Genomic DNA, 72,089 nt, shown 5'->3' with positions numbered 1-72,089 from the left:
GTTGTATTAGTTTCAGGTATAGAGTAAAGTGATTTGGTTATATGTATTATACGCATATATCTGGAAAAGAATACATCTTTTCCATTATAGGTATTACAAGATATTGAATACAGTTCCCTTTGCTATACAGCAGATCTTTGTTCTTTATCTGGTTCTGCATTTCTAACAATCTGTCAGGTCACTGATGGTGCTGACCACACTTGATTAAAATGAGTCCCTGAGCCACCTGTCAAGAAGAGGAGGCTCCGCTTAGGGCTGACTACCTCCTCCAGATCAGGACTAATCCCACCACCCTCCATGCTTGGTTAGTGCAGTCACATCCACGGGTCCAAAGCTTCCAAAGTCACTGATCTCACCACCAGAAACCCCAGCCTTCCAGAGCTATTGATTTCCTCCCTTCCCAAGTGAACTCCCAGACTTATCTTCACCATCATCTTAGTGAACAGTTCCATCATCCACCCAGTCGTTTAAACCCGAAACCAAGAAGTTATCGTTAGTTCTTCTCTCTTGTTCTGCTCCCACAGTCAATCTGGCACAGGATCTAATTCCAAACACCCCAAATCTGTTCACTTCTCCTTGTTTCTGCTGCCCTTCACACACCGTGTTATCAGCACTCCCCCCGCCCCACGTGACTGAAGCTATTCCCCATCTGGTCTCACTGCTCCCACTCTGCCCCTCTCCCCACAGCCACCAGAGAGAGCTTTGGAAAAGAACATGCCAGATTCTTCTTCTTAAACATCTCTAATGGCTACTTATGATATTTAGGCAAAAAAAAAAAATTCAAGCTCCTTTCTTTTTTTCAAGGATTTGTGTGACTTCTCTCATCTCATCCTTGCCTGAACACTGGTGGATTTGTTTTTTCTCTGACCTGCCAAGCTTCAAGCTGTTTCAGCCTTAGATAAGCTTCCTCCTGAACTCTGCATAGCTTGCTTGCTACTCTATATTACTCAGACCTCTGCTCAAAAGCCAACCCCTCCGAGGACCTTCTGATTGCTTGATCTGATTCTATATTTCTCCACCTGCCTCTTTTATTTTCATGGTAAACATCATCACCCTGTAAAATTATATTATTTACTTTCTTATAGGAGAAGGAACATCATCAACCAATTGCAGGAAAATGTACAATCTTGGATCAACAGGTACCAGATGCAAAGGCAGGGACTAAGTCAGTGGGTGAGGGCTAACAGAAAGACTGAGGGGAAATGACATTGCTCCCAACACCAGCTCCTTTCAGTCTTCTAAAGTAAAAAACAACAAACAAATAAAGGAAGAAACTTGGTTCAGCCTAGGAGTAAAACCTCAGTGCGCACTCTCTCTCTGGAAATGTCCTTTCTACCTCCCACTGATAACTGATGCTGGAAGGAAATATACACTCTCTGGAGATATTGTGAGAAGGCACTAAATCAAAGAGAAGGATCCTGTGAACTCTGCTAGGGCCAAGCTTTATCACATCTTTAATAACGAGGATTCCTGCTTTATTCTTGCGGTTGGCCAGCTGACAGAAATGGAGGCTTTGCTGTTTAGAGAATCCCACAATCAAGCACCTTATTAGTGGATGGGAAAGGGGCCAGGACACACAACAGTTGCTTGCTCTTGACGGACACGTATTCTGATGGAAAATCCATCAGCAGTTCCATCTCCATCGACTCACAGGTCCTAAGTCTGGGCTCACTCCCAGGTTTCTGTAGCCCCCTCCACACTAAGAAGCATAGGAGGGCCAGTCTCCATAGGAGACAGCACAAGGCGCTCAGCACAGATGCTTGCTAAGTACACATCTTCTGCAGGTTTCATCCGATCTAGATCAGAGGTCCCAAACTCTAAGGCAGCGGGCCTCACAGAGGGACTGTTTCTGACCCCCCTGCCCTCCCCTCTCCAGGGGTTAGCCACAGCTAGAGGCTTCCCGGTTATCACGGCTGGGTGGTAGAGGGTAGACCACTGGCACCCGGTATGTAAAAGTCAGAGAGGCGTCTAACCATCTTAACGCTCACTGGACAGCCTTCCAATTCCCAACAAGAATCACCTGGCTCAGCACAGCAGTAGTTCTGAGATTCAGAGATCCTGCTCAAAGGTCAGAGGGCACAGTGGGCCCCAGGAAAGGAGAAGCTGGCTGTGAATTCACAGGCAGCACGGGGACAGTGGCGCTCGGGATACGGCAATACAGAACCAGTGATGACAATTATGAAGAGAGGAAAGGAATCTGGGTTCTCAATGGGTGATTCATTTCATTGTAACCTGTGTTGTTATGGTTTTTATAAATGCTGGAAATAAATGTTATAATGTTGAAAACCAATCCAAATTAAAATGCAGAAGCAAAATATTAAAAAAAAAACACTCCATGAGCCAACATAAATACATTCGTGGTCTGGATCTGGCCCATGGATTGCTGGTTTGCCATTGCAGATTTGGTACTCTGTTTATTATACAGAAGATGGCTATAATCACACAATTAAGTCTGAGCACCTAGGAGGACAGATAGCAGTTTAAAAATGGGTATTAGTCTGAGCAATAACCAGAGAAAATGCCTACAAGTAAAAAAATGTTAATATAAACAAGAATTAAGTTTAAACAATATCAGGGACCTGATAAGATTATAGAGGATGCTGAGGAGGTAAGCAGGGACCAGGGTCTTAGAATCTATGATCTATAGCACTGGTTCGAAAAGATGATGCAAAGAATATACAGTAGAAGGATGCGGAAAATACAAATAGGTTAATCTCAGAAGAAGGATTGCAAACAGTTGTAAAAGATACTCAGTTGCCATGATAGTCAAATCTATACAAATTAAAATGAGACAATTTTCCTCATTGAATTTAAAAAGAAAGTACTGCCCTGGTGGCTCAGTGGTAAAAAACCTGCCTGCCAATGCAGGAGACATGGGTTTGATTCCTGGATCAGAAAGATCCCCTGGAGAAGGAAATGGCAACCCACGCCAGTATTCTTGCCTGGGGAATCCCATGGACAGAGAAGCCTGGCATGACACAGTCCACGGGGTCGCAAAAGAGTCAGACACAACTTAGCAACTAAACAACAACTGCCCAGTGTGGCCAGGTAAAGAGAAGTGAGAGCGGCACTCCGGTGCACTCCTGACAAGTATCAACTTTCTTTGAAATCTAAAACTGCCCTCAAATTGAAAATGCGCACATCCTTTCATGTACAAGTCCACATCTAGGAAATACCTTAAGGAAACAGACAGGTGGATACAGAGGGACATAGAATTCTGTTCTTTGGAACAGGGTTTATCATAGCAAATAATTGGAATTAACCCACATGTCCATTCATAAAATAAACGACATTAACAATCACCCTGTGGAGTGTTAAACAGCAGTCAAAGAGAATGAGATGTCCATATGTGTGGAGAAGATAGTTTATGGTCTTTTTTAAGAAAAAAAAAGCTCAAAATACTATAAATACATAAATAGATGGGAGGGCATGAGAGAAAATGAATAAAAGGAGGCACTGAAAGAAATGTTCTCAACGGTTCATGTTTCTGTTGATTGACGTTTTTACTGCTTGTTTCTAGGTAGTGAGATAATATTTATTCTGCTTAAAATTCATCATCTATATATTCTGGGTTTTTCCCTATATATTGCAAATATATCTTGCCCCTATAATAAGAAAAATGAAATAAAAGTTGCTATTAAAGCATAAGATATTATTACTTTCATGCATAAATCAATCTGAAACACAGTATATATTTAAAGGTATAATATCCACACATTATATCCCTGGGGAAATTTCAGTGTAGTATTTCTTTATATAAAGTTATATGTCATGACCTAAAAGATTATTAACACCAGACTTGTTCTGTTAGCAATCAAGAAAATCCAAGTTGATTTATTTGTATCTCTAAAAGTCTGAGAAAGGCATAATTACAGAAAGCAAAACTGCCATCAAGTTAGAAAAAGAGACTTTGTTTTCCCCTTAATGATGAATTAAGTGGTCCAAACAAAACAAAACATAAAAACTTATATTTCTAAATTCCAGCATCATCTACGAACACCAATTTGGGAGTGAGTCATAATTTTGATTTTAAAAAATAAGTATTAGTCTACCATTACAGAAATTTTAAACTTTTAGATTTTTATAACTAGTGCTGCAGTCCATGGGGTCGCTAGAGTCGGTCACGACTGAGCGACTTCACTTTCACTTTTCACTTTCATGCATTGGAGAAGGAAATGGCAACCCACTCCAGTGTTCTTGCCTGGAGAATCCCAGGGACGGGAGAGCCTGGTGGGCTGCCGTCTATGGGGTCGCACAGAGTCGGACACGACTGAAGCGACACAGTAGCAGCAGCAGCAGCAGTGCTGAACAAAACCTGAACTATTAATAAGAAATCACTTCCAGGTAGAAACCAACTGGAGATAACAATTTTATCTTACTTTTACATGAAAACTGCCAGAGAAATTGAATAAAAGATGTTTCCTTATACAACTAATCCTAGAGTGAGTAAACGTAACTCTGAAAAATATACATTTTGATCTTTGTCTTCATCTCTACTCCTTTTGATGATTTTGATGTTTTTACAAACTCTTGAATGTTAATAATACACTCCAGAATACAACTTAATTTTAAAATATTTTAATTTACAAGACTTTTGGGATATACTACATTAATATCTAACACCATGAGTGAAACAACAGAGTCATAAATAAATAATAATATTTAGTATTCAAACAGCTTGTACTCTTTAATATTAAAGTTTGGATCATAGAATATGATTTAACTTCTTATAACTGAATTCTAGCAACTTAGCAGTACCAAAACTTACAAGATTTGTCTTGCCATAGTAATTAGTACTTTGAAATGTTGTCATTTTGACAGTATTTTTTCCTACTTTTTTTTTTTTTGGAGTGCTTAACACACAGAGAAACTTCACAGGTGTAGGTTGGCTTGGAGAGACTGTGGATTTTCTCTGCCTTATTACTTATTTGAAGGGATTTATCTACCCTCTTTGGGTTCCCCTGGTGGCTCAGACGGTAAAAAAATCCACCTGTAATGCAGGAGACTCGGACTCCATCCTCAGGTCTGGAAGATCCCCTGGAGAAGGGAATGGCAACCCACTCCCGTATTCTTGCCTGGAGAATTCCATGGATAGAGGAGCCTGGTGGGCTACAGTCCATGGGTCGTGTCCAGAGAGTTGGACACGACTGAGAGACGCACACGCACACACTCTCTCTCTCTCTCTCTCTCACATCTACCCTCCTATCACAGAGGTTGCATGAGGATGGAGTTCAGCCTGAGTAAGCCTGGTTGCCCATGACCTTGGTTCTCATCAGGGCGCTGCCATCACTAGCTCTTTGATGCCTACATCATCACCTGCAAAATGAGAGAGCCCAGCAACCTGATAGCTAAGGCCCTTGCAATCACCAAACCTCCAAGATTCTATCAGGAAATAAGGTTAATTAATCCCAGATTCCTTGGAAATTTCTTTTAGCGTCTCTCAGCCTTTGAGAGATGCCTGAATGTTCCACTTGCTCTGAGCTGGATAGTGATCTCCTGGGCTTTTAATGTTCTTAGGAACTAGGAAATGAATTGCTGAACAATAGAGAGGGGAAATGAACTCTCAATCTGAAATATTAATGGGAAAGACAAGCAGAATGAACAGGGAAATAAGCAGAGTATTCAGCTGTTAGATTATAGAACAGACCAATGATTCACACATGAGAACCACTTAGGGAGTTTTTAACAAATTGCTCAGCTTTATCTTAATCAATTAAATCAGAATCTTTATCATAAGCAATTAAATCAGAATATTTAGGTTGACACTGATATTGAAATGAGAGTAAAAAATAATAAGACTCCCAAACACCTCTTTTGCACAGCCAGGACTGAGACTCACAAGACAAGATGATGGTGAGAGTATCATTTGAGAAAGAGAGAAAATAAATCAATTCAGAAATACTCTTATGCAAATAAAGATTTTTTTAAAATCTACAAACCTAAAAATCTTAACTTTCCTTGGTTTATGAAGAAACTACATCACTCCTTTAATGAGTCTATTGGGCAACCAAGGTTGAGAATCTCTAGAGCATTAGGAAGTAAGCAATATTTTATAATTTGGTTCCTATTAAATTCCAGACTTCAGTCATTGGAAAATAGGAACAGATAGTCGTTTGTTTTTTCTGTTATCATGAATGAGAAAAATAAATTAGACTCAAATACTCTGAATGAAGAGTAATGTTTTTGCAGCTTTTAAAAGCACTCTGGATCCCAATAAGTAATTCTAAATTATTAAAGGCCTGTACATATACTTGCACACTCTCAAAAGCTTGCACACATTTATATAATTTCTTTGCACATAATTTTATAGGGCTGGAAATGTGTTTTGAGGTTGACAGAATTACATATTAGTCACACCAGAAATGAACAAGATAGATAAAATTCTATATCCCCATTTCTGAAATAGAGAAAGGATCGCAAGGCTTCATCTTAGGCTCTGACGTCTTAGAAAATTCTGTCTCTACGCCCTTTTCAGGACCAAGTACCACGTGATACAGCTGTTAATACACCTGTGACATGAATACTGTGTTCATTTTGGATCCACGAGAATGACTGTTTCCTGATGGTAGTTATCTAAACTGCAGATATAAATTGAGAAAGAATGAGGAGAGAATATTTACAGAGAATACCAGTCTCTGATTGTTTAAAATATCTGGGAAAGAAGATTATTCCTCAAACCTACTCTGTTTCATCTTTCAATGATTTGATCAGTCAATATCCATATTTTTCCCATTAGAAGTTGATACGACTAGATTTGGATGATGATAAAGACAGTAGGAATGGCAACAATTTAATTAATAATGTTGAACTTAAAACCAGATTTTGAGGCATAAGTCCCAGAAGGAGAGGTCTTGAGGCTATATTTCAGTGTTATTGACGCAGGCATGTGACAAGGGAGGGACATCATGGTAACATCACAGAGCTGTAACACTGAAAAAGTAGAAACTTTTAAAATTTTAAAGAATTGTTCTGAAGCCCAACTTCCACTCTGATAGAAGGATAGAACATTTGGGAAACTGGTGGCAGGAGGGAGATCAGCCTGACATGCTACAGTGAGGAACAGAAGGCGTCGTTTTGAAAAATAATGCTCAGAGTCTCAGCAATAAATAGCAATAACTGAGAAAGCAAGAAACATGTAGAATAGCCAGCCATGTAATTCAAAGGAAATCATTATTCCTGTGTCATGTGACCAGATTGCTGGTCATTTGCTTCTATTTCCATTTTTTAGTGTTGTTACTTAGTCATTAAGTCATGTCTGACTCTTTCAGATCCTATGGACTGCAGCCCACCAGGCTCCTCTGCCCATGGGATTCTCCAGGCAAGAGTACTGGAGTGGGTTGCCATTTCCTTCTCCACGGAATCTTCCTGACCCAAGGATCAGACTCACACCTCTCACATTGGCAGGCAGGTTCTTTACCACTGAACCACCAAGAAAGTCCACATTTTTCATTATTTCACACTAGAAGAAATTGAAAGAAAGAAAGTGAAGTTGCTTAGTCATGTCCGACTCTTTGCGACACCATGGACTGTAGCCTACCAGGTTCCTCCGTCCATGGGATTTTCCAGGCAAGAATACTGGAGTGGGTTGCCATTTCCTTCTCTAGGAGATCTTCCCGACCCAGGGATTGAACCTGGGTCTCCCGCATTGTAGGCAGATGCTTTACCATCTGAGCTACCAGGGAAGTCACATTAAAAGAAGGAACCACAAACACAAACACATTTGTAGGGACAGCCAGATGCTGGATGAAAAACAAAGGGAATGCTGGGGACTGGCATTCTGGAAACTGCTCCCACCCCAAAGGGGCTGCCTCTGTTCAACCCAGCTGGTCACTGTCATGGGATATGTTGCCAGGTTCATGCTTCTTTCAAAAGAAATGGGAAGCCAGATATTTATGTGAACTCTCATTAAAATATAGTAATTCCAATCATTTTTTTCCATAGAGTATGGATCAAACACATCAGTTTGTGACCTTTGTTGTTAATCTATTTTAGTATTTCCAGACAGAATTCTCCTACATATAAGGCTCAAACCTAATTTCTTAGAAAAGTGTCAAGATGTTTCACTCTATCAGAGCTCACGCCAGAGTTGAATGGCACTTCACCATTTCAGCTTAACTAAGTGAAAAAAGTTAAGCCTTTTGATATAGCCACTGGAGCTCAAAATTTCGATTATTCTCAACATTTTACTCAATGAAAATTCAATCCTACTTAAATGTCACTGAAAAAGGCACTCAGAAAAATATGCCAATGTGTTCATTCAGGACTCAGAGTTTAGAGAGAGTTCTTAGAAGGTTAGCGTGTTCAGTGATGACATACCCTTATACAGTGCTTCCTGGGTCCCAGGCTCTGTGCTAAGTACTTTGTATGTATTAATTCATTTCATTCTCATAACAGTGACCTGATGTAGATATTACTTTTATCATCTTCAGTTTCAGATAGAGAAACTGAAGCACAAAGGTTTAAGTAGCTTGCCTCACTTCTCACACAGCTAGTAAGTGGCAGAACCAGGGTTTAAACTCAATGCAGTTTGGCTCCAGAGTCCAACATCAATCTGTCTGCCAGCTTTTCAAATTAACAAATATGCAAATGACTGTCCATCTTTAGGTGAACCATGAAAACTACAGCAGAATCTCAGACTATGTGCATTCCTGTAATGCAAGCTATAGGATATAACTATTCTATCTTGTGAATGGACTGCTTCAGTACGCCACCTTCTGAATCCATTATGAACCACTGGCAGTGTTTTCATTCCCAAACATAGCACAAGGAAGACTTTACTACTTTATGAGAATATTTGACTTGCTTCCCAGGTGGCCCAGTGGTAAAGAATCCACCTGCCAATGCAGGAGACACAAGAGACGCAGGTTCGATCCCTGGGTCAGGGAGATACCCTGGAGTAGGATAGGGCAACCCACTCCAGTATTCTTGCCTGGAAGATTCTGTGGACAGTGGAGCCCAGTAGGCTATTGTCCATGGCGTCACAAAGAGTCAGACACAACTGAGCACATATGCACATTGATTTGCTCACTTGATGTCATTTCAAATATTTCACAAAATCCTAAGGAATAAAAATCAGAAGGGACAGACCATAGAGATCATCTGGTCCAAATTGTCTCTAACTGAGAACTTCAGGAAACTAAATGAGATTTGGGACACCTAGCTCTCCATTAAGCATCAAAATTGAGTCAGAATACAGGAGAGTCTTTTTCCTGCCAAAATAAATGTTGGAGTCACCTCTAGATAATGTTTTAAGACTGTGGGTATATTACACAAAAACACTTTCAAGAAAAATTGAAAATTTTGTCTTTGTTTAAAATTATGTCTGTTAAGAATATATGCTAATCATCTGGCTCCTTGAAAACATCCAGTTGTTTATTGAATTTTTGAATTTTTACCTCTGTATTTTAATATACAAGACAATCTTAATGTGCTTGTCTTCTGGCACCATGCAAGATTAAATTACTGATGGTCTTTTTGTAGTTAATATCCAAAATAAATTCAGGTATGGCCAGAGATCATTCAAAGTATTTGGAAAGAATAATTTTTCACAAATGTACTCACTCTTTTTGAAAATGCTACAAATATTTCTTGGATTCTGTTTTTAAACACTGTAATTATGGGGACTTCCCTGGAGATCCTGGGGTTAAACTTTGCCTTCCAGTGTAGGAGATGTGGGTTTGATCCCTGGCTGGGGAGCTAAGATTCCACATGTCTCGTGGCCAAAAAAACAAAATGTAAAATAGAAGCAATATTAGAAGAAATGCAATAAAGATTTTTAAAACAACCATCCACATAAAAAAAAATCTTTAAAAAACCCCACTGTAACTAAGTTTCACCTTTACAACTATCTGGTTTATATACCTAACGTCTTTTTTATTTATTTAAAATATGCCATGCTTCATCCATTAATACAGTTCATCTATAGAGATAAGCACTTACAGAATACTTTATATTATATATAATACTTTAAAACACACAAAGTGTGTGTTTTTTTTTAAAAGTTAAAATATTTTTAAATACTTTCTTTTCTGACACAGAATGACCAGCATCACTAGTTCATTCCTCAACTTCATTAATTTTCCTTCAGTGAGAAGTTTGCCTCATATTAAGCCATGTCCAAAAAAAGAGCTCAGAAATCTGCCACACTGAGTGAATTGATGGACAATTAAAACTAGACAGTTTAATAGAAAAAACAATTTATAGCAATTGACCTTAAATTTAATTAAAATAGTCCACTGCTCAGAGGTAAAAGCAAAATCTCAGTAAATGTACAATAGACCAGGGTGGGACTGAAGTGTTAATATGAAAAATCCTAGTAACAGGTTGTTTCATTGTGTTTAATTTCAATTCTGCTAATGAAATAGGAAGCAAGCAGAAGGTAATTTGAATTTGAACCTGGCCAGTTCTTCTGATATGCTAATTATATTACAGAGATGTTTGATCCAAAAATCCATGAAAAAGACATGAAAGGCCAGTTGCAGTGTGTTTTTTCTAACATTACTCGCTTGCAGCACCTTATTTAGTTCATATGTAAAACATCATTGCTATAGCTACTTAGTTCAAACATAAAACATTTCCTGTTGGAAAACAGGGGGAAAAAATTTCAAGATAGGACATCTGAAAACTGTATTTGGTCAGTAATATGATCAAATAAATAGGCACACATACATATTTATGAAGCACAGTGGAATTGTTATTACTTTTCAAATATCTGTTAATTAGGTCTAAACAGTGTTCCAATATTTTGCTGGCTTATAATTTAAAAAGAAATCATTGTTATTTAAACGGTAGTCTATATACTGATTTAGAAAAATATTGATCAGTTTGACTGAAAGTGTGCCATAATATGTCTAAATTTATGCTTTTGATACTTAAAAAATTAATACAATGTAAATTAATGCCCTTGGTATAAATATAGAAATAAAACATTTCAATGTTGACGTGCTCTTTTAGTTCATAATAGTATCTGAGAATGTTACAGATATCATCATACAGAAGAACTGAAAACTTTCTTATAGCTCTGGCCCAGATGATCTACTTCTCTTCAAACTCAAAGTTGGAATTAAAATTAACCTTTTCTGCTAAGTGGCTAAGAGCTCCCTTATTGGCAAGACAACCAGGCCCAATGTCTAGAATAAATCTGGCAACTGGACAGGAAGCAAGGTGATTCTCTTCATCTCTGCTGAGGCTGCTGCTGCTAAGTTGCTTCAGTCATGTCCGACTCTGTGCAACCCCAGAGACGGCAGCCTACCAGGCTCCCCCATCCCTGGGATTCTCCAGGCAAGAACACTGGAATGGGTTGCCATTTCCTTCTCCAATGCATGAAAGTGAAAAGTGAAAGTGAAATCGCTCAGTCGTGTCCGACTCTTAGCGACCCCATGGACTGCAGCCTACCAGGCTCCTACCTACCATAAAGTTACAGGTAGTAAGGCAGAGGTCTACTGTTCGTGTTTGCTCAGAGCTCCGTCCCTTTTAGAAATTAACAACACGGTGGTTATACTTGGGAGTCACTCTTTGCTCACTCTCTGACCACATGGTTCTTGTGGGAAAGAATAGGTACAAGACTAAAAAGCAATGAGATACAATTCCAGAATATTTTCGCGTTAGTAGGTAATAAACTTGGGATAACTGGCCACTGTCGTGCCCCAACAGATGAGAACTGCTTGTCAACAGAGTCAACCCAAGACAACTGAGCCTAGGTACGGGAAGAGATGAAATGACCCTAACAACAGTTTCAGATGGTAACTCCATCCCTCTTTGCAGCTCAGTCTGCTCCTAAACCTTTCGGGATTCCTGCTTTTGTGAGAAACACTATTTAAAATGATATTTTGATGCCATCTAAAGAGGCAACTCCTCACTTTCAGAGTGTGAAACTAAAGGGAAGATTCTTCTGATCTGGACTAACACAAGGGACTAAAGAAAAGCTTTATCTCCTTTCTGCTCACTCTTTTTCTATTGAATATGTATTTCGCACAGCTACTACTCTGTCTTCAAGATTGGGGCTGAAATTTTGAGCTGCACTATTCAGTATATTTACTGTATCCTGAAATATGAAATTGCTTTAGGCATGATGAATTAATCATGGCAAATAAACCTGAGTCAATTTCCAATTAATCAATGCCTATGAGCACAAGAGAACTTTTATTAATCTCTGCTGATGCAGAGAGATGTATTAAAATACAATATTCAGTATTCAAACACCTTGCAATAAATTGTAAGACCACTTTATCATAACTGAAGTGCTTTAATTTAATTTACTTATGAACATACTTCCTCTAGTTGTAGTTGTCAAATCTCAAATACATCATGTTTACAAATGTATTTACATTTCAGGAATGTTAAAAAATAATTAACTGAAAATGAGGTTCTGTAGTGACTTTTACATCTCTCAAACTCTTATTAACATTTCAAATGGCATCGGTTTGTCAAATAATTCCAGGACTATTCTGTTACTTACAGTGCATGTGTTATGGAGGTAATGTGTGTCTATGTATATCTAAGTGTTATTACTCAGCCATGAAAAAGAATGAAATTTTGCCATTTGCAGCAACATGGACGGACTTGGAGGGTATTATGCTAAGTGAAATAAGTTAGAGAATGACAAATACTAGATGATATCACTTATGTGAGGAATTTAAAAATACAACAACCTAATGAATAGCAAAAAGAAGCAGACTCACAGATACAGGGAACACACTAGTGGTTACCCACTGGAGAGGGGAGCGATATATGGGTAGGAGATTAAGAGGCATAAACTACTGAGTATAAAATAAGCTACAAGAATATGCTGTACAATATAAGGAATATAGTGAATATTTTATAATAATGATAAATGGAAAATAATCAGTTGTGAATCACTATGTTGTATATTTGTAACAAATATACACCAATTATAAAACTTTTTAAGTTTTAGAAAAAGGAAAAATATTATCTAATCTGGTATTTCATTGGTGCTTCAGATGGTACGCTCTTCCTTTGGACAACTGTATCATCTTGCTGATATGTATATGAAATGGAGTAATGAGTTAGAGTGTCACTAGGGAATTAGGCCGAAATGAAGGTTGAGTCCTGGCAGCCCCAGCGAACTTCCACTTCCATGAGACTAAGATTCGCAGACAGAGAGACAGGCGAGAACAGGTCTGGGGAGGCAGGCAATGTCAAAGGCATGTTGCTGTTGATGTCACTTTTTTTCAACAAATCTGAATTGGCTGGAATAATTCGGAAAGACTCAAGGGAAGGAATTCGGCTTTTTCATAAAGTTGAAAGCACACATCATGTCTGAGAAAAAGGGACTATTTTGCAGAAGAGAGAAATGATGGAAAAGTGAAGGGAGAAGAGGAGTAGGAAATATAAAGCAAGAGGCGAAAGCAGAGGAGGAGAAGGAAGAGGCAAATTAGACACAGAAAGGAGGAAAATGCCAAACAGCATAGGTTTATAACCCATTTCTGACACCTGGCATGGACATGCTACTTCACTTTGGGGGCCTCTATAGTCACAAGTGTAGGGTGGAAAAAAATCTTATTCACTGGTTTGATCTTAGATTTCTCATAAATAAGGCATTTGAAGCATGTGCTATAGTAGCTGGCACACAGCTGTTCAAAAACATGCATTCCACTTTTTCCCTTATTATTGGGCAGTGTCTATAAAATATGCATTGATGCATTTGAACAAGAAATAACTATTGAATACCTCCCATGTTCCTGAAACTGAGAAGACAGCAGGGAAGAAAAAAAATAGACAAATTCTCATAGAGATTACATTCTGATGCAAGAAGATCGTCATAAACAAAATAAATAAACTATAAACCTCTTTCTTTGTCTAAGATGATGTTACCAAGGGAAAAACAGAAAGGGAACAGTAAATAATTTTTGAAAGAATGGTCAGGCAAGGCCTCACTGATAAAGTGGCATTTTAAGAAAAGATCTGAGAGGGACTTCCATTGTGGCCCATGGTTAAGATTCTGCCTCGCAATGCAGGGGATGAGGGTTCAGTCCCGGGTTGGAGAAATAAGATCTCACATGCTCTGGGGCAACTCGGCCCGAGTGCGGCAACTAAGACCCGGCACAACCAAAAATGAATGAATAAATAAACGTTTTTAAATGATAATAATAATAAATGATCTGAGACCCTTAAGGGTAAAGAACATTCCAGTCAAATGGAAAAGCCAGTGCAAAGGGCCTGAGGCAGAGATGTGTCTGTTGAGCGACTGGGCAGGCACTGTGGAAATCTGAAATTCAGAAATGGTTGGAGGGATGAACAAAGGTGAGGGGAAAGGGATGTGGTTAGAAAGGTGGTTTGGGGTAAGATCATAGAGGTTTTCACTTAGTGACAGGAGAAGCCATTTGAGGGTTTTAAGTGGGGGTGGGGGTGATATGATTTAACATGTTTTAAGGGAATCATTCACTGTGGCCGCTGGATTGAAAATGGGATGCAAAAAGGTAAAGGACAGTGAGATTTTAAGTTATTTGATTCCTTGGCTGCCTAGCAGAACCAGATGAGGCATCTCTCCTGTAACCCCCTCACCCCAACTTCTGCCTCGTTGCCTCCATTAATCGCATCACTCTTCAGCCAGAGTTTAGCAGTTATTTTCTGGAACATGTCTAGATGCGTATTCCATGGTTGGCTCCTTACGGATCACTCTCCCCATCCTCTCCCTCCTCCTTTTTTTCTCATATTTTCACTGGGGCAAACATATTTGGATAATGAGATTCTGCCTTTATCATGACTTACTGGTTCAGGATCAGGCACAAGACCCACTGGGGTCCGTGGGCTGCTTCCCAAGGGTATCTGTAATTCAGAGAGTCCAGAGTCTGGCTGGTCTCTTGAGGAATGGAGGTATAAGCTTGGAACATGTGACTGGCATCACTTTCCACCACAGAGACTGAATAGAAAGAATTTGATTTCAAGAGAAATGGAAGAATAAAACGCAAGCCTAGGGAGCGCAGTTTCCAGAACATTTGTGTGGTTTCCCTTCCTTGTATCCTCACAATCAATTGCCTTTTTGCTCACTGTGAGCTAGAGGTAGTTGCGACTATAAGTAATCAGAAAACATTAAGGTAAGAACCTAGTGTGACAACCAAAGGTCTAACAGCATGACAATGACTGTGGGCACACGCATGTGTACTCAGCTACTAAGTTGTGTCCGACTCTTTGTGACCCCATGGTCTGCAGCCTGCCTGGCTCCTCCATCCATGGGATTTCCCAGGCAGGAATACTGGAGTGGGTTGCCATTTCCTTCTCCAAGGGGTCTTCCTGACCCAGGGATCGAACTCAGGTCTCCTGTATTGGCAGGTGGATTTTTTACCGCTGAGCTGCCAGGGAAGCCTGGGCATACATACATATGCATAAACACATAAACAGAAAAATATATATCTCCACAGGCTACATGTTTAACATTTTAAAGCTGAAAGGAAAATATTTGCTAATTCAGCTACCACATTTGAAATGCTTTTTAGAAATGGATATCAGAGTTGCAAAGTCACAGTAGGGGAGGTGATAAAACCCATTCCTCAAACTCTGAAAGGATTGTGGTAATGATAAGCATCAGTTTGGTGTGTTCCCAAAAGTAGTTTAAAATACTATCACAAGAATCTTATCACTATTAGCCTAAGAAATCCGTTGTGTCAGTTGCACATTTAGTTCTAGTTTTCATACAGGATTCAGATACTGAATATTTTTCTCATCAATGGAACCAAGGAAAGAGCTGTAAAGTATATTTGCAGTTTAAAAAACATGTTGCCCTAGCTATTATTGACTGATTTGTTACTATGGTTTTCTGAACTCACAGAAGAGTCAATATTATTACTACTCAGAAAATGGAGCAAATATAAACATTGTGTTTTACAATTAAATTTAAAGAATCACTGGAATTTTAACTTTGAGGATCACTGTAGAGGTTTTCCTGGAATTTATACGACAATCAATGACAAAAATATATCAGAATAGCCATAAAGTTGTATCTTACTGGCGTTTAACAAAAGAAGTAGGAAGGGAAGAGCATAGGAAGAAAAACTTCCTGGGGTATTTAAAACAAACTAAATTGTTGTTGCAAAAAAGCATCTTCTTAAATCTCTTGGCGTGAAGGGCAAAGAAAGGCTGTGCAGTGTTGCTTGAGAGTCTATACACTTAGAGCAAACTTGTGTTTGTATTGTATAGCAAATGAGTGAGAAAAACATTACAATACACTATTGGATTTTTTATTTCTTTTCTTGATTCAGCTTGTACCAGGGCTAAAAACCTGAATTTATGATCCTGACAGTGAAGATTTTAAAACTGTCTACATTCTTTCCAATACACTGTTGGAAGACTTAAAAGAAAAAGGAAAGAAAAGAAACACAGGGAGATGGTGACCATCTGCAAGCTAAGGAAAGAGGCCAGGGGAAAAAACAACCCTGCTTACCTTGATCTCGATTTCTAGCCTCCAGCACTGCTAGAAAATAGATTTCTGTTATTTAAGTCACCTAGGATATGGTACATTCTTATAGCAGCCCTTGTTGCTGCTGTTCACTCGCTCAGTTCTGTACAACTTTTTGCGACCCCAAGGACTGTAGCACGCCAGGCTTCCCTGTCCATCACCAATTCCCGGAGTTTGCTAAAACTCATGTCCATTGAGTCAGTGATGCCATCCAACCATCTCATCCTCTGTTGTCCCCTTCTCCTCCCGCCTTCAGTCTTCCCCAACATCAGGGTCTTTTCCAGTGAGTCGGCTGTTCGCATCAGGTGTCCAAAGTATTGGAGTTTCAGCTTCAGCATCAGTCCTTCCAATGAATATTCAGAGTTGATTTCCTTTAGGATTAACTGGTTTGATCCCCTTGCAGTCCAAGGGACTCTCAAGAGTCTTCTCCAGCACCACAGTTAAGCATCAATTCTTGGGTGCTCAGCTTTCTTTATGGTCCAGCTCTTACATCCATACATGACTACTAGAAAAACCCTAGCTTTGAGTATGAAGACCTCTGTCAGCAATGTAATGTCTCTGCTTTTTAATACGCTGTCTAGGTTTGTCAGAGCAAACTAATGGAGAGGGTCTGAGATGGGACCCAGTAATGTGCCTTTCTAGCGAATTCCTCATGATGCTGACGCTACTGCCCTGAAGAAGCACACCTTGAGGACCACTGATCCAGTCCTTCCAGCCGATGGAAGCTTCTCAGCTCTGGACCTTCATATCTGGCTGTGTAGAGTCCTCTTTTGCTGTGCTGAGCTTGATTTTGACTGTACCTTCAAAACAAGAGACCTCAATCTTGAAATTGTCTGTGCTGTGCCCCACTGAGCAGTGCTGCTGGATGGGACCATCCCCCTGCCAGTCCCAGGACCTGGATTCTCAAGTGGAAAATAGAAAAAGCTTTCTGTCATGGGTGTTACTTTGTATGTTTCCAAAGCCTCTACTATTGACTTCAATACTATGCAGCGGGGATTATAATTTGGTGTGTGAGAGCTGCATGGTCAGCAAGATCTTCAGGTGATCTGCATCTTACTCAACAGTGAGAGGGCTTCCCAGGTGGCTCTAGTGGTAAAGCATCTGCCTGCCAGTGCAGGAGATACAAGAGATATAAGTTTGATCCCTGGGTTGGAAAGATCTCTTGAAGAAGGAAATGGCAATTCACTCCAGTATTCTTGCCTGGGAAATCCCATGGACAGAGGAGCCTACATGGGGTTGCAAAGAGTTGGACATGACTTTGCAACTGAGCATGCACACAATGGTGAGACTCAATGCTACAAAATTTTAGAGGAGGGAGAAAGAATTGCTATCTAAAATAGCCTAGAATGACTTCAAGGGAGCCGTCAACCCTTGAAAGGCAAGAAGAGTTACATGTAGAGAAAGTAATAAGAAAGAATTTAGAGGTTAGTAGAAGCCAAAGTGAACAAAGCAGTGAGGTAAGAAAGCACAAGCTCTATCCAAGGACTATACACAGACCATCTTCACTGGAAGAATGGAGAGGAGAGAAACAGGGCAGAGAGCTGGGTTAAACCAGAATGGGACAGCCTTAAATGGAATGATCATTTATGGCTAATGGCATCCGGGTATTGAACATTTACTAAAAGCTACACCATAAACCAGGAGGACAGAGTCTTTTATCTCCAGAACCAAGCACATTGCACAGCAAGTGGTCAATGAAAACCGGCTGAGTGCAGGAATGTAAAGCTCTACGTTACTTAGCTGATGTACATTAATGACGTGCTCAGGTGTTTCATCTCCTTTTATAGGCTCACAGAAGTGAATTAACTTGTTCAAGTGTCACAGGTAGATTTGTATCCAGAACTGTATGACTCAAAAACCAGTTGCTTTCATCCATGCAGTGCTCTCTGAGTTAATGTGTTACGTTCTGAGACTATAAGAAAAGGGAAAATGGGAAGATTTCCAGCAGGGGCAACTGAGGGTTGTGCTATGTAGCCATTTTGGAGAAAAATGATAAATATGGCATCGAGTGTGTTCCGTTGGAGATGATGGCCGGAGGCTCAAATGCAAATTCTGGAAGTACCCAGAGAAAGGCAACTACAGCATTTGTGTGATATTCGGAGAAAGATCCCATGGCTTATTGGCCAGAGGTAACCTGTCAACATTCAGCAGAAGATTTTTGAGAAGAAAAAACTACACATAAATTTATAATTCTGAAAAGCTGTAAACTGTTATAGCCGATTGGCAGGGGAGGCGAGTCTTCATATGCATACTGACTTCTGTAGTAAGTTTTCCTTGTCCTGTTATTTTGTCTTTTTACCAGAATCAGTGACTGAAAGTTAGAAATGGACTGAGAGAAAATGCCACTCGTTATACTGAAAGAAGTACTTAAAAACCAAATAGTCGATTCCTAATGAAATTTGTGAGGAACTTTGTTTTTGATTATATCATGAAGGAAATAAGGAAATACTATGTTCCATTTAAATCTATTTTTAAGGGGGTAAAAGGGGAAATTAAGACAAAGAGCAAATAAATAATGAATGTTAAATACCGTCACCCTAAAGAACCACAGCCAAGAACAGAGGCATAGCTTCTTGAGCACACAAATTAATTACTGAAACAAAAGGTAAGTTATCTCCATGCTGCTTACTAAATCTCTCCTAAATTCTTTCAGTTTTTCTCGGAGAACTTTCCACTGAACTTAAGTGCAGCTAGAGCTTAACTATGCAGGTTCACTGGGCTGCAGAAATACTGTTCCGATTTCCAGCTCTGTAAAAATGTTTTCTCATCAGTGCATCGCCAGTAACATTTCTCCATTCACCAGCCGCCCCCATCCATCCCTGGCTGTTCTGTGAGTTTTGTAGCTCCGTGTTTTGAATGGCCTCTCCTCCTTTCTCAACATCTACCCTTTGTCTCTACTGTACTTTAACAGGCCAGAGCTCTTATTCTCCAAAGCTATAACAATTATTTTGCCTTATAAAAGGTGTTGTAAATTTAAGAATGTATCTCCCTTCTCCCAAAATGTAAATGAGTAAAGAAGGCTTCTAAGCACCCTATTTTTATATATGATTATGTTATTGTGATCAGATTCATTTACTCACCAAATAGTCTGTGTGTGACTGCTTGGGAGATGGAGTTACTCTGAGCACTGTGGACTGAAAATGAAAAGACTCCGTAGATTTCCACAGTCCAAGAGACAGGCACATAAACTGCTAGTTGCAGAATGATGAAGGAGTCCACACAGAGATGTGCACAGGGCGTCACGGCAACACCCTCTGGAATCTCTCCTCCAGGAAGAGAAGAAAGTCATCTGCTTTGTTCACTGCTGGTTTTGCAATCTCCTCAAAGCAGTGACGGCACCTGTCTTCCGGGTTGTCCTTTCTATGAGTCATTCAACCACAGAAAGTGGAGCTTTCAAGAAACCAAGGGATAGAGACCAGACACTTGAGCTTTACTGGCCCCTGTTGCCTACAAAAGGCAGGCCCCAGGCTGCTCGAACTCCCCAAAGGTGATTCTACCAAGCCTAATTTTATCCATGGTTGAGGCCTCAGCGAAGGATCAGCTCATTGGGTCTGGGGTGGAATGCAAAGGTGTGTGATGAGTAGTGGGGGGTGGGGGGCTCTGCCTGAAGCCAGGCCTTGCCTGTCTGAGCAGGAAACCATCCCTAGGAGGGGTGGTGCTCTAGCTCATAGCTGACATTATGGGCAACTTTCTTTCCTCATTGGAAATACTAAAAGGCCAGTTTCTCTCTGTTTCCTAAAAACACTGCAGTCAAGAAAATCGATTTGCAAACAAATGGGATTTATACCAAGGGGTTCACAAATGCTACATGTCTGCTCTTAATGTCACATCTGACCTATTTTCTGATCAAGCAGCACCTAAGTCTCGGAGCTATGATCACAGTGTAGTAACTCCGTATCTTTTCCATGAGAAATCATCTGTGGAAATGCCAGAGGGTCTCGGCATTTTCCTCAGGTTGCCTTACAGTATCACGCTTCCCAGAATCTGGGACACTGCAAGGCGCCCAGACACTCAACAGGCGTATGATAGTGAGTGACTGCACTGAGGCTGATCAGGCACCCACACGGGTGGTGAGGGTATCAAGGAGAAAGGTGGAGAAGACCAGAAAATGACGAGGTCACCAAGAGGAGGGGTGATGTACAGGCATTCAGGGAGAGCAGATAACATGAGCAAAAGCTGTGACTGAAGGCAGCATGGCTGACGTGGGAGACATTACAAGTGGTTCTACTGGGGGGTAGTGGGAGCGGAAGATGAATCATACAAGGGTTAAATTTCAAGGGATTATTAGATTCAATTCACAGTTATTCTGGGGTCAGACTACACGGGGCCCACACATGCTAGTGTCATCCTAAAGGCTGGGATACAAAGCTTGGCAGTTGAAAAAGATGGAAAGAGTTTATGCATGCTGAAAGGACCACATTAATGCCTGGGTTCATGGAGGGGGGCACAAATTCCTAGATCCATTTTCCTTGGCAATATGATGCCAAGAGGACAAAAATTAGGCCAAGAAATTCAGCCTGTTCTCTGGAAGTGTAACGGATGGAATATTGTCAAATTGGCATCAATTCCAGCCTCAAGAAAAAGGTCTAAAGTGCAACTGCTACACTCCATCATTTAGCTAATGGGAGCTTGAGGATGTGCCAGACATCATTTCTGGGCTTTGCACGATTTCGGAGCTGCTTCATGCTGACACTGTTGTCATGGCGTCCTCTGGGTGGGGGCTGTGCAAAAGGAGAATGGCAGACACACTCTCCAAGGTAAGCCTGGGTGGAAAGCGAAGTGCCCACCCCAGGGCCAGGTCCTCTGAAGATGCACTGGAAATGACACAGGCCAAGTTCCTCCCAGGATGCAAGAGCAATGACTGACAGCCCCCAGAAACACACAAATTCTTTTGTATTTATTCATTCAACCTCTGAGCAAATATCTGTTATGCTCATGGTGTTCCGAAGGCACAGATCTAAGGCCTTTCCTAAGGCCCTGGGGATGCAACAGTGAACAAAACACAAGCAGTCTTCGATGGAGTGAGAGGGGACTGACAATATACAAATGATTACAAAACTGTCAGATGGAAGTCAGTGCTGGGAAAATAAAATAATAAAGCAGGATATGAAGATAAAGAATAGCAGGAAGAAGATGCTATTTGAGGATCTTGATCAATTACTAAATAGTCTTTCTTCATTATAAAATGGAAATGAACATAGAAATGAATAGTCTCAATTTCTCCAAGTCACAACAAGAAATGAATGCCACAGAGTTATGCAAAGCTCTGCCACCTCTCTCGAATATAGCAAGTAGTGGATAGTCAGCAGCTCACGTAATTATTAAGGTTGAGACCATTGGGGTAGTTAAGTTCTCCTAGGACTTAGACCGAGAAGGCAATGGCACCCCACTCCAGTACTCTTGCCTGGAAAATCCCATGGACGAGGAGCCTGGTGGGCTGCAGTCCATGGGGTCTTGAAGAGTCGAACACGACTGAGCGACTTCACTTTCACTTTTCACTTTCATGCATTGGAGAAGGAAACGGCAACCCACTCCAGTGTTCTTGCCTGGAGAATCCCAGGGACGGGGGAGCCTGGTGGGCTGCCGTCTATGAGGTCGCACAGAGTCGGACACGACTGAAGCAACTTAGCAGCAGCAGCACTTAGAAGTCTGTCAAACATCTTGCATTCAGGTTTGGTTTCACTCTTGAAATCTACATAGCCTTAGTCAGGTAACCCAGTTTACCTCTCCGGGTCTCTGTTTTCTTGTCTATAAAGCGAAATAACACTGGTACCTTCCTTGCAGAGTTTTGGAAGGATTAATGAGGCAGCACATCCAAAGCCTCTCGCTCTGAGTTGGTCATATAGAAGCGATGCTCGCTATAATTTACCTATTAACATAGTAACCCCTTCAGGGAAGTGTTCCCAGTATAAAAATCGACCTTACGGGATTATAATTACTTCTGAATGATAATCCATGATTTTTTTCTGATAGCACTCACTTTGTTTTGAGGGGGAGAGGTGGAGAGAATCTATTTGGCAGAGATACTTTGTGTGCATTTTAGTTATTCATTTATATAGTTTCTTTTTTCCAAACTATCTACTTTGTATTTTGATATAGCTGATTGGGTTTTCCTAGTGGCTCAGTGGTAAGGAATCCACCTGCCAGTGTGTGAGATGCAGGTTCTATCCCTGGGTCAGGAAGAGCCTCTGGAGAAGGTTATGGCAACTCACTCCAGTATTCCTGCCTGGGAAAGTCCAAGGGTGGAGGAGCCTGGTGGGCGACAGTCTACAGGATTGCGGAAGAGTCAGACACAGCTTAGCAACTACACAACAACAGATGATTAACAATGTGGTGACAGCTCTGGGACTCGGCCATACATGCACATGTGTCCATTCTCCCCCAAACTCCCCTCCCATCCAGGCTGCCACAACGTACAGTTTCTTTTAAAGATTCCTCTGGTTACCATTTGAAGAAAATGAAGATGTTAGAAAAAAAATAGAAGGTATATTTCCTACTAGTCCATGGGGTTGCTGGGAGTTGGACACGACTGAGCGACTTCACTTTCACTTTTCACTTTCATGCATTGGAGAAGGAAACGGCAACCCACTCCAGTGTTCTTGCCTGGAGAATCCCAGGGACGGGGGAGCCTGGTGGGCTGCCGTCTACGGGGTCGCAAAGAGTCGGACACGACTGAAGTGACTTAGCAGCAGCGGCAGCAGTCTAAAGTTAAAGTCATTGACACTCTCTGGCTTTAGGAAGCAGCATAATAAAGCAGATAATAATCCTGCTTGATTATCTGTACCCTCTGCTACAAGCGTGCATCCTCGTGTAAGAAGTCTTTGTCTATGTGTACCCGCAACAACTAAGACAGAGTCAAGTGCTTAGGGCTTCCCAGGTGGTCCTAGTGGGAAAGAACCCGCCTGCCAGTGCAAGAGACATAAGAGACAGGGGTTCAGTACCTGGGTTGGGAAGATCCCCTGGAGGAGGAAATGGCAACCCATTCCAGGATTCTTGCCTGGAGAATCCCATGGACAGAGGAACTTGGTGGGGTCAGTCCATGGGGTCTCAAAGAATTGGACATGACTGAGCGGCTAACATACACACATACATACACTCACACACACATACACACATACACACACACAAATGCTTAGAAGACAAGGTCAATTTGACCTGAGTGGCATGAAGGAAAGGAATAATAAATAATAGCCACGGAGACAGAGCAGAGGCCATCACACTGAGCCACACTTGTACAGGAAAGAACTGGAGCTCACCACTCCGGCAATACCCCTCCCTTTCCGGGGAGGAGCCTCCACCAGCTGTTTCCTTGGCCTGAGGAGAATCAGGCCAAAGTCATCTCCACTCTTGGTGCAGTCACCCCCTCTGCCTTTTCGGCTCCCTCCCCAAGGCAGCATGCTATGTGTACTGAGCTTCCAGGTAGCAAAGATAAGCTGTATGAAGAAATGAGCACACAAATGAAAACAGTAGGAATCACATATATTTAAGTATATGGGATGGGACAACATCTAGCCTAGTGATTATACACAGTATGGGTGTGAGTGCTCAGTCAGTCGTGTCCGACTCTCTGGGACCCCATGGATGGTAGCCCACCAGGCTCCTCTGTCCATGGGATTTTTCCAGGCAAGAATACTGGAGTGGGTTGCCATATCCTTCTCCAGGGGATCTTCCCGATCCAGGGATCAAACCCTCATCTCTTGTGTCTCCTACAATGGCAAGCATCAGAGTCTTTACCACTAGCGCCACCTGGGAAGCCCATACACAGTTTATCCTTATTAAAAGCTTGTTAAATAGTGAATCAATAGAAGTATTCCTTACTAACTATGTGGGCTCCCTTGTGGCTCAGCTGGTAAAGAATCTGCCTGCAATGCAGGAGACCCTGGTTAGATTCCTGGGTCTGGAAGATCTGCTGGAGAAGGGATAGGCCACCCACTCTAGTATTCTCAGGCTTCCCTTGTGGCTCAGCTGGTAATGAATCCGCCTGCAATGTCGGAGACCTGGATTCGATCCCCAGGTTGGGAAGATCCCCTGAAGAATGGAATGGTTACCTACTACAGCATTCTGGCCTGGAGAATTCCATGGACTGTGTAGTCCATGGGGTTGAAAAGAGTTGGACACGACTGAGCTTATGCAACAAATTGAATATAAAAGATAATACATTAGATATTACTTTGCAATAATTCATAAAGGAGAACTGGGTTTAGAGTAAAGATTTTAACTGTCCTAATTCAATACAAGTAGTTAAATGCAAAACATCTCTTATTCTCAGACTCCACGTCTGTTTGAAGTTTGGATGCATACAATTTTTAACTGAAACATCTTACATTTTGATTCAAATTGCTGCATGAAAATGTGGGAACGATCAATAAGGATAAGCCCAGAGGCCAATGCAGAATTAAGGATGAGCCACCAAAACAGTCTTTTCTCCAGCAAAGGAAGGAGAGCTCTAATTCCCAGGCTTCATTTGCACATGCTGTTATTCACAGATGAATAAAGCGTGCCACTTTGTTAGTCACCCCCCTGGGTCCACAGCACGTAAGCACAGAGAGGAAATGGTCCAAGAACCATTGGCATCAACCCATGATACATTATGTTACTAAATATCTGGCATGGCAATTGGCTAAATCTCGCCAGCCAGCTGCCAAATGTCATTTAACAAAGCAGTACCCATCCAGGACCTCTATGTGACTATACTGATAATATTATCACTGGAGGTGAAGAGACACACTCTCTAAAGAAACTCATCATTAGAAATAAACATGGCAGCTCATCAAAAAGCAAAAGCATCACGAAGAAATCAGAGGCGCTTTTGAATAAATCAATGTGTTTGTGCGGATTTGCATGTATGTCAAAGAATGTGTGCAAATGAGCAAGTCTTTACTCCATCAAGTAATATGGATGATATATTTTTATTGATTAAATTAGTGACTAGACTTCCTCAACACCATAAACAAAGTAAATATTTATTCGTGCCAGCAGTCTTCAGATCACAGTGTCCTGGGCTGCTGGTTTTAATCTATCCTTCTATTTTAGGAAAACTGAGTGAAGATTTATCCCCGTCTGGCTTCTTCACAAGTAGAAATATCCTTTGTCACTTTGCCAAACATAGATCTGATGTGATGTTTTAAAGAGAGAGTGGAAGAGTTCCTTAAAGAACTTTTATCTTCTTATTTTGCATGGTCTTTTGGGGCAATCTCACCCTCTCCACATACATACACACCCCTCAACTATAATCTTCACCCTGTGATACCCAGTTTATGCTTCTAAACCAGATCTGTCACTTCAACTCCAAATTCATATTACTAGACACTTTAAAAATGAAATATTTCCAATATTGAGCTCATTGTCTCTGTACTCTTAGAAATGTTTACCTTACTCTGTCATTTCATTATGAATGGCACAAGAACCTAAGTCATTAAATATTTCTATGTCTCCTTTAACTTCTGAATTGATTCCATTAAAAATTGATGTTGATCTTTATCTGCAAAATAACTCTCTTTTCAGTCCCTTCTTGGCCCAGCTGTCTCTGCCGTATCCTGGAGTCAGCACCTTCTGCACAGTGACAGTGTCACATATTGGACTTCCTCGTGTGGTTTTACTGAAGTCTTCTCCATCCTGATGCTGCACTGGACACTTAAAACACACATCTGGTCAGGCCTAGCCACAGCTGGAGATTCTTTGGTTTAACAAGAAAGGGACAGAACTTATGTGAGGAAAACTTTCAAGACTTTGCTCCCAAAATTAATAAATAAATTTAATTCAATTCTAATTAGAGCCCCCAAAACAGATGTTTTGAATCAGATCAAATGATGCTAACATTTATATAGAATAATAAGAGTGAAGAAAATTTGGAAAATTAATGTTAAAGAAGGGATAAGCCTTGTCCTTTCTGTAAATAGCAGAAAGTACTGTAAGGCTGTGCTTAAAATACATACTATTGGCATAGGAACAGAAAAAATAATCAATGAAACAGATTTGAGAATCCAGAAAAAGATCCCAGAATATAGAAGAATTTTGAAGGTGATAGCAAACTCTGGGAGACATTGGAGGACAGAGGACCCTGGTGTGCTACAGTCCATGGGATCGCCAAGGGTCGGACATGACTTAGCAACTGAATGGCAACAACTAGGCTGTGTTGAAATATTTTGGTGTAGTGAAGAAAAGAGCAGCTTACTTAATGAGTAATGTGGCCCAATAGGCTACTTAACTAGAAGGGAAAGAAGCTGGACCCAACATACATTATATACAAAAATAAATGCCACATGAATTAGAGACTTAATTAAAATAAAAAACACCACAAAATTGTGAACGAGCATCTCATTAAATACATGTACAATGTAGGAGAAAAGAACACCTTCTTAACCACAACCAGAAACACCAATGTTAGAAATGAAAAGATAACATATAAACGTTAAGTCTTTTGTATGGCAAAATATACCGTTATTAAAATTCATCAGACAAAATAGATTTTGAATACATATTACTATCACAGACCATAGACAAAGAGCTCTTAAAAATTAACAAGAAAAAATTATACAACTACACTGGGCAAAAAATGGAAAGCTAGTCCCAAAAGATGAAATCCAAATGGTGAATAGAAGAAATTGTGCTCTATTGTAATAATGAGGTGGCTATAATATTAAAATTTAATACACAATGGATCATCCAAAAGGAAAAAGAATATATTATCCAGTGCTGTAAAAGTTGTGTAATAAAAGGAGTCCTCATGTACTGCTAGCAGATATGTGTGCTGTTACAACCGCCTGAGAATATAATATGGAAATTTAATAAAATCAAGTGTTCACGCTAGAAATAGAAACTGGTTTGTAAGAATACATAGGTATGTGTATAAAAGGGCTTCCCAGGTGGCTCAGTGAGTAAAGAACCTGCCTGTCAATGCAGTAGATGCGGGAGACTCAGGTTTGATCCCTGGGTCAGGAAGATCCGGGGAGAAGGGAATGACAACCCACTCTAGTATTCTTGCCTGGAGAATCCCCATGGACAGAGGAGCCTGGTGGGCTACAGTCCACAGGGTCACGAAGAGTCAGATATGACTAAAGCAACTGAGCATGCACACACGCATAAGTATATATAAGCTGGAGGCAAAGAAAAGCCATCACAATAGATGAACAGATGAATTAAGTAAACATGGAAAATATGATACTCACATTTCGTGAAGCTTTGAAAATGTAAGCTAATTTGGAGGAGCTTCAAAGAGGCATTAAGTGAGAAAAGCAAGATGCAGAAAAGAATAGAAAACATGAGTAAATTCTTTTTAAACAACGACAACTCCATCTATGTGTGCTTTTATCCATTTGTATATGATTACATGAATCATGAGAAAGCGAAGGTTAGATTAGATTGTTAACGTTGCCTGCCCTGAGGGAGTAGTTTGCTGATGAGAATAAAAGAGACAAGAGGCAAAGATGAAATCAAATATAGAAAGCCCGTAGGTGTTCACGTTTAGTGTATACGAAAAGAATATTTGCTTTGAGTGTAGGAAAGAGAATGTAAAAGTTCTCAACGGCTCTTTATTCACTTGAGGCAATCATTCTTTTTTTAATTTCAAGATTGTTTGCCCTTCAAGGCTCTTCACTGCTTGACCATCACCTATTATTACAGCATCACAGTTCTCCCATCTCCACAAACACCTTCATGCTTTATCCATAGGGAACATTTTTTTCCATTCCTATAACATGCTTCACTCTCTAACCCCACCTTTTCTTTGGATTTACTGTTAAAATGATTTCCCCTTTATCTACCTGATGAATTTCTACTCCACCTCTCAATGGGAGCTCAAGTTTCACCTCTTCCAGGGTAGCCATCTAGCCACGAGACACCTTCCTTGTCTGCAGGGGCTCCTACTGGGCGGTGCTGTGGTTGGTGCTGGCCTGACTTCTCTGTGTCTCTACTGGCTTGGGATTCTTGGCAGAAAGGATCGTCTCTTATTTATCATTATGTCCCTGATCATCATTTAATTTTTCACTAGCTCCCTCAACAGAGGAATTCCCTGAAATGATTCTAGGTTACTTTAATGGAGCAAAACATTCCTTTTTTTGTTACAATTTGATTCCTCTATATGGATTCCCTGGTGTCTCAGATGGTTAAGAATCTACCTGCAATACAGGAAACCTAAGTTCCATCCCTGGGTTGGGAAGATCCCCTAGACGAGGGCATGCAACCTACTCCAGTATTCTTGCCTGGAGAATCCCCATGGACAAAGGAGCCTGGCGGGCTACAGTCCATGGGGTCGCAAAGAGCTGGACATGACTAAGCGCCTAAGCACACATTGGTGATAAGGCTGAGCTTCCTGCACCCGCACAGTAGGCAGAGCTTAACTTAAATACAATAATAGCAACATTCTACATGCAGAGGGCAGCAGTGTGTGTGCTCTTTGGTGAATTGTGGGAAGCAAGCAAAAGAACCAAAGTCTGACTTCCACTTGTTGAGGACTGACCAGATGGAATGAAATGAGTGTACATTAAATGAGATAAAAATGGAAGATAAACAACCTTTGCTGACTTCATGGTATCAGGGTCATTATCTAAAATACAAAATGATTGTCTCACTGTGTTGGTGAACACCTTGATACCAACAGTCCTACTTATATTATTTCTAGTTGTATCTTGTTTGAAAGATTAATCAGTCACCATCCACTGGTGGTTCTCTTGAAAATATAGGGAGTTAAATAGCTATTGCAATCAAATGCCTTCATGGCCATTATCTCACAGGAGGATTATACTATGACCTCTAACCATTTAGAGCAGCTGGTGACTCCTGAAAAGTCAATACTGCCTATCGTACGTCGGTGTGAGCCACTGGGTAAACCTTCGTTGTGTGTAGAGTTATTTGCCCTTCCGGATCATTTACCCATGTGCAAACCTGCTTGGGGAGTGTTAGAGCAAACATTTCAGAGGAAAAATGGAAAAACTACTTTAGTGTTTCATTTCCTTTAGGCAATGTGTCAAAAGTCTTGGACGAAAAAAAAAAGTCTTTGGCTTTCAAGATGGGAAAAATCTTTGTGATAGATTGAAGTGTTCCCACCTTCTCTGTTTAAGTTTAGAGTCCAAATTTGTATTCATTCACAACTTAAGCAAACTGGATAGTCTTCAAAGGTTTCTTATCAGCTGTGGCCAAATGCCTACATTCTCATCATTTAATACTATTAAAGGAAGAGCCCAAAGTGAACCAGTAGCGACCTTCTAAAGAAGCCATTAGGAAAGTCACATTATGATGCATGTTAGTGATCATTTAGCTCCGTGATTCACATTAAAAATTCCTTCTGCAGGCATCACACCTTCACTTTAGAATGAGCAACAGAAATGACATTTCAGAACCACCAAGCTGAGTTTATTCTCTCTGGAGAACTGCACACAAACTACCAGAGGGCACATAAAACACGAGTCAGTCACCTGCTCATCCCTTATTGGAGGTTTCTAGCACTTCATGCACTACACAGGTGTCTGGAGGCATGCTTCATGAATCTGTATGCAGAGTAAGACACAACTAAAATGAAAAGGACAGAAACATAGACACTTAGACACTAGTACCTATTTAACCTAACCCCTTCGTTTTATGAGAGTTGGACTATACAGAAAGCTGAGCGCCGAAAAATTAATGCTTTAGAACTGTAGTGTTGGAGAAAACTCTTGAGAGTCCCTTGGACTGCAAGGAGATCCAACCAGTCCATCCTAAAGGAAATGACTATTTCCAGTCCTGACTATTCATTGCTGAAGCTGAAATTCCAATACTTTGGCCACCTGATGCAAAGAACTGAGTCATTTGAAAAGACCCTGATGCTGGGAAAGATGGAAGGCGGGGAGGAGAAAGGGTTGACAGAGGACGAGATTGTTGGATGGCATCACCATCTCAATGGACATGAGTTTGAGTAAACTCTGGGAGTTGGTGATGGACAGGGAGGCTTGGTGTGCTGCAATTCATGGGTTCGAAAAGAGTCAGACACGACTGAGCGACTGAACTGACCAACTTTCACTTCACTTCATTTTATAAATGGAAAAAATACTGACAACTGGACACATTAAATTATCTGCTCACTTCTTAGGGCGGTTAAGGGCAAGGCAAGAATGGAACCCAGTTCTTCTGAATCTTAATCTGTTGTTTATTGCATAAGCCTGCCAGCTTGAATTCTACCTGCTACGTAACCTCTATAAGCTAGACATATAGGGTCATCACTGCCCTTTTATTCTCCAATAATGACCCCATTTGTAACATTCCAATGGTGCTTTGCTTTATACTTGTTTTTATTATTTGCAGCTTCTGATAATCTCTGGAGGGTTACCATGAAGATGATGAAATGGAATGAAGTCCTGTGTTACTTCCTGCAGCTATTTCAAATCTGGAACTGAACTCGAGGAACTAGTTGGTTTACTGAGTCTAAAACTGGCAATTCCAGAGATGTGTGACTGTTGCTCACTAATACTGAAAATGAGCCACAACAAAAACATCTGTGTTTTGTAGCTAAATAAATTTGAGAAACTAGTTCTGTTTCAGTTCAGTTCAGTTCAGTTGCTCAGTCGTGTCCGACTCTTTGCAACCCCATGAATCACAGCACGCCAGGCCTCCCTGTCCATCACCAACTCTCGGAGTTCACTCAGACTCACATCCATCGAGTCGGTGATGCCATCCAGCCATCTCATCCTCTGTCGTCCCCTTCTCCTCCTGCCCCCAACCCCTCCCAGCATCAGAGTGTTTTCCAATGAGTCAACTCTTCGCATGAGGTGGCCAAAGTACTGGAGTTTCAGCTTTAGTATCATTCCTTCCAAAGAAATCCCAGGGCTGATCTCCTTCTGAATGGACTGCTTGGATCTCCTTGCAATCCAAGGGACTCTCAAGAGTCTTCTCCAACAACACAGTTCAAAAGCATCAATTCTTCGGTGCTCAGCTTTCTTCACAATCCAACTCTCACATCCATACATGACCACAGGAAAAACCACAGCCCTGACTAGACGAACCTTTGTTGGCAAAGTAATGTTTTTGCTTTTCAATATGCTATCTAGGTTGGTCATAACTTTTCTTCCAAGGAGTAAGCATCTTTTAATTTCATGGCTGCAGTCACCATCTGCAGTGATTTTGGAGCCCCCCAAAATAAAGTCTGACACTGTTTCCACTGTTTTCCCATCTATTTCCCAGGAAGTGATGGGACCAGATGCCATGATCTTCGTTTTATGAATGTTGAGCTTTAAGCCAACTTTTTCACTCTCCACTTTCACTCTCATCAAGAGGCTTTTGAGTTCCTCTTCACTTTCTGCCATAAGGGTGGTGTCATCTGCATATCTGAGGTTATTGATATTTCTCCTGGGAATCTTGATTCCAGCTTGTGCTTCTTCCAGCCCAGCGTTTCTCATGATGTACTCTGCATAGAAGTTAAATAAGCAGGGTAACAATACACAGCCTTGAAGTACTCCTTTTCCTATTTGGAACCAGTCTGTTGTTCCATGTCCAGTTCTAACTGTTGCTTCCTGACCTGCATATAGGTTTCTCAAGAGGCAGGTCAGGTGGTCTGGTATTCCCATCTCTTTCAGAATTTTCCACAGTTTCTTGTGATCCATACAGTCAAAGGCTTCGGCATAGTCAATAAAGCAGAAACAGATGTTTTTTCTGGAACTCTCTTGCTTTTTCCATGATCCAGCGGATGTTGGCAATTTGATCTCTGGTTCCTCTTCCTTTTCTAAAACCAGCTTGAACATCTGGAAGTTCACGGTTCACATATTGCTGAAGCCCGGCTTGGAGAATTTTGAGCATTACTTTACTAGCGTGTGAGATGAGTGCAATTGTGCGGTAGTTTGAGCATTCTTTGGCATTGCCTTTCTTTGGGATTGGAATGAAAACTGACCTTTTCCAGTCTTGTGGCCACTGCTGAGTTTTCCAAATTTGCTGGCATATTGAGTGCAGCACTTTCACAGCATCATCTTTCAGGATTTGAAATAGCTCAACTGGAATTCCATCACCTCCACTAGCTTTGTTCGCAGTGATGCTTTCTAAGGCCCACTGGACTTCACATTCCAGGATGTCTGGCTCTAGGTCAGTGATCACACCATTGTGATTATCTGGGTTGTGAAGATCTTTTTTGTACAGTTCTGTGTATTCTTGCCACCTCTTCTTAATATCTTCTCTTCTGTTAGGTCCATACCATTTCTGTCTTTTATCGAGCCCATCTTTGCATGAAATGTTCCCTTGGTATCTCTAATTTTCTTGAAGAGATCTCTAGTCTTTCCCTTTCTGTTATTTTCCTCTATTTCTTTGCATTGATTGCTGAGGAAGCCTTTCTTATCTCTTCTTACTAGTCTTTGGAACTCTGCATTCAGATACTTACATCTTTCCTTTTCTCCTTTGCTTTTTGCTTCTCTTCTTGTCACAGCTATTTGTAAGGCCTCCCTAGACGACGTCAATTTTTATTAGCATATTTAGGGATCTGAGGAGTCCTGGTATAAATAAACTCATTTAATTTCATTTAGCCCTTTTAAACCATTTTACTCAATTCCTCAAACATATTTGACTGAATAGGGAAGTCTGTGTGTGTGTGTGTGTATGTGTGTGTGCACGCGTACTCAAGCCTCATTTCGTTTCCTGAGAACTCACCTTCCACAGAACAAACATTAATAAGTTGCTTTTATCACAGTGAGCAATAGGTGTAGGCCAGTATCTCTTTCTTCAATACTTCATTTTATTAAAGAGCATTTGCAAAATGTGTTCTGTAGGCAGCTCATTGTGTGGTGGGGCTGGGTATATCGCGAGGGGAGGGAATGTAGGAAGTTCACAAGCCTCTAGACTTCTTGAGTTTATCATCTCATTGTGCATAAGCAAGGCAAACACACAAGAAAGCAAAATCATAAGGCAGTGAATAATTCAGCATCCGGTATCCCCAGAAGGCACGGATGAAGCCATTAGGATTTTCAACTTGAGTTCAACTGGGACAAAGCACATTTTAAATTAGACCCACAAGTGTAAGCAGAATGGATTTTGCTTTGCACAAAGCACCTTGATCAATACGTTTGCTTAACAAATGAAGGACATTCTGGGCTGGGGAGCAGCATGAGCAGGATCTTGAAATCAGATCCGAATGCAATGTTTTAGTCATGGAAAAGTGATGAATCGAGGTTGCCTGGAGTGGGCTGGGGGTGAGCACTGAGCTTGAGGGGAAGGAAATGAAGACTGGAGGGACAGGATCAGAATTTAAATGTCTTCATTCTAATGAGAGCTCCAAAGTCTTCCTGAATCTGTGGGTCTTTTCTTATGCATCCTTAGCACCTTGTAAGTAGCCTAGGCATGAAACCGGCATTTAAAAGACATTAAAAAGTTAATGAAAAGAACAAATGAATGAATCAAAGATATACCATGGAAAACAGGTGGAGGAAAATATGATGTTTGGAAAGTATGATGACCCAGCAGTGTTGTTTGAAAATAAATCTGGTTGCTGATGTTTGAAGTGGGTTGGGGTTTTGAAATATCAAGAAGAATAGATATCAGTTAGAAGACAAAAGCAGGAGATTAGGACAAATTTCTACCCTGGAGTAAACAAGTTTGAAATACATTTTGAAGGACGAATCAATACACCTGAAGAGCAACTAAATAAAGAAGACAAAGAAAAGGGACAATTGAAAAATAGCAATCAATTTTAAACCTAACAGAGTGGCAGTGTTGTTAACAGACAGAGGAAAATTCCAAAAAGGAAATTGTAGAGGGATTGAATGTTGAGGACATGATGGCAAAAATCCAAGGGAAGACCTTGCATCATCACAAAGGTGACCGAAGAAAGCACAACTGCTCGCAAAGCTCACTTACCCATCTCAGCTCATTTTGCAAATGAGATACGGATACGATTACTATCACCTCTACTTTTCAGATGAGAAAACCATGCAACAGAAACATTAGGTTTTGCTCTAAACACATATACCCAGCAGAGAGCATGGCCAAAACTTTAATCCCTATCTCCTGATTATATATTCAACATCTGTTTAGAATATTACACTTCAGGAGATACAGGGTTGAAAGAAAATGTCTGGTCAGGTATATAGATTTGAAATTTACCCACATAGATATGAGAGTAAGGACACGGTATTTATTCCATGAGAACTGAGTTCATTTCATAGACAAGTTTTAATAGGGTGTCTGATATGTTCTGCAACCTCGATGAGGGAACGGGAAGATGATGAATGTAATCAAGGGCTTACATTTGAGAAAGTTAAGAAGAAAAGACAGCAACCAATAAACACACCAAATTAAATATAAATCAAAGTTAACTACCTTTCATGAGTACCTACTACATGCAAGACAGGGCATGGCTGACCCTGAAGAAGATGAATGTGCAAATGAGAAAGTGCAGCGTTTTAGATGTCAAGTCTGCCAAAGAGCAATGGCTTGCTTAGAGGTGACAAACACCATAATCAGGAGTGAGAACTTGGAAACTTTCCCTTCTCAATACTACCTGCTTTGGGCAAGCCAAGAATGAAAAACAGATTCAATTAATACCTCTCGGTCAGCCAGTTTGCCAGTTTCCACGAGGATCAGATTCTTGTTGTGATCCTGGATTGAGTATGGGGCTTTAGTACTTAACATGGATGAAGCCAAGGGAAAATGAGGCAGAAGGGTTGCGGGGAAAAAGCTGGAGTCACAGAGTTTTTGAATGACAGACTCCTCCTACCCAATTCTCTGTCAAACAGCATTAGAGGAACCAAACCACATAGAGGATATTTCAGTCTATCACCTCCCTTACCTGGCTTCTCTCCCACGAAGGCTGGAGACCCTGCACATTTGCCAGAGCGCTGGATTAACACACAGCATATTATAGCATTATTTGCTGTTCTTGGAGTACATTCTGATCATCTCTACCAACCAAAATCAGGCCTACCTTCAATAGCTTTGCCCAAGTACCTTCCCTGAACGTCTGCCTGAAATGACCTCTCCCGTCCTGGGCTCTTCAGCACGTCATGCTTTTGGGAGGATTTTGTGATTTGCATCACTCACTGGTCTGTGCTGTGACTTTTCAGAAAGCATGATTTACAAAACTAGAAAGTTAATTAACTATTTTAAGGTCTCAAAATACTGTTGGACACAGTACAGGAAAATGATACTCTCACTTCAGAGACTTTCCCTTATCCTCACTTCTTTTCTTTTGTACATGTTATTTATCCTTTTAAGTTTTAAGCTCCCTGTGGGCCAGGACCAAGTTTTACAGATCAAAGCATTGAGCTTAGAGACTCAATAAATATTTGATGGGTGGATCAGTTAATTAGAAAAATAAATGTGAAGTATTGACGGAAAACAAGATGCACAGCATGAAGAGTTGTGAGTTAAGCTGTACTTGGGGCAAAATGAGGACTGTAGCCAGGGAGACAGCATCTCAGACAGCTCTGAGGAACCACACTGAAGAGGCAGGGAGAGGTCAGTGTAAACCATGATCTGAGTGTAGTGGCGGTATGTGCAGCCAAGCACACATCTCCGCAGAGGCTTGCTGCTAGTGAACAAGAGCAGATGTCACTGTTGATGACCGTAGTGCTTTTCTAGATATAAGAAGATGTAAGAACTGGGTTCATAAAGTCTTCCGAACATGTATCTAAAGGCTTATTCTGTCCGTTTTCCCCAGAGCACAGAGTGCTTCGTTTCTGATCTCCACCCTGAACTCCTTTCAGGGTGTGTTGAGGGTCAGCAGCTGCAGTAGCCAGTAACTGCATCCTTGTAGAGGCAAATAACAAATGCCATTTTTTTTGTTGGAGGAAGTAAAGTAACCTTCTTGAGTTCCAGCTTTTCTTGCTCTGCCTGGGTATGCTGTGACACACAATTACTGGTGTTGGGGATACGGGCGTGACAGAAGCAGTAAAGATCTGCACCCACGCAGCCCACAGACTAGAGGAAGGAGCCATCCAAAATGCAAATAAAGGGATAAAATATCTGCCAAGGAGTGACACCTGCTGGAAAGACTAATGGAGCAGGGAGAAGGACAAGGAGTGGGTAGGGAGAGGAGGAAGGTGTGCAATTTAAAATAAGATGATCAAGGAAGCCCTGGAGAAAAGAAGTCATCTTTGAGCAAAGCATCTAAGGAGATGACTGGGCAAGTCATTCATGGATCTGGGGGAAGAAAATTTCCAAGACAGGAAATAGCAGGTGCAAAGACTCAAGATAGGCGTGTGTTCTGGTTGTCTAAGGAGCAGCAGAGAGGCCATTGTGGCTGAAGCAGAGTGAGCAAGAGGAGAACAGACAGAAATAAAGGTAGACCGGAAGGAAGTCCTTCAGTTTCTAGGGCAGTCATCACCAATTATCACCAACTGCATGGCGTAAAGGCTTCCCAGGTGGCTCAGCTGTAAAGAATCCACCTGCCAAGGCAGAAGACGCGGGCTCAGTCCCTGGGAGGGGAAGATCCCCAGGAGAAGGAAATGGCAACCCACTCCAGTATTCTTGCCTGGGAAATACCCTGGACAGAAGAGCCTTTTGGGCTACAGTCCATGGGGTCACAGAGTCTGACATGACTAAGTGACCGAGCCCTCATACAGAGGGCTTAAAATGACAGAAATTTATCAGCACAAAATCAGGATGTCAGCCAGGTCAGTTCCTCCTGGAAGCTTTGAGGAAGAAATCGCCCCACGCCTCTCTCCTGGCTCTCGGTAGTTGCCAGCAATCCTTGGCCCCCCGTGGCTTGTAAGTGCATTTACAGTCAGGCAGACAGGCAGGGTCCCTTGAGGCAAGCCACTATATATGATTGGAAGACCCTGATGCTGCGAAAGACTGACAGCAAAAGGAGAAGAGCGTGGTCGAGGATGAGATGGTTGATGGCATCCGTGATTCAATGGACATGAACTTGGGTGAACTCCGGGAGATGGTGAGGGACAGGGAGGCCTAGTGTGCTGCAGTCCATAGGGGAGCAAAGAGTCCGACACGACTTAGCGACTGAACACCACCAACAACATGATAACAAAAGCAAGTCAAAGAAAGTTTCCAACATAGAGTCAGAAGTGGCTTCTCTGCAACAGTCCTATTAGATCTATTTTGAATTGAGGCCATGAGATTTATCAAAACCTAGGGGTTTTGACTTACTGGGTTTTTCTTCTTCACTGCTTTATAAATAAGAAAAGCATTGCTGTTTGGAAAAGAGAAAGTTACGTGGTAGCCCAGTAGTCGTTACTGCCGGGTTGAGTCTGCTGCGAATAAGGGATAAACCTGAGTGATGGTTTACAAACAGTTGTATGTAGGCAGGGGAAGTTGGGCCCCTTTTCCCATTTTAATATTTGGTGTTTCCTGTTAAGTATGTCTATGAGTTAATGTATTTTGTCACAATCCAAATAGAGCAAACCTTTAAGGATAAGTCCATTTTTCTGAGGGAAGGAATTACACTCACATGGCAAAAATGTACTACATTTCTTATGCAAATCCTAGAACCAAAACAACTCTATATTCTGATCCACTGAATCTATTTAAATGGAACTATTTCTCTTTAGGGAAGAAGACTGTTCTCACCCATCTGAGAAGAAAGACAGGACTAGCATGTTAAAGAACCTTAGGAGTTAAGCTCAACTGGAAAAATAATAATGAGAATCAACAGGACCTTCGGAGTGCTTTGGTAACAGTTTCAGTTGAAATCTTGATTTACTTCCCAAGTTATAACCTCAGGGAGGCAGGACATGCAGGGAGAATGAAGGGAAATGAAATATTTTAATTACCCCCACTGTGATGTTAGGTCCTCAAGCACATTTCTTGATATTCAGTGCAGAATAAAGACTAAGCCTGTCCCTTGTAACACAGGGAGCCCAGCTCAGCACTCTGTGATGACCTGGAGGGGTGGGGTGAGGGTGGTGGGAAGGAGGCTCAAGCGGGAGGCAATATAAATCTATTACGGCTGATTTGCATGTCCTGTGTGTCAGAAGCCAACACAACTTTGTAAAACAATTCTGCCCTGTGCTCGGTTGTGTCCAACTCTTTGTGACCCTTGGACTGTATGTAGCCTGCCAGGCTCCTCTGTCCACGGAATTTTTTAGGCAAGAATACTGGGGTGGGTTGCCATTTCCTTCTCCAGGGGATCTTCCTGACCCCGGGATCAAACCTGCATTTCTTGCATCTCCTGCATTGCAGGCAGATTCTTTACCTACTGAGCCATTGGAGAAGCCAATTATCCTCCAATTAAAAAGAAAAGAAAAAACCTCTCCAATGACCTTTCCCATTGATTCAAAAACAGTCTCTTGTCCTTTATTACTTAAGGAATATTCTTCCATTTCCTAAGATAGGTATTCAAGCTAACTCTCATATTCAATACTTTCTCCACTTGCATAAGAGAGTCAGTTAGAGCCACTCAGTGAAAGTCACTCAGTTGTGTCTGACTCTTTGTGACCCCACAGGCTGGAATTCTCCAGGCCAGAGTACTGGAGTGGGTAGCCGTTCCCTTCTCCAGGGGATCTTCCTGACCCAGGAATCAAACCAGGGTCTCCTGCATTGCAGGCAGATTCTTTACCAGCTGAGCCACAAGGGAAGCCCAAGAATTCTGGAGTGGGTAGCCTATCCCTTGTCCAGCGGATCTTCCCAAAACAGGGATCTAACCCAGGTACTTTTACCTTCACTTTTCTGCCTTCCCTACCCGAAGAGGACACCATCTCTCTCACTCAAAGTTCCCCTCATTTCCTTTGTTTTTTTCTTAGTTAGAAATGTCTTTATTAAAAGTATTGCTAAACATTTCCCTACATTAATTACAGTTTGGGTAATTTCCTTCCACTGAAAAAATATTAAGCTGAAAGCAGCTTACAAGTAACTGTTTAGAAACATCTTTATTATAAGTTTGTCTTTTAATCTATTGAGGTATAATTGACATATAACATCATATTAGTTTCGGTGTATACAACATAATGATTCAATACTTATATGTCCTGTGGAATAATCACCACAATAAGTCTAGTTACCATCCAATTACAATACAAAGTTATAATTTATTTTTTTCTAGTGTGTGTGATGAGAACTTTTCATATTTATTCTCTTGGCAACTTTCATCCATTTTATTCACTCTGAAGCCCCTCCCCTCTGGCAAAAACCACCATTATGTCCTCTGTATCTGTGAGTTTTCTTTGTTCATTTGGTTTGGTTTTAGAATCCACATTCGAGCATACCTTATATTATTGCATTCACTTTATTGCTCTTTTTGGACACTGTTTTTTTACAAACTGAAGCCTTGGGGCAACCCTACAAGTTCAGGTCATCGCCTCTTGCCTCACACAACAGCCTCTTAACTGCCCTCCTTTTTCACCCTTCATTCCTCCAGTCTGTTTTCCACATTGCAGCCAAATTGATATTTTCAAGACATAGTCAACTTACGTTATTTATTGCTTAAAATCCTTTGGATAGCTTTCCATTTCACATAAAATTCCAGGTTCTCTCTCTAACCAAACCCATCTTTACCTGCAACACCAGCTATTCACTCTTAGCCTGATCTTCTACATGCACGTTCCCACCTACCTCATCTGACCTGAAATAATAGTTCTTTCCCAGTTTCACTCTCTTCATCCTTTAGATCTCAGCTCAAGCATCACATCCTCAGAAACATTCCTCCAATCCATCATACTAGATCCGGTACCCTGCTTTTTTGTGCTCATGGTACCTTACATTTGTTATAGCATTTATCATGCCTGCAATATTCGCTACGGTTATTATGAGTTCAGTTAAGGGAATATATCTGAGTTAGTCAAGATCATTTCTAGGTTCCCCGGGCATTTATCCTGAACAGAGATGTAGCTAATTAAATGTTTGATGAATGAATACCACAATTTTTCTACCACTTTTTTTTGACATGTATTTTATCCAGGATTCCTAGTTATCTTTGTATATACACCCCCTCTGAACATACAGCATCTTGCAAAGCACCACATCTACCCTTCTCAGCCCCACTTAGTGACTTGCCCCATTTCCTGACACTAGTGGTCACTCAGTATGTACTTACTGACCAACCACTGTGGACAAAGAACAGCGCTATTCACTGATAGAATAGAATACCCGCAATTAAAAGAACAAAAAGGAAACATTCCTTTACCTCTGGTAAGGATATGAAAATAGAATTTGGTTCTGGGTTCCTGTTTAATTATAATTGCAGAGCTACAGAGAGAATTTTGAAGAAGTTTCTCACTCACTCAAACTCACTTTAAAATAAGTTATCAAGGTCTGAGCAGGTTAGTGACAGAAAGCTAATGTGTGACCACTCATTAACTCCTACTTGCTACACTGATACTTGTTCCTACTTCAGAACATTACAGAGCACATTAGAATCACGAGTCCAACATCTTCATTTCAGGGAGAAGATAAATGAGAGTAATTTGCTTGTCTACAGTGACATAGAGTGGACTTATGGCAAAAACTAGTGTTAAGATCCAGCAGGACGTCCTGGCTTCAACCTCTTCGTCTGTGTTTTATTTGTTTCTGGTCACTTGCAAGCTGGAAAGAAGCACCTCCGTCTACTGATCACCCTCCCGAAATTTTGAGACTCACCTCAAATGGTCCTTCATTCATAAAGTCTTTCCCAATGCCTCCAAAACCTGACATATTTTCCTAACTCTTAATACTTTGCACATTTTAGGTATTTCTTGTTGAATTTTGTACTATATTTATTTGGATGCTTTTTGACTTTATTTCATTGTCACTTTCTTGAGCAAAACTTTTATCTGTTCTATTTCCATATCGTCTGCAGTTACTAACACAATACCGTACACATTAACTGCTTTCACAAATATTTAGCAAATTGGACAAAATTTCTTTATGTAATTTAAATTCATTAATGTGGAATTAATGAAAAATCAGCACATATTGTGTTTGTTGTGTAAGTAACAGGGAAGGTGGTTTCTGAATCAAATAGCCAAGGAGTCAACAAGAAACTTAATCGTCATGCCTCCAACCAGAAACCGCTTTACGAATATTTCTCTAGTATGTAACAGGAAAAAGAACTGCCTGGAAAACACAGGGGAAAAGAACAAAAAACGTAGATTGCAAAATACAGCACTGATTTTACACAACATTCATCAGATTCTTCAAAAATAGTTCTTTTATTCTAAGCCAAAACCCTTTTCATTCTGCAGAGAAAGAAAAGATATCTTACTCATTGAATCACAACCCATTTCACAAAAGGATTCTCCTTGCTCTAAAGGAATGCCAAGATTAGTGAGTGAAAAGTACAATTCTTGATTATCTGGTTTCCTACGTATGCTACCCTTTCTGTAGAAGACTGCATAGTTATTTCCTTGATTGGTGAGATGAGGAGCAGTCCGATACATAACACAAATAAATACTTTAAAGAGAGCTTTCAAAGAAGCCTACTCGATAAGTTAAGGAAAGAGTCAAATCAAAAATAAAGAGAAAAATCTTTAAAGGATCACGCATGTTTGACAAATTAAAATAATTATCAGAACTTTTAGAAACCACATTATATTTTGGATCCAATTGTTCAAACAATGGGCTACATGTAAAAATTTAGAACCTTTGTGCTTTATTGGGGGAACAATTTCAGTAAACACAAATCTAACAGCTCTAGCAGGTATGGTAAATTGATTCAAATGTCCTACAGTTTAAATCCACTGATTACAAAGAAAAAAACCAATGCTTAGTTCAGATGTGCCTTGCATTTTACATGATATTTTACATGTGCTATTGGTCTCACATAACTTGAAACACAGAGAAAGCAACGGCACCCCACTCCAGTACTCTTGCCTGGAAAATCCCATGGATGGAGGAGCCTGGTGGGCTGAAGTCCATGGGGTCACTAAGAGTCGGACATGACTGAGCGACTTCACTTTCACTTTTCACTTTCATGCATTGGAGAGGGAAGTGGCAATCCACTCCAGTGTTCTTGCCTGGAGAATCCCAGGGACGGGGGAGCCTGGTGGGCTGCCGTCTATGGAGTTACACAGAGTCAGACATGACTGAAGTGACTTAGTAGCAGCAGCAGCAACTTGAAACAATGCTATTCAGTTAAAAGATGAGGAGAAAGAGAAGGTCTAGAACTCTTAGAGCTTAGTGGTAAGGGTCAAATTTATATATATAAGCTTTGGACAAACTGAGATTCTAGGAGTCAGATTCTTAAATGGTAACACACTAGCTGCACTTCAAAATAAGTAATAGCACCTGAATAAAGTAATAATTCGGACACGACTGAAGTGACTTAGCAGTAGCAGCAAAGTAATAATTCAGTTAAATCAGCAAATGTTTAGAGATTCTGCTCTGTTTAAGGTATAATCTGGATGGTTATTTACCAGGGACAATGCCCAAGAAAGAACATATGCCCTTTCTCATTCATTATCTAAGTTAGAGTGGAATTTCCTGGGTATTATATGACAAGCATGACTGGCAAGATTTAGGGAAATGCTGAATTTGGGTTTCAGAGATATCAAATTATGGAATTATGGTCGGCTGTTGTTCCTCTCGTCGGATCGCAAAGCAGGTCATACTACTATTATTAGCAAGCAGTCTGCGAGTATGTGTATGTGGTATATAACTTTTATTTCACTGGTTTTCACGTATGTTACTGTTTTTCCCTATTTCCTATATCAGTGTATTTACAAAGACTAATACAGATGTTGCTTGCAAAAAATTTAGGATCATGTCTTTCTTAACTGAAAATTACAATTTTTTGGACATTACCTAGTGTCACGCAGATTATATTGTAAATGATTGGGTCATAGTTCATACTTTCATATGCAAATTATAGATGCATATATTAGGGGTCATTCATAAAAAGATTGCCATAAAGCCAAAGAAATGTAAATTTTCAGATTCCCTTACTTGCATGGCATAATCAAAAGTTCATATATTTTTGCTAAAGTTAAAAATATAGGATATTTTAATTGCCTTGGATAAGAACACTGTCCGTTTCCATTCTGACTTTTCCTCCATCACGTATCAGACATATCTCAGTGGCTATTAGTACTTTGGGTACTTGGCTAAGGGAATGCTGAATTGAAAAATCACCATTCTCATCACAATTTAAATAGTCTGAGTATTTACAGATGCCTGACTTAAGCATATTGAAAAGTAGCTTCTTTTATCTCTAACAGCATTCTTTAGAGATTTGAGAGAAAATTCTGATTAAAAACATTAACTGAAAATTAAGTGAAAGCAATAATAATCAGCAATGAAATCAGTCTAGTATCAAGAGGAGGACTGTAACAAAACCCTCAGATAAAACTTATCTGCCAAAAGCAATGATTTATTAAGAGGAGGAAAAATATTTTAAAGAGAAGTAATGAATCAACCCTCTTTCACAGTTTGAATATTCAATTAACAAAAAAGAGTGAATTCATAGACACTGGAAAAAGATTTTCATTTCTCGCTGATTTCCTGCAAAATATGGATGACAGTAAAGATAACACAAAATTTAAAATATATCATTACAACAAGCACAGCAACAACAAACTGGTAAATGAGCATCATCAACTTAAATAGTTCTTAAGATTAGATACTGCATAAGAAAACTGAAATGTTTTAAAAGCCTACAGCTCACATATGAGAGAAACCTCATAGAGGTCTGCCAAATTTGTCTACAGATCAAATTTGTACATGATGCTATCATAAGTGGTGTGAAACTGAAAAAGATCTTTTCTACATAATCAGTAAGTAAAACAGACATGTATACACATACAAACTTGCACACACACATTCTGATCAATTTTGCTAACAAAGAGATTGAAATACCTTCTATTCTATCTATAAAAAAATGATCCTACAAATTTTATCATATAAAAAACATGTAGTAAAGCAACTATTCTTCAATTAAAAATAAATTTTAAAAAATTTAAAAATCCATAGGAAAAAAGATACTAAAGAAATGTATCAGACAATTCATTAACAAAAATATTTCTAGATTTTATGATGTTTCTTATATTTTTCAAATTACAATACTTTGTAATTTGTTTTTGTCATTTCAAACAATTATTTGCTTCCATATGTAATTTTGTATTCATAATTAATTTATTTATAATCAAAGAGGTTTCCCCCAAATATAACAAACTTCAGGCCCCATAAAACCTATTATTTTCTATTCTGAAACTATGACAATTTCAACTAGAACTATCTTGTTCTTAAACATTTACCAAAATGAAGAAACAAATAACCCTTTTCAGTCCCTATTCTGTCAAAACACTCTTCCTTACAGATACACCATGTTGTCTCTGCTATAATTTATACTGATTTATTCATGGTCAGCTTTTGGTGGACACACTCACTGTATATACAACAAGACATATTGTGAATGGTAAAATTAGATAATCAACAAATTTCTTGGGGAAAAGGAGACAAGTTTACATGCTCTTTTGACTACTATGAGAGGTCTCTCAAATTAAGATGAAAAATTAAGGTCATAAGTTATGACTAATTGCAAATGTTATAAGGAAATCATTTTTAATTGATATCCAACAGATAGGTAATAGTGGTTAGAACCCACTCAGATGTTGTTAGAACATTAGCTCGTTTCCTCTTCCTGCAAAAGTTCTAATTTTATCTCCAGATTGTGGTTCCCATTTTCCGATAATGGCATGGATCTCCAAGGGTTTCCAGGATCCCTGCTCTGTTCTGACTCTGGAGTCCTTTTAATATTTGTGCCCTGTCTGCTTCCTATTCTGCTCCTGCTCCCTGGATTGATACTTGTTTATGGCTTCTATCTGATGCTCTGTCTACTCCTGCTCGAAAACCAGGACTGGGCTTGGTCTCCCAAAAAGCTCCATGCTTTGAGCCTAATGGCCCTCCGCCCACCTGGTTCCCAGCTCTGTCCTGACCTCTAGTGATGCTTGCAGGGTCAGTGAGTACTACTCTAAAAGTCATTTCTTACTCAGGCAGCGTGAAAGCCTGAGTGAGGAAAGTCACTCAGTCATGTCCAACTCTTTGTGACCCCATGGACTATACAGTCCATGGAATTCTCCGGGCCAGAACACTGGAGTGGGTAGCCTTTCCCTTCTCTAGGGGATCTCAACTGACCTTAGTAATTTATTCCGTCACCTTCATTCTTCACCCATTTATCTAGGCATGCAGCCATTCATTCATCCATTCATTTAACATGAGTATCTGGCAAAGCACTAAGATTGGCCAGACACATTGACATCACAGTTTGGCCTGGGGCCAGCCTGGTCTAGACACATAAATACATCCAGCCCAGGATGGAGCAGAGTAGGTTTCCACCCAACAACACAGTTCTAGAGTGAACTTACCTGCCACACTGAACAGGTATTAAAGCAGCATTTTAAAGTCTGGAAAAACTGCACTTAGCATTCGGGATTCTCAATGAATGTATCGATATAAAGAGACTTAAAACAACCTGGGAGAATGAATCACTTAACCGCAATGTGGAGAGACTTCCAGTTGACAGAGGTGCAGATGGTAGACATCAAGAAAAGGCAGAAATGGTGGCAATGATTCCAGGGAAAGGTAAAATGGTTCTTTCATGTTGCACTTCGGTCTCTTAAGGAAATTATCACTGCTGGGGGTGGGGGGCAATAGGTAAGTTTTTTCACAATTCCTGGATCATTTCTGTTGATTTTTGTGTACAGGCACACCTCGTTTTATCCCGCTTCGCTTTATCCTGCTTTGCAGATACAGTGCTTTTACAAGCTGAAGGTTTGTGGCAACCTTGCAGGGAGCAAGTCTACCGCCACGCTTCCAACAGCATTTGCTTGTTTCCTGTCATCTTTGTCGCATTTGGTCATTCTCGCAACATCTTAAGCTTTTTCACTGTTATATTTGTTATGGTGATCTGTGATCTTTGATATTACAACTATGGCTTGCTGAAGGCTCAGATGATGGTTAGCATTTTTAACAATTTTTAATGAAGGTATAGATATAATACTGCACACTTAATAGATTATACTATAAACATAACTTTTATATGCACTAGGGAACAAAAATATCCTGTGACTCACTTTACTGTGATACTCGCTTTGCTGTCATGGTCTGGAACCATATCTCCAAGGTACGTCTTTAGTAGAGGTCAAGTTCAATAGAATTACTTAGCTGACAGATCAATGATCATTTTATACTTTTTCAATAAACTGATGATATTATTCAGTTATCATTCTTCATTACTCAGTGATAGATGTTTTCACTTTGGTATAGACATACAAACTGTAAAAAGATACTACTACTCAGATCTCTATTGAAATCAAAGCGGAGTCACTATTAATGGACAGAGGTCTCTGCGGGTTAATTGCTTGTGATTTCACGCAAGGCTCTGGACCAACACTAGATTGTGGTAACACTGCTATCTGTTCTCAGCATAATATTCAGCATCTTCTGGTGCAATGTCTTTATACAATCATTGCCCAATGATGTCTAGGTTACTTCCTGAAGGTTCATTTGTCTGGTGGAACTCAATTCATTTGTCTGTGATGGAACCAGGGCATTTGCTATCATCGACTGTTCCTACCAGGAATTTAAACTGAACCTTAATAAAGATGGGGCTCTGGGGTCAGACCCAGTGTTTGTACAATAAAACTACAGCTAAGTGATGATCCTCTGCAGTCCATACTGTTGGCGTGTGTAACTGGGGCTCTCTTTAGCGCTGAGGAGGTTAAATGCCAACGTGCATTGAAAACCATTTTGGGGAGCTTATAATTACCAGCACTGTGCTAAACACTTTAGATGTACTATGTGATTTAACTGGCACAACACACTTGAGTACAGATGAAGAAATGGATGCGAAAGGAATTCAAATACCTTGCCCACGGCCGAACAGTTATTAAGGGGCCAAGCCTATAAGACAGAATGCATGTCTTGGAATGTGCTGCCTGGAGATACATAAAGAAAGTGGAGAGGCAAGTGGATAGCTTAGAAAACAAGAAAAAGGCACAGACATCCCAAGGTAAGCAATTATAAATATATGGCTAACAAAGCTATTCCATCAGAGGGGGTGGGCCCACATAAAATGCCTGCTCAGACAGGGGGGTGTTCATAGATCTGGCTGCTGCGAGAACCACGGAAGCTTCCAGGCTGTCTACTGCCTGAGTCAAATGCAGTTTTAAGGTTAAAACTCACAAACCAACAAAACCAAAACAAACATCTTTTTGTGCCTCTTTCCTGGGACTTCACCATTTCATTCCTCAGTACCCTCTTATAATAAATAATATTATACTTTCACACACATTATTTATCTTACTGGATTTCTTCCCGCTGCTCTGAGTTGGCAAAGCAGCTCCTTCCTTACTTGACAGCAGTGAGTCTCAAGCTTGTCTACGCACAAGAATCACCTGGGGGACTTTTAAAGCATGTGACTGCCTGGGGCCTGCTTCCCAGGTGGTGATAGTGGTAAAGAACCCAGCCCCCAAAGCAGGAGATAGAAGAGATGCAGGTTCGATCCCCGGGTTGGGAAGATCCCCTGGAGAAGGACATGGCAACCCACTCCAGTATTCTGGCCTGGAGAGTCCCATGGACAGAGGAGCCTGGTGGGCTATAATCCATAGCGTCACAAAGAGTTGAACACAACTGAAGCAACTTAGCACTCCCGGGCCCCACCCTACAGCAATTAAATCATAATTTCTGGGGGTTAGTCAATGCATCCTGTTTAATAAAAGCTCCCAGATGATTCCGATGAGCAGCCAGGGCTGAAAGTGGCCATTGAGCCTGAAAATGAACTGCGCTTATGGCTTCAGTGTACAGAGAGCGTCAGAAGTAGACCAGCTACCCACTGGGTTCCTCTGCCTCAATTTACACATGAATCAAGTACAGAAAAACATACAATGATGTGCTATGAAATGTGAAATTGAATGGTTGCAAGTAATAATAACTTCTTTGATTGGAAGAACCTGTCCTCATCCTGACCTCACAATTTGGGTCTTAGAATATAAACTAGATAGGGCCACTGAAGATTAGAAAACCCAACTAGCGCGAGCTGTTACAACTACAGTCCCACAAAGTGACAGCCAGAGAAATGACAACTTCAGAAACTATTTTCCCAGCTCAGCATTTTCACTAATGACTGTGTCACTTCACCAATTAATCTTCTCAGCCTAATAGATGTGATAGACTTCCCTGGTGGCTCAGTGGTAAAGAACCTGCCTGCCAATGCAGGAGATGCGGGTTCAAACCCTGGGTCAGGAAGATCCCTGCAGAAGGAAAGGGCAACCCACTCCAGTATTCTGGTCTGGAAAATCCCATGGACAGAGGAGCCTGGCAGGCTACAGTCCACGGGATGGCGAAGAGTCGAACGCGACTTAGTGACTAAAACAACAACAAACAGACTGTGATGCTCAGTTGTTATGGACCTTCTTTATTTCGTGCTTCATTGATTTCTCTTCATCTTTTACATCTTCCTTCCAGCACTTGGGAACATTTAATCACCTCGTTTATTATATTTTGTGTGAGCTGAAAGAAATCCAGTCCACACAGAAGGCTGCAAAATCTATCTCCCTCAATCTCACTTCTGAGTTTTGGACGGGCATGGCCACATTCTAATGGATCCTGAAATTCACTGTGTCCAAAATAGAACTCAGATTTTTCCAACAACCCTGATAGTCTTCAGTTCAGTTCAGCTGCTCAGTCGTGTCCAACTCTTTGTGATCCCATGAACTGCAACATGCCAGACCTCCCTGTCCATCACCAACTCCCGGAGTTTACCCAAAGCCATGTCCATTGAGTCAGTGATGCCATCCAACCATCTCATCCTCTGTCATCCCCTTCTCCTCCTGCCCTCAATCTTTCCCAGCATCAGGGTCTTTTCCAATGAGTCAGCTCTTCGCATCAAGTGGCCAAAGTATTGGAGTTTCAGTATCAGTCCTTCCAATGAACATCCAGGACTGATCTCCTTTAGGATGGACTGCTTGGATCTCCTTGCAGTCCAAGGGACTCTCAAGAGTCTTCTCCAACACCACAGTTCAAAAGCATCAATTCTTCGGCGCTCAGCCTTCTTCACAGTCCAACTCTCACATCCATACATGACCACTGGAAAAACCATAGCCTTGACTAGATGGACCTTTGTTGACAAAGTAATGTCTCTGCTTTTAATATTCTGTCTAGGTTGGCCATAACTTTCCTTCCAAGGAGTAAGTCTTGGGGGGTCCCAAATCTATTCCCCTGCCCAGATTCCCTGTCATGTTCAAATATTTACCTGTGATGGCTCCCCTAAGAGTGACATGGGCCCCTCAAACCCCATGTTCCCAAAACCAAGTTGATCATCTTCCTCTTCATGCCTACCTCTCCTCGCAGATCTTAAATGGTGGCATCAGCATCCATCTTGTGATCCAAACAAGAATTCTGGGTGTCATTCTTGATTTTTTTCCTTCATTGTTCCTTCTCACATCAACCAGCCACTAAGTGCTACTGGCTTGACTTCTGCAGTACTCTGCTACCATCCTCTTCAACAGTGGGTTGCCCTCATTAAAACTGTTACGACTCACATACATGCTAAGTTGCTTCAGTCACGTCCCACTCTTTGTGACCCCATGGACCATAGCCAGCCAGTCTCCTCTGCCCATGAAATTCTCCAGGCAAGAGTACTGGAGTGGGTAGCTGTTCTCTTCTCCAGGGGATCTTCTTAACCCAGGGATCAAGCCTGGGTCTCCCACATCACAGGCAGATTCTTTACCATCTGAACCAACAGGGAAGCCCACCACGACTCACAAGCACCATCAGTTCAGTGTCTGAGCTCTTGGCACTGACTTTCTTAAAACCATCAGCTAGGTAACTGCCAGAATGTAAAATTAAACCTGGCTGTTTCATTGCCCTCTTAACTTTTAGTGTCCCCCAGGGACAGGATAAAGTCCCATTTCTTCAGATGCCCAAGGGTCCCTATATGGACTAGCCTGTCTTCTTCACTTACAACTCCCATCAGCCTCTGTCTAGGACTCAGTTCTCCAGAGATAATAACTGCTTGCACAGCCCCTTCAACCTGCCTTGTAACCTGTGCCTTTGGCCCTCTGCCTTTGCCTGGGTAACTCCTGCCCATCACCTAAGACTCTTTTCTCTTATACCTCTTCCAGAAAACTGTACCTTGTCTCCCACTGCCTCCCAGTGAATAGAATTTGCTTTCATAATATTTCGTGCAATTCCCTATCATTAAAATTAACCACCATCCTCCTCTATAATGAGAATTTATTGAATTCAGTGACTGTACTCTGTATTCTCAGCAACCATACAGTCTGGTACTCAGTGAAACACTGTGAATGATGAATACCTCCATGGCACTCAGTATCTGCCTCTTCTCCAGTACTCATTGTCTTCTATAGCTTTTACTGTGTCTTTCCTCTCTCTCTTTAACTAAACTGTTAACTCCAGGACTACTGTCAAAGACTACCGTGTTCATTTTTATTTCTTCACTGTTGACTATATTGCCTGAGCATAAGTAGGCAAAGAATCGCAAAAACTAAACTGACAAAAAGGAGTGACAACTGAAAAACAGGAGTTAAGTGAGGTCCAATTTCCATATAATGGATCAGCACAATGTGAAAATGGTAGGCATTAAAAGGAGTTAAGTGAGGTCCAATTTCCATATAATGGATCAGCACAATGTGAAAATGGTAGGCATTACAAATTTAAGTAAAATTTGTAATATTATCCTTCACTTCTCCGTACAAACAAATGAAACAATGACAGATTCTTAGAATTTCAGAGATAGTTACTGCCTTCAAGAATATACAGTGGAGAAGACAGTCTCTTCAATAAGTGGTGCTGGGAAGACTGGACAACTACTTATAAAAGAATGAAATTAGAACATTCTCTAATGCCATATATAAAAATAAATTCAAAATGGATTAAAGATCTAAATGTAAGACTGGATATTATAAAGCTCTCAGAAGAAAACATAGACAAAACTCTGACATAAAGTGCAGTAATATTTCTTAGGATCCATCCCCTAAATTAAAAAAAAGCAAAAATTAACAAGTAGGACCTAATTAAACTTAATTAAACAACTCAATTAAAAAAGAGGCAGAAGAAGTGAACAGACACTTCTCCAAAGAGGGAAGGCAGATGGCAGACAGGCACATAAAAAGATGTTCAACACTGCTAATCATTAGAGAAAAGGAATTCAAAACCATGATAAGATATCACCTCATACCTGTCAGAATGGCTATCGTGAAAAAGAGCACAACTAACAAGTGTTGGCGAGGATGTGGTGAAAAGGGAACCCTTGTACACTGTTGGTGGGAATGTAAATTGTTGCAGCTACTGCAGAAAACGGTGTGGAAGTTTCTCAAAACACAAAAATAGAACTATCATATGATCTGGCAATTCCACCCTGGATACATATACCCACCCCCCCCAAAAAAAAACCACTAATTTTTAAGAGATACATGCATCTCAAAGTTCATAGCAGCATTATTTAGAGTTGCCAAGATACGAAAGCAACCCAAGTGTCCATCAACAGATGAATGGACAAAGAAGAGGTGCTGTACACATACAACGGAACGCTACTCGGCCGTAAAATAATGACATTTTGCCATCTGCAGCAACATGCGTGCAGCTGGAGAGCATTAGGCTGAGTGAAATAAGTCAAACAGAGAAAGACAAATACTGTATGACACACATGGAATCTAAAAAACACAACAAATAGTGAATGTAACAAAAAAGAAGCAGACTCACAGACATAGAGAACTAATTAGTGGTCACCAGCAGGGAAAGGGGAGCAGGGAGGTTCAACACAAGGGCAAGGGCGTAAAGACACAATTAGGTACAAAATAGGCTACAAGGATATATTGTACAACAAGGGGAGTATAGCCGATATTTTATAATAACTAAATTAAGTATAGCCTTTTAAAGTTGTGAACCACTATACTGTACTCCTATAAGACAATGCTGTATATCAACTGTACTTCAATTTTTTAAAAAAGAAATAGTTACTGCCTTCACATAGCCAACTGGAAGTAGAATATTTGCCTTATTCCAAAATTGAATAATTATAAGATTCTAAAAGAGATCATCAATTTCAATGATAGAAAGTTGAAACAGTTTCTATCTGTTCTAACTGTAGGAAACTGTTCCCTTACACTTGTGAATGGACAGAGACATTCTATAAATAATGGCTAGTTAGGAAAGATGGACCTTCCATTGTATACAAATGAAGCAAGACTCCTCTATCTTTTTTAGCTTGGCTATAATGTTATTGAAAGCATGATACTAAATTAATGCAAAAATCTCAAACATCAATGATTAGGGATTTAGCAACAGTCAGTATTTTTAAAAGCTGTCAATAGGTATGATAAAACAGAAGAAAAATTTTAAAAGCCCAAAGCAAAGAGCATAATTAATAAGCAGTATTAGTTTATAATAAAACATAGCAATTATAGCTTGCAGATAAAAAACAAAACCAAAAATACTCTGGTATTGTTTGTAGTGTTGCTGGGGAATGCTATGAATACTTAAAAATTTTGCTTCTTTTTTTGCCTATCACCTCTCTTCACAGGAACTCATAATTTCAGCATTTTGAACCTCTCTTATCCCATCCATTTAGTAGCTTTTTCATATAATATGTACTCTTTAGAAATGAAAAAAAACTGTTCTTCCATTCTCTGCATTGTTATTTGTAGGTGGCAGTGATATATAATTCAGAGAAGTCTTCTACAGTCTCTGCTAGTGCAGCTGAAGAGGAGAGTGATTCACATTAGCAATTGGCGGCGGTCAGCACCTGCCGTAAGAAATGAGGGTCTGTGAGCCAAACCGCTCGTTATTGAGAACATATCAGCCAGTCTTAGACTGGGAGCAGGACAAGGCAGTCAGGCTGGAAGGAAATCATGAGACCTGTTGGAGATAGGCTGCCTTCTGTGAAGTCCAGTTGGCTATTTGTGAAAATAATCATCTCTTTTCAAGTCTGAGTCACCTGGGTTGCAGGTGAACAATGCGCATTTACACCTCAACCCGGATGAACAACATCAAATTTCATGGAGGGAGGGCCCAGGAATCTGAATGTCACCAGTGTTCCGGAAGATTCAGAGGCAGCCTAGAGTTCAGGGAATCTGTTTTAAGCTATATACAAAATGTCTGTGACTATAGCTCCTTTCGGAGAAGGCAATGGCACCCCACTCCAGTACTCTCGCCTGGAAAATCCCATGGATGGAGGAGCCTGGAAGGCTGCAGTCCATGGGGTCTCGAAGAGTCGGACACGACTGAGCGACTTCACTTTCACTTTTCACTTTCATGCATTGGAGAAGGAAATGGCAACCCACTCCAGTGTTCTTGCCTGGAGAATCCCAGGGATGGGGGAGCCTGGTGGGCTGCCGTCTATGGGGTCGCACAGAGTCGGACATGACCAAAGTGACTTAGCAGCAGCAGCAGCAGCAGCATAGCTCCTTTCCCTCCCACCCAAGAGGACCACATAATCGTAGGGTCAGCTTTCAATCTATTTGCATTTAGGTATTTTATTTAGAAACTTCTGTATTTTACTTACAAGAAATTACTCTTGACATACCTTAAGTGAATCCCCATATGTGTTAAGGCTCTGAGGTGAGAATCTCTGTGAAGTTCTGGAGGAATCATTGAACTCCCACACTGGTCATTCTGGTTTTTCTCTAGAACAGATTTCCTAAAGGCTGACCCTCCAGAGCTAGCCTCATAGGAAATATATTCCTTCTTACGAGAACTCAGATGATTTTGTGGATGTAATACAGCATTATAATTGTAGACTGGATAGGACCAACCACTGAGAAAGTCTTAATAAAGAGAATATAAAATAGCTGAGCTGGAAATTCTAATTTCACAATCTAATAACTAACACTGGCTCTGAAGCCCATGCCTATTTTGGAATGTTATAATTACATGGAGGCAAAGAATGGAAGTGGAAAGAGAATTTAAATGTGTGCATAGGAGCACACACACACACACACACACACATTGAAATGCCAAGAACTATCATTCAGATTTTAAAAATTCTCCCACATTCTTCAGAATGAATCACCTCTTGTAGTCATTTGCATAACATCACTAGCTTATAATTCCCATCCATGGCAAATTAGTAGTGGTATTACTCAGGTTTTTTTAAATCTATATTTAAGATTAAAACAAAACTATATGTATTACAAGCTTTTGCTAGTTTTTAACCTTGTCACCTAGAAGGAGTAACCCATAAATATTAAAAACCACTATTATATTAATCTGTATCTGTTTATGAGGCATACGAACCAAAAAAGTGAGACATTGGGCCAGCTCATTTTGATCATAACAAGGGAGAGAAAATATTCTACAGCATATAGTCTCTTTGTTGTTGTTCAGTCGCCCAGTCGTGTCTGACTCTTTGCGACCCCATGGACTGCAGCACACCGGGTCTCCCTGCCCCTCATCATTTCTCAAAGTTTGCCCAAGTTCATCTCCATTGAATCGGTGATGCCATCCAGTCATCTTATCCTCTGATGCCCTGTCCATGGAATTTTCCAGGTAAGAATACTGAGTAGGTTGCCACTTCCTACTCCAGGGGATCTTCCCAACCCAGGAATCCAACCCACATCTCTTAAGTCTCCTGCAATAGCAGGTGGATTCTTTACCACTAGCGCCAAGAACAGTATGGAGGTTCCTTAAAAGACTAAAAATATATCTACCATATGACCCAGCTATCCCACTCCTGGGAAAATACCCAGAGAAAACCATAATTCAAAAAGATACATGCACCTCAATGTTCATTACAATATGATTTACACTAGCCAGGACATGGAAGCAACCTAAATGTCCACCGATATAGGAATGGATAAAGAAGATGTGGTACATATATACAATGGAATATACTCAGCCATAAAAGGAGTGAAATAGTGCCACTTGCAGAGATATGGGTGAACCAGAGATTGTCATAAACAGTGAAGTAAGTAAAAAAGAGAAAGACAAATATCGTATAATATTGCTTATCTGTGAAATCTACAAAATGGTTCAGATGAACTTATTTGCAAAGCAGAGAGAGAGACACAGATGTAGAAAACAAGTGTATTCCTAAGTGGGGAAGGGAGGGAGGGATAAATTGGGAGACCGTAATTGACATATATACACTTTCTCATGGCTCAAATCTGATTGCAGTACAGGAGATGTGGGTTTGATCCCTGGATCAAGAACATCCCCTGCAGGAGAAAATGGCAACCCAGCCCAGTATTCTTGCCTGAAAAACCCCATGAACAGAGGAGCCTGGCGGGCTGCAGTCCAAAGTGCCACAAGCTGACACAACCGAGCACAAGCATGCACTCACTGGGTATAAAAAAGCTAGCTGATGAGAACCTCCTGTACAGCTCAGGACACTCGACTTGCTGCTCTCTGGTGATGCAAATGGGCTGGAGACCCATAAAAGAGGGAATATATATAAGCATATAGCTGATTCCCTTTGCTGTACAGCAGAAACTAACACAATATTGTAAAATGACTATACTCTAATAAAAATTAACAAAAAAGAATAATGGCATCCAGTCCCATCATTTCATGGCAAATAGATGGGGGGAAAGTGGAAACAGTGGCAGATTTTATTTTCTTGGGCTCCGAAATCACTGTGGACAGTGACTGTAGCCAGGAAATTAAAAGACGCTTGCTCCTTGGAATAAAAGCTATGGCAAATCTAGCATATTAAACAAACAAAGTGTATTAAAAAGCAAAGACATCACTGCTGACACAGGTCCATATAGTCACAGTTATGGTTTTTCCAGTAGTCACGTACAGATGTGAGAGCTGGACCATAAAAAGGCTAAGCACCGAAGAATTGATGCTTTCAAACTGTGGTGCTGGAGAAGACTCTTGAGAGTGCCTTGGACTGCAAGGTGATCAAACCAATCCATCCTAAAGGAAATCAACCTTGAATATTCATCGAGAAGACTGATGCTGAAGCTGACGCTCCAATCCTTTGGCCAGCTGATGTGGAGAGCCAACTCATTGGAAAAGACCCTGATGCTGGGAAAGATTGGAGGCAAAAGGAGAAAGCAACAGAGGATGAGATGGTTGGATGGCATCACTGAATCAATGGATGTGAGTCTGAGCAAGCTCTGGGAGACAGTGAAAGACAGGGAAGCCTGACATGCTGCTCCATGGGGTCGAAAAGAGTCGGGCGCGACTGAGTGACTGAACAATGACAACAATAATAACTATTAAGCGCTTAATCTATGCCAGTCATTTTGCTAAGTGTTTTATGTCTACTAATATCATTCTCAACTATGATGAAAAGTACTACTATTTTCCAATTTTTCAGATGACTAAGCAAAGATAAATTAAATAAGGATAGCAGGTAGGAGATAAAGCCAAGATTTAGTTACACCAAAGTCTGATTTATTCCATTCTCTTCTGTCTTAATTGCAAGCTTGAATGCCTTCAAAAACTAAAAGAATGTTGACTACATAAAAAGCCTTAAATTTAAGGTTCCTATACCTACAATCTCCTTTGATCTGTATAAAAGTAATTCAAATTTATTTTTAAACTTCCTTGCAAAACCTCAGGAAATTCTCACAAGTTAAAGTTATAACCCATGTAGAAAGACTTCAAAACAGGTCTTTAAAAATTATTAACATCACTGAGGACTCAGGTCTTACCACAGATTCTCTTGATAGCAGCTATATCTAATAATACTCCTGCCATCCAGAAGCCAACATCAACCTACTGGTTTATTCCATCTAATTGACAATGAAGAGTCTTAACTTATACCTGGGACCTGAGCAAAAGATATGCTGTCTAATAACACCAGCATAATCTTTATACAGTTCTTCCCCAGTTGTGAACTACTTTTTTTAAAATGAGTACCTACTAATTTCATTCTTCTCGGACAAGTTCAAAAACTAGTCAACAGATTTCCTTGTCTACCAAGCAACCTCCTTCTAGCTTCATTTCATCCACCAACATCTTCCGACACCTCCCTCCGTCTACTCCCACGGTGCTCTGCACATAAGTCTCCTGTGGTCTGTGCATCACACTTTGGTGTAACTATAGATTATGTGCTGTTTCCTCAACCAGACTGTAATATTCATCTTTACATGACGGCATGGTGGCCAACGAACCGCCACAGTTCAATAACTGACTGACTGAATGGATGCTCCCCGTAACTTCTTTTGAATTATTATTCTTCCCCAGATGGCATTGGTCCTGATATGTCCATGCATCCTCCTATAAACAGAAAGAGGCTAATAGGTCTATACCATAGGTGATGAGATACAGGCAAATCTATGATCTGGGTCTCATAGTTCTAGTATTAATTATCATTTTGCTTTATTTATTATTATCATTGCAGTCAAATTTTAAAGGAAGAAAAAATAGCTTTCATCTTCTCTAAGAAGACTTTTTTTTTATCATGTTTTGTGATAAAAATAAATAAGAACTCTGTTCTGAAATGAGTTAGGAAAAGTAAAAGCAATATTAAAACCCGTATCTGGTAATCATCCTGAAGGGATCCAATAAAAGTTGTCTAAGAGGTGTAGCCATGGCTCAAAAACTTTTACATGAATGAAATCAATCTATTTCATCATTATAACATTCACTTACTGTTTTATTTTTTATGAACAGTGCAGTGGTTAACAGCACAGACTCAGGCACATTGCTTGGCCCAAATTCTCTTGAGAGATGTTTACTGGATATCAATTAAGTCAGACTGAGTCCTCTAGCTACTGGCTGCAACCACTATTATCTCTCGCCTAGAGTACTGTGACAGCCTTGGAAGTGAGCTCTCCATTTCTACCCTTGCTCCATGGCCCTCAGAGTGAGACGCTGACGTGACATCTCCAGTCTCTCCCTGCTCCACCTCCCCGCAATGGCTTCCCACCTCACTTGCCACAAAGGCCACAGTTCCATAAAATCATTCATGCTCCCCATTCAGCCTCTTGCTTGTGTGTCTGATCGCCTCTCCTGTTTCTCTCCTCTCATATTTTTCCATCCATGGTACCTCCTTGCTCTTCTTTGAATATGGCAAACACACTCCCAGGCAAAGCCCAGGGCATCTGCCATCCGCCATTCCTGCATTTGTTATCTATGTGGCTCGTTCACTCACTGAACTCAAGTTACTCCCCAAGGATGGCAGGTCAGGGTTTCCTTCCCTCCTCATTCACCCTAACTCAGTCACACTCTCTCAGCCCTTTCTCTTCTTTAATTATCCCCTCCTAACAAGTATATACTTGTATATTCGCTATCCTTCCCAAAACTCCGGAATATCAGGGGATTCTATCCCTGGCCCCTAGAAGAGGATCTGGCACGTAGTTGCACTCAATATTTATTGACTGAAAACGGAATACCTCTACTAAAAAAACTCATAAGTCAGTTATGAGGATGTAAAATCTTGAAAATCACAGCATGTAAAAGCAGAGTAACATGCTATGCTGAATGATACTCCACACGTTAGTCCAGAATAAGGGGCCGGATGTGCCGTACTTGGTACAGACAATAAGGGTGATGTCCTTGCACACTTGAAGAAATGATGTTACACAGGACCAAGAAGGAAAATTATTCTGTTTTTGTCTAGATTGCTAAAAATCCTGGTGGAAGGACACTTTTGAGGATAGCCAGCCCCTGCGGCTTCCAAAAGTAGAACTGGGTCTGATTTCTGCCAGCCGTTGTCCCTGTAGTATGAGTTGACATGGATGCAAACTTTACAGGGTTTCCTTACACATTCTTGAGAAGATGAGCCCTGCCATCGATGTCCTGGGATGGAGCCACGATCTGCAGAGGAAACCACGATGGTACACGACTGAGAACACTTGGTCTTGATGTTTAAGTCGCTGTCGCTCCTCGTGGCTTGCCCGTGTTCTCTCTTACAATCCAGCAACCCAGAAACAGTGGCCACCAGACTGGTTTACGCCTGTCTTCAGGGCACCTGTTCTTTTACAGACCTGCTTTGCACTCAGTAAATGCAAATGAACTTGATGACTAGCAGAAGTAAAACAGAAATAAAGGTAAATCTATTGAGGAAATAACAGGTGAATTCTTTTCTTAATCATTATTGTTTTTAATTGAAGTATAGTTTCAGGTGAACAGCAAAGGGATTCAGTTGTACATACACGTAGATGTCTATTCTTTTTCAGATTCTTTTTCATTATAGATTATTAAAAATGTTGGCTATAGTTCCTTGAACTACACAGAAGGTCCTTGTTGTTACCTATTTTTTACATAGTAGGTATCTGTTAATCCCAAACTCCTCATCTATCCCTCCCCTCTTTCTCCTTTGGTAACCAGAAGTGTGTTCTCTATGTCTGTACAGTCTATTTCTGTTTTGTAAATAAGTTCATTTGTATTACTTGTTTAGATTCCACATATAAGTCATATCATATATCATATCATAAGCATACATAATATATAATATAAATAAATTTTCAGTAAATAAACTATGAATGACTTAGGTGACCTTATACTTTTTAATATTTGTATATCTGACCCTGACTTGCTCCTGCCTTCCATTGTTGTAAGGCATGTGTATATGTGTATATTGTATACAAGTGCTTTTAGATTTTTGAAAAACAAGCTGGGGATGCTTATAAACTCAAAGATGAAACTGAATTCAGAAATTTTAGCTACCAAATAAACTTCAGTTATGACAGCGTCTCCAACACCATGCTGCACCCGTCATTATGACTCAGAGAAAGGCCTCTCCTGTATGTTCTCGGGAGACAGTGCTCCAAGAAGCTTATAGCTTCCTCCAGGGTGACAAGTAAGTCGGCACTACAAGCAATTGCCTTAGAAGGATTTCCTTCCAGTCACTTCCTCTAATCAGGAGGTAAGACTATATTAGACACTTTTCCCTTTCAAGTTTTACACATGAAAACATTCACTCTTCAATGAAAAGCCGCATTAACTTTCAGGCTGAAACATACTTCTATTTGTAGCATAAGCCTGCAGGCTAAAACCAACCCCTCAAGACTGATTATGCCAGAGGGAAGAACGTCAGAATTCCCAGAGCCTCTTTCCCTGAGCAGTTACATGCTAGAATTATGTCTTCAAAAATTCCAGGGGCCTTGAGTTCTTACCTGTTGCCACTTTCTGCCTCTAGGCAAGAAGCGAACCGAGTCATCAAGGTGGAGAGGTAGGTCACTTTTTTTATTTAGCAAAGGACTTGCAGGGTTTTTGCTTCAGCAGCACACGCAATAAGGTTGGAATGCTGCACAGAATCTTGGCATGGCCACTCTGTAAGGATGATATATTAATTTCTACACATGTATTTTTATAAGCTACACGTACAACAGAGTACGCGGTATACTAACTTTTGTCCATGTGCTTAGTTGTTCAGTCATGCATGACTCTTTGCCACCCCGTGGACTGTAGCCCACCAGGCTCCTCTGTCCATGAGATTTTCCAGGCAAGAGTACTGGAGTGGGGTGCCATGCTTTCCTCCAGGGGATCTTCCTGACCCAGGAACTGAACCCAGGTCTCTTGCATTGCAGGTGGATTGTTTACAGTCTGAGCCACCAGGGAAGCCCATATTTGTTCAAATTGACTTAAAAAACAGAGTAGGTAATAAAACTGATTAGCTTGGGGAACAAGGTAAGGAGAACTTTACAGATGGGGGAACAGTGGAGGTTAAGCCTTCTTGGTGTAGCCTTATTGTTTGGGTTTTGAATCAGCAGGGCAATTTATTACTTATTCAAAATTTTAAGAGGTCTCATAGAAAAACATGGTCCCTCAATAATATCTGTTTGCCTAAGATTTGAAAATAATCGTGATGCCACTTTGTTCTCTGGTTTTGTATAGCAATAACATAATTCAATATCCATCTCTTCTAAGACATGCTTCTTGTGAAAAAAATACCACAATTAGGTTATGATCATGAGTAAAAACCTAGGTGGGATTTATGGAAAACAAAGACCAAGTTTTTAATCTTGATATTTTTGTCCTGAATTTCTCAGTTCTCTTTCTTCTAATGATAAAAAATGCATCAGAAATAAAATTTCCCTCTAATTCATTATTTATATCACCAATTAGTAAAAAAAAAAGACCCATCTAGTGAGAGCCTGCTATATTTCGATGTATATACTCAAATCTTCACATCTTACAGATGATAGAAACCGTGGCTCAGGACATTTCAGTGACCTGCTCACTCTGCTAGCCTAGCATACATGCCTGGGCTTCGTTTGATTAGAAGGCTCCCACTCTGCCCAGAGGACCATTTAGCCGCACCCAAGGCATGATTCTACTTGAAATCAAGTGATATGTTGACTGCAAATGTCCCACTGCTAAGCTGTGGAAAGTCAGGCAGGCATCTTATAATAACAAAAAGGAGAGAAGGTTATTTCTTTTCCTGCTCTAACATCCAGATGAGTTATGCTACATTGCTGCTTATGATGAAAACAGGTTCTGGAAATGTGCATTAGACAAATGATCTGACTGTTAAAGTGTTTATCCAATGGATGGAAAGGATGTCTTATCATTTCCTTCCTGACCCCGCAGCTCTATAACTCTTTCTGCTTTGACATTCAGGCAGTTAGGAGGACAGTGCCTATGAATCACTTCATTATCCAGAGCACTGGTTAATAAATGTATAAGATAAAATCACTCTTACGTGATGATCCTCAATATTACTGCCTCATGTAGTCAATCAAGTAACTGAACTTTAATAGTATTAAGCATGGGGTGCTCCCTCTAGACATGTGAAATTGCCACCAGACCATGCACAAACCATAAAAGACAAAAAGAGGTAAAAGGGACTGTATCAAATTAAAACCTACTGCTCTTAGTAAAAAAAAAAAAGAAACCTATGAAAATAAAATGACAATCAAAACTAAACACACTCTCATCATACAATCCAGTAATCATGCTTCTTCCTTGGTATTTATTCAAATGAATTGAAAATTTATGTCCACGCAAAATCTGCACATGGATATTTGCAGCAGCTTTATTCATAATTGCCAAAACTTGGAAGCAACCAAGATACCCTTAAGTAAGTAAATGGATAAACTGCGGTACATCTTGACAATGAAATATTATTCAGCACTAAAGAGAAATGCGCTATCAAGCTATGAGAAGGCATGGACGAGACCTAACTGCATATAACTAAGTGAAAGAAGCCCATCTGCAAAGGCTACACACCACATGATTGCAACTATATGACATTCTGGAAAAGGCAAAACTATGGAGACAATAAAAAGTTCAGTGGCTGTGGAGGTCTGAGAGGGCAGGGACGAACAGGCGCAGGACAGAGGACTTTTAGGGCAGTGAGAATAGTCCTCGTGATGCTGTAACAACAGATATAAGTTGTTATGTATGTTTTCCAGACCCATAGAATGTAAAACAAGAGAGAACCCTAAGGTAAACAATGGACTCGGAGTGACAATGATGTGTTAGCGTAGCTCATCAACTGTAACGAACGTGCTACTTTTGTGGAGGATGTTGATAATGGGAGAGGGGATATGTGGGAACTCTTGGTACCTACCTCTCAACTTTGGGATGACCCTAAAACTGCCCTAAAAACGAGTCTTCTTTTTAAAAAAGACATAGAAGGAGAGACTAGATCTGTAATACGTGTATCTTACAAAGGATTTGCATCCATAAAACACGGAGAACTCTTACAACTCTCTCACAAGCAACTTAACACAAAAGTGGGCAAAAGATCTGAATAGATACTTCTCAAAGGAAGACAAACAAATGTCTAATGAGCCCAAGTAAAGATGCTCAATACCATTAGTCTGTCAGAGATGGATTTAATTTGATATGCAAATTAAATTTACAGTGAGATACCACTACGCACCAACAGGAAAGTTAACATGAAAATATTAACAATATCAGGTGCTAGTGAAGATAAGGAGAAACTGGACCTCTCACACATTTCTGCTGGAAAAGCAAAATGCACCGAACACAAAGCGAAATGTGCACTGGGGATACAGCTCAGCAACGCCGCTCTCACGTGCTCACCAGGAGAGATAAAGGCACATTTCCACACAAAGCCTTGAAAATCAAGGTTCACTCCAGTTTTATCATCCTCCCAAACGAAAACTATGTAAATGCCCATCAGTAGGAGAATGGATAAACAAACTGCAATATATTCATAAGGTGAAATACTACTAAGAAACTAAAAACAAAAATCTTTAACCACCTCTACATGCAAGGACCTGGGTGAATTTCAAAAACATTCCATATGAAACTAGCCATATACAAAAGGGTACAGACCATATAATTGCACTTAGATGTAATTCCTGATAAGTCAAATGAACTTACAATGACCAAAAGCATATCAGAAGCAGTCTAAGGCCAAGACGGGTTGCAAAAGAACATCAAGGAATTTGTGGGGTGAAGATAATATTATCTATCTTGATTCAACATAAAGGAGTATACATTCGGCAAGACCCATTAAGCTGTGAATATAAAATAAGTCTTTGTTTTCTGTAAGTACACCACAACAAAGTTGTTTTATGGGGAAAAAAAGGTTCTTGTCCAGGTTAGGCTCTGTCATAAAAGATGCAGATAAAAATATTTTTAAATCTTTCAAAAACATTGTGAATGTGTTTATGTTCTAAAAAATGTTTGAGGTAGGGATATATTCCATAAAATTCTGACTACAATGTCTGGGATATAGTAGGTGGTCAACAGATAGTAATTTCATTCTCTTTTTCAGTTGTTTTTATGTGGAAGAGATAAATAATGTCTTCAAAGGCAGTCAACTATAAAATAGTGAGAAATATATAGGAAAGGACAAGAGTATGAGTCAGTGGTTAGTCATCGATGAACAATTAGAGGACCTTAGTGTTTGATGAAATCTCTTCCCTCTTGTGACTTTGAATATTACCTGGGTCTCAGAATGTCCTTGCTGCTAACCTTCCTAATTCTGGCATCCCTCACTTTTTTTTGTACTCAGTTGACTTCCAGTACACATTTCCTATGGGGCTTCCCAAGTGGTGCTAGTGGTCAAGAGCCCGCCTGCCAGTGCAGGAGACATAGGAGACTCGGGTTCCATCCCTGGGTGTGGAAGATCCCCTGGAGGAGGGCATGGCAACCCACTCCAATATACTTGCCTAGAGTATATGGAATCATGAACAGAGGAGCCTGGTGGGCTACAGTCCATAGCGTCACAAGAGTCAAATGTGACTGAAATGACTTAGTGTGAACACACATGCACGTTTTCTATATGAGACATAATATTTTTAAGCAAATGTCTTTGCTTCTCAATTTTGTCACGAATTCCAAGAACCATGCCTGATACCTCTAATTTTTTATGGCTGATTCGTGCCGAAGAAGGGAAAGGCTACCTACGCCAGTGTTCTGGCCTGGAGAATTCCACGGACTGTAGAGTCCATGGGGTCGCAAAGAGTTGGATACGACTGAGTGACTTGCACTTGCACTTGTACTGAAGAGGCATTCAATAAAAGTTGAATATTGTTGATGAGATTCATAGTATCATCCTTGAAAAGCTCTTGCCTCATCAATATTATTTAATCAAATAAATTAGATACTATTAACTTACTTCCATATATGATGAAAAAATTTTTAAGATATTCAACCAGATATTTTAAGGTCTTTTTCTTTTTCTTGATATATTTATAAATCTACAATCTTTCATTTATTCACTTGCTTGTGAAAGTCACTCAGTCGTGTCTGACTCATTGTGACCCCATGGACTATACAGTCCATGGAATTCTCCAGGCCAGAATACAGGAGTGGGTAGCCTTTCCCTTCTCTAGGGGATCTTCCCAACCCAAGCATCAAACCCAGGTCTCCCACATTGCAGGCAGATTCTTTATCAGCTGAGCCACCAGGGAAGCCATTCTTTACCAGGTAAGGCACCAGGGGAAAATTCACTTGCTTAGTCTCCTAATAAACACATACTGAACATCACTGGCCAAGCAATATGTTAAGTGTTAGAAATAGAGATTATTATGCACTCATATTCTAGAAAAAAATATCAAATACAGCAATGAATTTATAATGGTGGGACAAACACTTCATGAAAAGTGTGGGGGCAGGGAGAAAGATGACACCAAGATAATGTTTCAGATAAAGTTCAAAAGAAAATTTTTATCCATCACATGGAACAACAGACTGGTTCCAAATAGGAAAAGGAGTACGTCAAGGCTGTATGTTGTCATCCTGTTTATTTAACTTATATGCAGAGTACATCATGAGAAACGCTGGACTGGAAGAAACACAAGCTGGAATCAAGATTGCCGGGAGAAATATCAATAACCTCAGATATGCAGATGACACCACCCTTATGGCAGAAAGTGAAGAAGAACTAAAAAGCCTCTTGATGAAAGCGAAAGTGGAGAGTGAAAAAGTTGGCTTAAAGCTCAACATTCAGAAAACGAAGATCATGGCATCCGGTCCCACCACTTCATGGGAAATAGATGGGGAAACAGTGGAAACAATGTCAGACTTTATTTTTCTGGGCTCCAAAATCACTGCAGATGGTGACTGCAGCCATGAAATTTAAAGACGCTTACTTCTTGGAAGGAAAATTATGACCAACCTAGATAGCATATTCAAAAGCAGAGACATTACTTGCCCACAAAGGTTCATCTAGTCAAGGCTATGGTTTTTCCTGTGGTCATGTATGGATGTGAGAGTTGGACTGTGAAGAAGGCTGAGCGCCAAAGAATTGATGCTTTTGTACTGTGGTGTTGGAGAAGACTCTTGAGAGTCCCTTGGACTGCAAGGAGATCCAAGCAGTCCATTCTGAAGGAGATCAGCCCTGGGATTTCTTTGGAAGGAATGATGCTAAAGCTGAAACTCCAGTACTTTGGCCACCTCATGTGAAGAGTTGACTCATTGGAAAAGACTCTGATGCTGGGAGGGATTGGGGGCAAGAGGAGAAGGGGACGACAGAGGATGAGATGGCTGGATGGCATCACTGCCTCGATGGACGTGAGTCTGGGTGAACTCCGGAAGTTGGTGATGGACAGGGAGGCCTGGCGTGCTGCGATTCATGGGGTCACTAAGAGTCGGACACAACTGAGCGACTGATCTGATCTGATTCATTATCTAATCTAAAATTCTGTAATCAAAAAAAAATAAAATAAAATTCTGTAATCAAATGAACTGATGTATCTGAATGTGGATGATCTGTAATTGATACTATAAATAAAGGTTGAATTATTCAGACATTGTGTGTGTTTGCTCAGTCATGACCGACTCTATGCAACCCCATGGACTGTAGCCCACCAGGCTTCTCTGTCCATGAGATTTCCCCAGCAAGAATCCTGAAGTGGGTTGCCATTTGGTTATTGTCCTAGGCAATGAGAGTAACTCTTTTTCTCTGATTACCTCAAGACCTGCAGTTATACCCAAAGTCAATAAGCCCATCTAAGGCTTCACTTTTATTTATAAGAAAGTCTGTTTGCATAAACGGCCCAGAGAGTCAACAGTGAACCAGTACATTAAGACATGATTAGAAACTCACCTCTTCCATTTTGGGCCTTAATGGAAGGTCAAGGTGACTACTCTAAAGGCAGCTTTCTTCCACAGAGGAAAAATGAGAAGTAGGTCACAAGGATTTTATCTACTTAGGTATTTCCTTGTTGCAATTTGATATAAAAAAGTAATCTGTACCAATCTGTACTCTTTCTTTAGGCCAAAAAGGGAAAAATAACACTGGAAAAACAGTTCAAGTCATCACATCTTCATCCATTTGAAATCTCAAATGTTCATGTTACCTCCTTGGTCAGTGACCTTCTATACAACGTTTCCTTTAAGAAATTTTCAATCCTCCATGACTCTCCTTTACCTAGAAAATCCCTCCTTATCCTCTGCATCCTGATTTACACATCACTTTCTTAAAGATGACATTCTTGACTGCATCCCTTCAGATACATACCCAGCTCCAATCCCAACAGACTAGGAAAGAGTGTCCCCTCATATGCTCTCATGATACTTCTTCACAAAACTTACAGTGTTTGCAATTAATTATTAGTGTGTTTATTTTCTGCCTCCCTTACCAGTCTGCACCCTCTATATGGGCAGATACTGTTTTCATCTTGTTTGTACAATAGGCACTAAGTGCTATTTGTTTGATAAATTAAATTTACATTTACAGATTTACAATAAGGAAATTCAGGGAACTAATGCTTTCATTTTGTTAATGAGAAATCCAAGATAAAGCAGTTCTCTGTTACATAAGTAATTCTCACAATTTTAAAATAGTATCCTAGTTTGATAATGTTTATTTTCCTTCTGCACTACTGAGCATTCGTGTAAAACCTAGGTTCTATTTAACATAGAAGTTACTTTCATGGAAATATGTGCAATTCCATTTATCATAATTAAGCACAGAAAAATAAAATGCTATGTGAAGCAAAAGGCAAAATTTTCCTTAGATACCATGGCTGTCCTGTTTCTGTTTTGACCCTCCTCTTGTTTATCAGAAACATTCACAACATCCCAGCTCTTATGGTTTCCTAACTGAACCAAATTTAGTCATTTGATGATACATATTTTGGTAGGTATAATTGTTTGCATTTCTCTAAAGTGCATTGCTACCAAAATATATGAAGTATCATATAATTATCCTGTTTTGGTATGATAGTCTCTCAGTCTTGTCCAGCTCTTTGCTGCCCCATGGACTGTAGCCCACCAGGCTCCTCTGTCCATGGAATTTCCCAGGCAAGAATACTGGAGTGAGTTGCCATTTCCTCCTCCAGGGAATCTTCCTGACACAGGGATCCAACCTGCTTCTTTTGCGCCTCCTGCATTGGCAAGCAAATTCTTTACTTTAGAGCCACCTGGGAAGCCCTGATCATGCTATATATAAAGCCTATTTGGATAGCAGTCCTTTACTATTGAGTTTTATTTTTAGATGGTTATAAATTCCATCACAATTTAAAAAACTGTCAGAAGATTTTTCTGAAATTTGAAAATAAGGCAAATGGTGGGGAACTTAACTGTTTAGCATCATAAAGGGTCAATGACTGCCTAAGGATTGTCTAGGCAGGCACAGTGCTATCTCAAAGAAATTTCCAAGAAGATAGAAATGCTGCCCAGTACGGGAGCCACTCAGTACTAGCCAGTAAGCCCATACAACCACCAAGCATGTGAAAAGTGGACAGTGTGACTGAGGACCTCAGAGTTTTAATATGTCCAATTTTAATTAATTTGAGCTTAAATTTTAATAGCCATATTTGGGACTTCCCAGGTGGCATAGCAGTAAAGAATCCACCTGCCAATGCAAGAGATCCCTGGGTTGGGAAGCTCCCCTGGAGGAGTAAATGGCAACCCACTCCAATATTCTTGCCTGGCTAATCCCATGGACAGAGGAGCCTGGTGGGCTACAGTCCATGGGGTCACAAACAGTCGGACACAACTGAGAGACTTTCACATATATATGTATAAATCTGATGTAGTAATTTTACTTTCACATATCTTTCTTAATTTCCATATATATATATATATAATATCTCACATCTTCTCCAAAGTCATTGTAACATCTGGTTTCCTTATTAAATAATAAGTTATGTGAAATTGCTGACATTTGTTCATTTTATATTTTCCAGAGAGGCATGATCATAAAATTAGACTTTAGCAGCTTTGGAGGTCACCCTTGAAAGCCCCTAAAATTCACTTGTAAAATTATTTTTGAGATTTCTCAGACAACACCTGATAATCACAAAGATTTATTTCTTTATAAAAGTGAAAAAAATGCTAGAAATAATTAGGTTTGTTTGTCAGTTTCATAGTTAATAATAAGTACAACCTTATTATATAAGAGCTGCGTGGGAAGAACTGCAAAATCAAACAGAGATTCGGACTTCTTTAGCCTAATTTGCATAGATAAAATATTAATAAAAGTATTTCGGAAACTAGATGCTTTGGAGGAAAGGCTCTGGAGATTCTTTGGTGCCTTCCATAATATGTTCTTATCCTCAGAGAAAGCATTGGTCAAACCATCATGAAAGCCTATTAAAGAACTCTGTTCCCCTCTGCTTCTGACGTCACTGGTTGTTGTCATAAATTGACCACAGCCCATTAGTCTCATCATCAAACAGCTCTCTGCTTCTTGCTGCCTGCCTGAGGCTCTGCTGTAAGCTATGGGCTTGATTTGGTGACTTCAACAAAGGCGGTCAGTCCCAGAGCCTCATATAAGGACAGCACCAAGTACTCTTGAAAGAACAGACCCTCAGGGATAGGCTTCTAAACCCACATGGCTTAGACAACTTTCCCAAGCTCCCAGATAGTAAAAAGGTTACTTTCAGCACACTAGGGACCTCAGCAAATTTGAGGGAACTCTAAAAGAGAAGATTTCACCTAAAAGCAAAGGTATTGCAGGTGAAATCTAGTGGAAAGAGTCTTCTGGAGTTGGTTTCCTAGCCTCACAGTAGAAGAGGAACTAAAACAAAATTCTAAAAAGTTCAACTTAAGATTCCTTATGAAAATTTCCAGATGGAAGTGAATTTTGTGGCATTCATGGTTGCTCAATACTGTAAGAACTTAAAGCAAAGACTAGAAGGCAGCTACAGTAAATTAACACTCTCGACACACCTTTGGAAATAATCAAGGCAAAGCTGTGCTCCAATAAGATCTCATTTACAAAAAGCTGATGCGCTGGACTTGGCAAACAGGCTTAGTTGGTCAATATCTGACCTGAATTATAGAACTAAGGCAAAATGATGACCAGAAAGTACCTTCAGTAATATACTGACCCTGTCTAAGAAAAGGGACTTAGTTCATCCCACTGTTAATACTGGTTAAAAGTCCTAGATTTAGTCAAGTTACTGCTAACTTTCAGGTTGATGTCTCATAGAAATGCAAATAATTTTTGTCTGATGAAACAGATAATCCCAAAGATTTTTTTTAAACTCCACAATATTACTTTTTAAAATTGTGAATATAGCCTCTGTTTTTCAAATGCTTTTCAAATATGATACTGATATCCTTCATTAATTAATGAATTAAATAAAATGTATATACATACACATTTAAGCAATGGATATGTATATTAGTTTATAAATGGATATGTATATAAATTTTAATAAATATATAAATTTAAGAATGCAAATTGTTATACATAATCCATTTTATATTTGCCCAAAAGTTGTAATTTTACATTTTGAAATTATACTTTTACAAACTATATGCTGATATAGTAAGTCCAGTTGAAAAATATAAAGCATTGTTTCTTGTGATCTGACCACTTAGAACTTCGGGATGGTCATCGCTAAACTGGAGGTGGTAGACCAGGATTTCTAAAGGCCTTCATAAACGTCACTTTAAATATTCTAAAACTGAGAAGTTTGATTACATAAAAGTTTAATATATTGAGACAGAATATTATTGAAAGAAGGAACCTTTAACTTTCTGAAAAGAACTTGAACAGACTTGGAATATACTATCTTTTAATTGCACAATGAGAGGGATCCATTCAAAATGAAAAGACACCATTTAGATGATCACTTAGGCAGGAGCAATTGCTCTTTAACTGAGCTATTTGTTCTTTAGATATATAACTTTTAACATATGCATAGAATGATACAAGATTTGTACCTTTCCTAGAGTTTTTTCCTTGTCATGACAGGAAGTAACGTCATTCTTTATCAAATAGTATATGCTACACTGAGACAGAAAGTCTCTCTGCACTTTTCAGATTGAGAACAAAGCTGCTATGGACCTGAAATGGAATTTTGATCTAGCTAGAAATTTTGACAAATAGAAAATTGAGAATAATTTAAACTTTTCTAAAGCATAGCATTAAAATGGTCTGTAATGGGTCATACAAAGTTCTACAGTCTAAGATTAAAAAAATATAAATTTATAAAAGAAGTGAAAAGCAAAATAATAATTAAAACAACATATAAAAGGATAAAACCTATAATATTTATGATGCAGATGAATCATTTTGGGATTACATCAATAATGGATTTGGTCTGTATTTATTTTACGGTGATTGAAATATTTATGTATTAAAAATATAGGATATTGCAATATAGACCAGTTATGAGTCAACTGCAATCTTGAGAATAAGAATTTACCCATAGCTATCAGAGCAAACACAATAGAATTTTGGCCTCAGAATCAGGATTGTGGACTTATTACAAACCAATGATTTATTTATTTGGTTATCATGCAGATGTAGCTCACTGGAATGTGTCTATATATATATATATATATATATACACACACACACACACAATGTATACACATATATATACACACAGACGTATACCTGCAGCCGTTTGTGCACATGTATATATTTTAGGGCTGCACACTGATGAGATGACAAAACTCCAAAACTGTTAGGTGTGAGTCACTCCAAGTACCAGCGAACTATCGTTTTCATCACAGAACTCCCCTCCTCGCCTCGCGCGTGTACCCTGCGCCGGGCACTGTGAGGCACCGCGCTCATTTCACTGAACTCCGCAAGAACCTGTGGTTGACGTGCCAAGCCCAGCGAGCACAGGCCAGCGAGGGCACGTGTGTCTAAGTTTCTTGGGTGTGGTCATCTCAGTCTGGCATTCCCTGGGAGGAACAGCACCTTGATTAATCCCCCTCAAGCACCGTGTTGGTGGTTTCTGAGGAGATGACCAAAAATCTACCATGATTGCTTCTAACAAAGCTCCTCAAGGAGACTTGGTCTTCGGGAATTTCAGGAGCGATGCCCTTTTTTTCTGCTGTTTGTGGGCATGTTATCTTTTCTCCATGTGATACAGAATCACCAATTTAAAGGAAGGGGCACAGGAGTGATAAAATAGTCCAACACTTGTTAACTTGACTAGATACGCCAAGGAGTGGATTCATAAAGCTGTGACAGTACTTCATAAGTTATTATGGAAATTTAAATTTGCTCTGGACATCCAACATGTTACCTCTTTCTTCTCAAAACTCTGTGATGAAAAGGTCATTGTTCTCAAAATTCTGTAAAGTTTTTATCAAGGGGGTGGAATTCTCCAGATGT

The sequence above is a fragment of the Bos taurus genome, chromosome 24 (assembly GCF_002263795.3).
Source record: "Bos taurus isolate L1 Dominette 01449 registration number 42190680 breed Hereford chromosome 24, ARS-UCD2.0, whole genome shotgun sequence".
Lineage (NCBI taxonomy): Eukaryota > Metazoa > Chordata > Mammalia > Artiodactyla > Bovidae > Bos > Bos taurus.
The sequence above is the reverse complement of the archived record's forward strand: the minus strand, read 5'-3'. Positions refer to the sequence as shown.